Source organism: Ceratotherium simum, chromosome 38 (genome assembly GCF_057802395.1).
Source record: "Ceratotherium simum simum isolate JZ-2026a chromosome 38, ASM5780239v1, whole genome shotgun sequence".
In the NCBI taxonomy this organism is placed as follows: domain Eukaryota; kingdom Metazoa; phylum Chordata; class Mammalia; order Perissodactyla; family Rhinocerotidae; genus Ceratotherium; species Ceratotherium simum.
In genome coordinates, this window is record NC_141937.1 from 14,477,162 (window position 1) to 14,549,250 (window position 72,089).

The 72,089-nt window shown below is 37.0% G+C and overlaps 2 protein-coding genes across 5 annotated transcripts; both read left to right on the plus strand.

Annotated features, from left to right (window-relative positions):
• The first annotated feature begins 3,491 nt into the window (after window positions 1–3,491).
• Window positions 3,492–16,484, plus strand: MTRF1L (mitochondrial translation release factor 1 like). Of its 4 annotated transcripts, XR_015550113.1 has the most exons (8): window positions 3,493–4,328; window positions 9,248–9,327; window positions 11,164–11,347; window positions 11,844–12,007; window positions 13,862–13,979; window positions 14,131–14,237; window positions 15,076–15,310; window positions 16,092–16,113. XR_015550113.1 is itself a non-coding variant. In XM_087425120.1 (7 exons), exons 1-6 carry the CDS (start codon window positions 3,896–3,898, stop codon window positions 14,226–14,228), a joined length of 1,077 nt encoding a protein of 358 aa, XP_087281246.1. In that variant the 5' UTR covers window positions 3,493–3,895; the 3' UTR covers window positions 14,229–14,237; window positions 15,174–15,300. The 4 variants fall into 4 exon arrangements, 3 of the variants coding, with proteins under 3 accessions (XP_087281247.1, XP_087281246.1, XP_004440746.2); XM_087425120.1 differs by lacking the exon at window positions 16,092–16,113 and having other exon boundaries at window positions 15,174–15,300; XM_004440689.3 differs by lacking the exon at window positions 14,131–14,237 and having other exon boundaries at window positions 3,504–4,328; window positions 15,174–15,310; window positions 16,092–16,484.
• Window positions 16,485–23,181: 6,697 nt separating this feature from the next.
• On the plus strand, window positions 23,182–35,207 carry FBXO5 (F-box protein 5). The gene is made up of 5 exons (XM_004440687.3): window positions 23,182–23,888; window positions 29,794–30,511; window positions 31,756–31,846; window positions 32,771–32,953; window positions 34,324–35,207. Exons 1-5 carry the CDS (start codon window positions 23,786–23,788, stop codon window positions 34,573–34,575), a joined length of 1,347 nt encoding a protein of 448 aa, XP_004440744.1. The 5' UTR covers window positions 23,182–23,785; the 3' UTR covers window positions 34,576–35,207.
• The last annotated feature ends 36,882 nt before the right edge of the window (window positions 35,208–72,089 follow it).

Below are 72,089 nucleotides of genomic sequence, written 5' to 3' on the forward strand. Positions count from 1 at the left end.
TTACAGGATGGCCATGAGAATTAAATGAAATAAACATGGAAAGAGTAAAGTGTTACATATAATATTATTATTTTATCAAAGTTCCCCAGCTCAATAATAATTCCCATTTTTCAGGAATGTGTGTATTAAATGCCATTTTAATGCACTTTCCCCCTATTTTTTTCAAACCATACTTTAAAAATCTGATTTAGTTATTCATCCAAAAAAAATACAACCAAGCTTGTTTTAAGATGTAGGACTAAATGAACATCTTATTGCTTTGTTTAATGTGATTCAAAAATCACTGTTTTCAGCTCACCAACATCACAGTGAATCTACAGTCAAGCAATATGGTTCTTTCAATAACATTCACACACACGCACACACACACAGATATATAGAGATGTGTGTGTGCGTGTGTGTGTATAATATTGTAGGTTTAAATCAAAGTTTAAATAAGAGAAATCATTCGAAAATTTTATTTCCAAAGGAAATAAAACAACATTCGCAAGGATAGGAAAAATATAAATATCAATTTGCCAAATAAATACAATCATGCGTCACTTAATGACATGGATAAGTTCTGAGAAATTCATCATTAGGCAATTTTGTCATTGTACAAACATCACATTGTACATACACAAACCTAGATGGTATAGCCTACTATACACCTAGAGTATATGGTACTAATCTTATAGGACCACCGTCATATATGTGGTCCATTGATGACCAAAACCTTGTTATGCAGCATATGACTGTATGTGTGGGGTAGAGCTAAAACTAAGTTATAAGAGATTGGCCATTAGCAAATGTTAATATTGGCATGGAGTAAAAAGCACTCTTTTTAATATTGGGGTGGTATAATTTTGCTATGATAATAAAGTAAAAGGTGGTTGTGTGTTCACAAAATTTTTCATTATACTTTATTTTAGAATAGTTTTAGATTTACAGAAAAATTGCAAAGATAGTAAGTGAGGTTCCATATACCACATACCCATGAGACATTTGTCAAAATTAATGAACGAATATTGATTGGTTGTATGGAGTCCACACTTTATTCAGATTCCCTTAGCTTTTACCTAATGTCCGTTTTCTGTTCTAGGATCCCATTCAAGATATCACATTACATTTAGTCATCATGTCTCCTTAGGCTCCTCTTAGCTGTGACAGTTTCTCAAACTTTTGTTTTTAATGATCTTGACAGTATTGAGTACTGGTCTGGTATTTTGTAAAATGTCTCTCAATTGGAACTTGTCTGATGTCTTTCCCATTATTAGACAGGTGTTATCAGTTTTTGGAAGGAAGACCAGAGAAGTAAAGTGCCATTAAATCACATGGTATCAAAGGTACATACCATTACCATGACCTATCATTGTTGATGTTGATCTTGATCACCTGGCTGAGGTAGTGTTTGTTTAGTTTCTCCACTATAAAGTAATTCATTTTTTAAGCGATTATATTGGAGGTAAATTGACTGGATATTTACACTGAGCTAAAAAGATTCTCAGTACTTCTGAAGGAAAAAAAAATTCTCAGATTCCTCAGTACTGCTATTAGGTTCCATGAAATGACTGCTAACAAATACTATGAAGAAAATACAATGAACTGGAAAGGGAAATGGGAAAATAAAACTCAAAACAGTGTTAGCTTGAATATTCACTTAATGGAGGTGAAAGTGAACTTTTCCCTTTTGAACTACCGTATAATTACCTTAATATACATCCCTTGGGTAGTAAAGATTTTAGTCTTATGAACTGTCATAAGAGGTAACTTAAACTGATAATCATTTTGCTGAGTACTTTTCTATATTGCTCTCCACTGAACAGTGAACACTGAATATTGAATAATGTAAAAGACTTGATTTTTCCCCCTTCCTTTCACCTATGTCATAAATACAATGTTTCTTGTATATGATTTTAGTATGTTTGCTAAATATTAAAAATAATTTCAATGTTTGGTTATGTAAAATTTATTATAGCGAATGTGTGTAATTTTTTACTACCATGTTCATTGTAGTTAATAACCTATATCCATATTTTGAACTCCAACAATATTTATTAGTGGACAATAAAGAAGTTTTGAATGCATGAATACAATTTAGAGGACACCATGCTTGGTTATTTTGAAATGCCAGAATAACTCTAGGTACTTATAAATTGAATAGATAATCCAGATTATTTTTCCTCCAATTTAAGTTGTTTTGGGTTTTTCTTCCCCGTTTCTTGAATCTATTTTTATCATTTTACCTATGTACAATAGACTTCCTGAAAATGCTAGAATTTTCAACATGTAATAGAATTTGAGCATGACGATGTAAGAAAATTCAGAAGTCTCTAGGTATATTTCTTTGAGTTTTCAAAGTAAATCAAACTACAGCTGTTTTCATTTGACTATATTGTGGAAACCTATGGATATTATTGTAAAATGCACATGCATTACATTGACTTTTTAAAAATGTTTTGAATTAATAAAGAATTCACCAATGTATCCTTAGACAAGTTACTGTTTCCTCATTGGTGTAACACTATAGGAGTAATAGGTACACTTGATATTAAATTGCTTATACATCTGAGGGGAAATAATTTCTGGCTGGATTCTTTACATTGTTCTATAAGTTTATTGCTTATTACATTTTTGCATCTTTTATAAATAATAAAGTATATTCTGGAAATGACTTGTTTTGAGAATTCAGCTGAGAGATTTATCATGTTGAGTTCAAATGACTCCCACCATTTCTATGGTTAAAAGAAAATTCAAAGTTGGGTTTAGACTTGGGAAATAACTGTTTCTAATAAAGATTAAAATAACCTGATCAATCCCGTTCTACACTCAGATCAGAATTAAAATAAAATGGGTTTCAACTACTATCTGAAAACAATTTTATAAAGTAGTGTGGCTTGAATGCACATTCTAACTGAAACGAAGAATTGAGGTAATGAGTTGGAGCTTTTAAGTGGCAAAACCTATTTTTGCTTTTTATTATTTGGAGAGGCATCTCATTCTTCCACTTTACTTCGCATTTGTATGTAGAGCTAAGGAATGAATAGAGGCAATGCAAGCTCATTTTCTAAGAATTGTATACTTAATAGTTTTGATTAGCTGACTTAAGGAGGACTTAACCTTGTCAATGGCTCCCGTATTTTACCATCTGATTTTTTTTTTAAAGAATAAATTACAAGTTTTTTCAGTACTCCAGTTTTGTCAACAGTGAAAACACCCCTTAGCAGTTCCTGCTCAAACCGGTTAGCAGTGGGAGTTCCCAGACTGGGCGTTGAAGGCTTGCATGCCCAGGCTTCTCTTGGTTGTATTTATTCCCTCATATCCATTCCTCTGGCGGGCTTTTGAAAAATGCAAAGCATTAGACCAATAAACTTCTGCATCCCTGGCACCATCGGCGATCTGAAGTTTTCTGGGGAGGGCCGGGGGTGGGGCTCCCGGAGGCGGGGCTCTGGAGGCTCTGCTCCGCTGTGGTCTGCTGGAACACGGAACCACTCAACCTCTTGAAAAATCAACCGAGCATAACAAGGGGTAAGTGAGAATGGACGGGCAGGAGACTCGTCTGAAAGCAGGTAAGTTACGTGGCAGATCAAGGGCAGGAAAGCAGATTTTGCGCAATCAGTCCGTGGTTGCCTTCGAGGACACCTGTCACGTCCTCATTACCGCGAGCCTTGCCCACCGTCGAAAAGCAGGAAACAGGGATGAAGAGTAGACACGCACACTGCTGCCCGTCCTGCAATTGGCTCTTGGAGACGAGGGGCCAGGCTGGCTCTGGAGAGGACTTCCCACCCCACGGCCCAGCAAATCCGAGGAAGCGTTCCCGACCAAGCGTTCTGACGGGGTGCCCGGAGCCACCGCCCCCATCGCTTTCCGCTCCGCCCCCTCAACTTCCGGCCTCCGCGAATAACGCCACGTTTAAATGCCTGGCCGGAAGTTCCCGCCGAGGCTTCCGGGAGGCCCTTTAAAAGCGGCGCGTGCGCTGGGCGGGGCCCGGTCAACTCTCGCCCGTATTTCCAAGCACCGCGCGGTGTCGCGAGACTCGCCCTTTCCAAAACTTGCGGCTGTGCTCCGCCTCGGAGGTGGCGGCTCGGCGATGCGGCCCCGGCTTCTGTGGAGTGCTGCTCGGTGTCTCTGGGCCCGCCGCGCTGCTGGCCCGGCCCGCCGGCACGTAAGCTGCGGCAGCCCGCCGCTGGAGGAGCTGTTCGCCCGCGGCGGGCCCTTGCGCGCCTTCCTCGAGCGCCAGGCGGGGGCTGAAGCCCCGTTGCAGGTCGGGGGGCCTGAGCTGGCGGCGGCAGCCAAACTGCTGAGCGAGAAGGAGCAGGAGCTGCGGGAGACCGAGCACTTGCTGCATGGTAAGCGCCGGGCGCGGGGACCGGGACTCGGAGCACAGTCTTCGTTCGCCTTTTCCACTAAGCCGCTGGTCAGGTGTCCACGCGCTCCCGGGGTTGGAGGCTCTGTACTCAACTGCAGCCCATTTTGGTTTGAAGCCGAGAGCAAGGCATCATGTGCGCTCTGATCCCATCCTCGCCTGTTTGAGCCCTCGTGCTCCCTGGATGCAGTGCTCCGCCCCCTTTTACACAACTTAAGTGGAAGTTCATTGGTTGTGTATTCGGGCAGAAGAGCATCAGCTCACCAAGGACAAATAAGGCACTATCCCTGTTGGGGACTCCAGAGCGGTGTTTCTCAAAGTGTGGGAAAGGGACCACCTGCAATAGCGTCAGGAGAGGGGCGTGCTAAAAGCAGACTTGTGACTCAGAATCTGAGACCTAGACACATACTTTTTAACACGTGTGCATTTTTAACAAGATTAGTTTCACAAGGTTTAACAAGATTTTAACAAGATTAGTGTGTATTCAGATCTGGGTGAGGTCTAAGTTTCTGCATTTGTACCAGCTCTCAGAGATGCCGAGCTGCTAGTCCATGGACCACACTTGGGGTAACAAGGCTCTAGAGAAGGTCATAGTCTATTCGTGGGGAGAAAGAATGAGTTATAATACAGCTGAAGAGTAAGAACAGATATCTACATAACGACCTAGGAGAGCAAGAACTTATTGGGAAGGCCTTGTGCAGGGATAAAGGCCCACCCTTAGAAGATATATTAATAGTTTAACCTTTATTGATCCTTTATCATACTCCAAGTTTTGTTGAGCTTTCTTTGTGTATTAAGTCATCCAGTTCATATAACAAACTGTGAGGTAGGTACTATTAGCCTCACGCACCAGAAAAGGAACCTGAGGCAGAGAGGTAAAATAACTTGGCTCAGGTTACAGCTTTTAAAGAATGGAGTTTGAATTGGACTGACTCCAAATCCCCTGCCCTTAATCCCTGTACTCTTTGTTAACCAAGGGAGAGAAGAAGTTATGGAGAGTGGCAAGATGAAACATTTGGGGGGGGTGTCAAATACTAATCTAAAAAGGTTGATTTTATTCTCTTGGCCAAAGGGAGCCAGCAGAAGCTTTTAGATTGGGGAGTGGATGATACAAATAGCTTTGTTGCTTAGGAAGCTTGATTCGTGGTAGTTTAGCAGTCAACCTGAAATGAGATTGAAGATGCCGTGGAAAACAGAAAGTTAATGCAGTAGTCTAGGTGAAAGTTAAGGAGATCTAAATTAAATGACTTAAGAGAAAAGGCAGATGCCCAGAGTGTAAAAAAAGGATTAATTAAGGGTAGTGGGAAAAATATCTTTTGGGGAAAAATTAAGTTGGTTTCAGAGTTTGAGCCAAGCTTAAACTCCAAGTGGATTTAGGGGTTAAATATTTTTTGTTTGTTTTTGCGAGGAAGATTAGCCCTGAGCTAACATCTGTTGCCAATCCTTCTCTTTTTGCTGAGGAAGATTGGCCCTGGGCTAACAGCTGTGCCCATCTTCCTCTACTTTATATGTGGGACGCTGCCACAGCATGGCTTGGTAAGCAGTGCATAGGTTCGTGCCCAAGATCCGAACCTGTGAACTCCAGGCCACCGAAGCAGAGCACGAGAACTTAACCACTATGCCACGGGGCCGGCTCTGGGGTTAAATATTTTGAAAATCAAACTATACAGAAGTAAACAGAATGTTAGAAAATTGTTGCTGGCAGAATGCAACTCAGCTTAAAAACAGCAGAAAATATCATTCAGTAACTCCTGAGTTCTTACTATGTCAGATACCACTAATTACTGAAAAAGTATGGAACTACTTTTTAGGAGCTTACAGCCTAGTGAAGAAGAGAGATGTTTAAGAAGTTAAGTAAAAAAAATAAGTGGATGAGTGTTTATTTTGTTTTAATAGCAGGGTGTCATAAAAAGCAAAGGCTGGAGTTTAAATAGATCTTGAAGGGTAAGCAGGAGGTTGCCAGATAGTGCAAGAGAAGGGAACTGAAGGCAGAGGTGACCAGCAAGGATAGAGTACCAAAGTGGGAGATATAATATGGCAGGAGCATAGAGTAGGTGTGGGAGTTGATAATGTAATAGAAACTTGAAATCAGAAAGACAGTTAAGAGCCTTGCATGACAAAGAATCTGGATTTGTTCCTATAAACCTTGAGAAGTTAGCACATGTTTTTAAGCAGAGAAGTGACTTTTTGTGTGTGTGCGTATGTGTGGAAGATCAGCCCTGAGCTAACATCGGATGCCAGTCCTTCTATTTTTGCTGAGGAAGATTGGCCCTGGGCTAATATCCCTGCCTATCTTCCTCTATTTTATATGGGACGCCGCCACAGCATGGCTTGACAAGTGGTGCGTTGGTATGCGCCCGCGATCCGAACCCACGAACCCTGGGCTGCCGAAGCAGAGCATGCACACTTAGCGCCACCGGGCTGGCCCCGTGACATCTTTTTAAAGAAAGATTAATGTTGGCATCAGTGTTGAGGATGAATTGGAGTATTCTCCAGGCACCCTGGTGGCTGAAAGGCCAGTGAGGAAACAGACCAAGGCAGAGGTGGTGGTAGGCACGGGCCTGACTCACAAGACATTCTGAGTAACAACAGTCAGGATTTGGTGTCTTATGTCCTGAGAATGCTGAAGGAGAGGCAGAATTCTAAGAAAAGTCTTAGGCTTCTGGCTTCAGAGCATGAATGTACTGTTAATTAAGATGAGGATATAAAAGTTGGATCAAATTTAGGAAAAAGATGAGTTTTGTGCTGAACAGCCATATCAAGCTAGAAGTACCTATAAGGACATTCAGATAAGGATATTCAGATAAAGATACGATCTAGGGGGAAAAAAACTACTGGCATAGGAGAAGAATTGAGCCGGAGTAATCATATGAGAACTCGCAGCATATACTTGATAAAGTAAACCTTGGAAGTAGATGAGAATACTCAGGAAGAATTTGTACAGATAGAAACAAGACACCAGAAAAGCCAGAAATACATAGGATTTGAGGAACAGGCAGAGGAGGAAGCTATAAAAGATCAAGAAAGAACAGGCAGAGCTTTGACACCTTGAACAAGATAAATGAAGCTGTAGAAACCAATTAAAGAAAATTTCAAGTAGGGGATTAACATGATTATGGAATCCAATGTAACAACTTGAGAAGTAAATGAGAATTAACAAAAGAGAAAGAATAAACATGGCATTTAATCTCCAGGAGTTTGGGTGGGGAAAGAGGGGGGTGACAATAAGTGGTTTGAAGGGTTGAAGAGAAAAGGACTCTTATAACATGGGGAAAACAAAAACATTTTAAGCAGAGGAGAAGGAGAAGGCAGGCATGTGGTAGGTGCCCAGTAAATATATGTTAATTAATAATATTGAAGGAGAAGTTAAAGAACTAGTATATTTCCATTGCCTAGGAATAACTCCTCAGTCTAAATCCTGTAGAGCTTCACTGTCCGGTATAGTAGCCATTAGCCACGTGTGGTTATTGAGCACCTGCAGTGTGGCTAGTCTGAATGGAGATGTGCTGTAAGTGTAAAAAACATACCAGATTTCAAAGACTTAATATATAAAAATTTAATATTCTTTGATTATACAGTGAAATGATAATGTTTTGGGTATACTGGGTTAAATAAGATGTAGTATAAAAATTAAATTACTTCCAGACTTTAGTTCCAATCTCCTTAGCCTTACAGAACACTGCATTTCAGAACTGAAAGGCATCTTAGAGATCATCCAGGTCAGACCTTTCATTTTACTCTTGAGGTAACTGAGACTCAGAGAAGTTGCGTGTGTTCCCCTTAGAGAACTTGAGTGGTTGAACTATGGCTAGAATTCATTTTTCCTTTTCCTAATTCAACACATTTTCCATTTCACCAAATTTCTTCCATACCAAATTCTTGCCAAAATAATTTCCTGCCTTTCCACCAATACTTGCTGTACTGCTAATGTCAATTTTGTTGTTGTCATTCTCTCCTTGAGTTAATCCTTCATTCCTTTTTCAGTCCATCCCAGAAATAAACACACAAAAATCCTTCACTGTGCTACTATTTTAATATTTAATCACATAGTGATTTACGTTGTTATTCTTTGTGACTTTTTCTCCCCTAGAAAAACATAAGGAAACTAAAATTATCTCAAATCCTGCCTTTATTATTATCCCCAGTTCCCAGCATAGTTGGTTCTTAATAAATGGCATACAAACTGATACTTTGTAAAGTTTGATCTTTCAACAGAGAGCAATTTGTAATAGCTAAAAAAAATTTCCCCTTCTCTCATTTCTGTAGGCTGCATATTGTCCATAGGATAGAGGAATGAGAAAGTACAATTTGTAAGATAAAAATGAAAACTCAAAGATGAAATAAGAAGTAGGTTAAGCCTGAGAGAGACGCGTACTTCATGTAAACAATTCTGTAAACATCAGGCAGATTTTAAATGTTTGGGTGGATACTTATATTAATGAAACATAAGATAATAACTTTCCAGTTTTTGATTCAGTGTGGTTTAACTGATGAAAGCTTCTATTCCCCGTCTGGTCTTTCTGACTAGCTCCATGCTTTTATTATTATTGTACAGTAAGTTGGAAAACTAAAAATATATTTGTTAATATGAATATTTCATGGAGGTAGAATTATAGAAAAGTTTACTAGTTTCTTTATATTTTTCTATAAACTTTTTTCTTTTTTAATTTTACTTATACTTTCTTCTGTCATCAGGAAAAAAGGTTTTTCTGTTTTTTTAAAGCTACATGCTTATGAAAACTATGCATACAATGCTACTTTCAATTAATGACAGTTATTAAAAGTACAATAAAGACATTTTATTTTTCCCTTCAGCTACAATAACAATAAAACTATTACCTTGACTTCTTTTGGCATTTTAACACTAATTAAGGAAAACAACCTACTGCCTTTTTTTCTTAGATGAAAATGAAGACTTAAGGAAACTTGCAGAGAATGAAATAACTTTGTGTCAAAAAGAAATAACTCAGTTGAAGCATCAGGTATGGTATTTGTGCAAAGAGTAAACATTTGTGCTACTACTTCTAATGAATTTTATTAGAAGTTTATAAAAACAATTCAAGAACTAACCAGCTTGTTAGTATTTAGAATTATAAACTGTTTTTTAAAGCAAGAAAAAGCATATTCTGTGTGGTCCTATTTCTGTCATACTAATAGGATTATAGAGCTCTGAAAGAAAGATCAATGTCACATTAATAAGATTTGCTGGAAAGGCAATGAAATATTGGTGTTATATTTGCCCTCTTGGTTTTTTAAGAGAGGTGAGGATGGGTGTAGATGATGAGTAAAAGAGGTCATGGAATGACCATGGATTGTGAGCTCCCTGGGAGCAGGAATATCTCTTTATCTTTGTGTCTCTGGCACTAATAGAGTGCCAGACCCAGATTAGGCCCTCAGGACTTCTAGAACTGAATTGTTTTGCTTCGGTTTTATATCTAGGAGAATTGCAGGAGAACATACAGGAGTTAGATGAAGAGTAATCATTACAGTATATGAAATTAGAACCACTTTGCTAATTTTGTAAAGCAGAGCTTAAAGGTTTACAGCAGTTATCTCTGGGGATATAAGTGAAAGAACATGGTAAGGTGAGGAAGGAGGCTGGAAAGGGGGTGCTTAACTTAGAGGTTCCAGCTCTTCTCTAGCCAAACGTGGAACTCATCAAAAATTCATGTCCGCATCACCTGTGCTAGAAGGAAAGTTCCACTATAGAGAGAAAAGTCTTGTGTAACTTGCTTTCTACCAATTTTCTAATTTTTTTGTGAAATGGACATAAATATATTAAAGGTTTCTGTTCACTGGCTAGTAATTGACAGACATGTAAATTCTATCATTTGTTACTTCAGGATTTGAATGATCATGTTGTCAAGTGTGATATTTCAGAATTCAGGTAGACTTGGGTTCCTATTCTAGCTCTTCCCTTTCTAGCTGTATGATATTGGGCAACTAGATCACTCAACTAAACTTAAATTTGTTTTTCACATCTTAAGGGGAGCTGTTCATAGTACCCACCCAAGATTATTTTAAGAATTAAAGTATGTAAAGTGTTTAGCAGAGTGCCTGTCATGTACTAAAGAACCAATAAATATTGGTGGCTTTTCTTATTTAATTCACCTAATCTAAGAAGCTTTTATTCTATAACCCCTTAATTAGTACATACTGAAGTATGAAACATATTATTGTAATAGAAGGAAGACTGATGCTAGGCAGAAGGATTTGCGTTCTTATGCCTGCTCTGCCAATAACTAGTACTTTGCCCTTTAACAAGTCATTTTAACCTCTGTTAACCTTATTTTCCTTTACATGTAAAATGGGGGAATTGGACCAGATCATCTTTAAGGGCCTTTTCAGTTCCAAAATTGCAAGTTTATTTTCCATATTGAAGAAGCTTAAAAAAAATACAAATGCAATTTGAATGCTTTTTTTTCCCTGCCATACTAGGCTGTAAATTTCAAAAGGAGTTAGAATCTTCTTTTGCATTCTACATACAATAGAGTGTCCTTATCACAGCAAGCACTTAATTATTAACTGAAGAGAGAACTGAAGTAAAGTATACATGAAGAACAAAAAGTAATAAAAACAAACCTTTGAGTTTTAGCTGGACCTTATAGCATTTATAATAAGATGTAACATTAATATTTTTTAGAAGTTATGCATTATACGGTTCTAATTGGCAAGATGGTTGAACAGTAATCAACAAAGTATTTCCTTAGAGAAACTTTAAGTAAATATTTAAAATTCTGCATCTAATCATTTAGCTTTTTTTTTTAAGTTTTAAATAATTCTTAATTATAGGAAGGGCGATGTTTTTCTCTTTACAGATTATCTTACTTTTGGTTCCCTCAGAAGAAACAGATGAAAATGATTTGATCCTGGAGGTAACTGCAGGAGTTGGGGGTCAGGAGGCAATGTTGTTTACTTCAGAGATATTTGATATGTATCAGAAATATGCTGCATTTAAAAGATGGCATTTTGAAACCCTGGAATATTTTCCAAGTGAAATAGGTCAGTAAACTGTTTAATTTGTTTTGGGAAAAGTGTAGATTTAATTTATCTACATGTGTCCTAGGAAGAGGGTTGGAAAGACCATAACTAAGCTTTAGAATTGATTTGTAAGGCTGCTTATGTAGTTTTATGTACATCATTTACTTAATAATTTTGAATGCAAATACACCAATTTTGAAATGGCCTATAAAATGTTAGTTATTCAATACTGACCATTGAATGACTAATAGTCTTTTAAAGTTGGTCTTTTAGATGTGTTATTGAACCAGTTCATTAACACCATAAATGCTTTATGTTTAAGAATTATAAACAATAAAGATATTAAGTATTAAAACAATGAATATCATAGATTTACTTAAGTTTTTCAATATGTTTTACAATCTATATGCCTATATTGTAGCTCTTTTAAATATATTTCAAGATAATAGAAGTGATGGTCAATTGTTCATAAATGGTAGGAATAATAAAAGAATTCTGTGTTCCCAATATTTTCAAGGTGGCCTTAGACATGCATCTGCCAGCATTGGGGGTTCAGAAGCCTATAGGCACATGAAATTTGAAGGAGGTGTGCACAGGGTACAAAGAGTGCCGAAGACAGAGAAGCAAGGCCGCATCCACACTAGCACCATGACTGTAGCCATATTACCCCAACCTACTGAGGTGAGGCTATCCCTTCTCCTTGGAATCCTGGGCCTAGCACAGTGCCTTGTCCCTGGAGTAACACTCACTTTACTGAATTGAGTATCTCCTTTTCTTATCATTTGACCTTCATCACATATTGAGTTGTTTTTAAGAATCTATTATCTCAGTCCAAAAAGGATGATCTTACAATGTATAAATGATCTAGTCTGGCATTGTCTATTTAGTAATTTTTCACCACCACTAAGCTTAAAGTTGTTATTTTGAGACCATCTCTATAGAAAAAACAATATTAACCTTTTTTAAATAAGGTTTAAGAACTACCTTTATAATGACTTTTGCTTTCTGTGACTGGTTCCCAGAGTATTAATAGCAAGAATGCTGTTTTAACAAGGGTAACTACTTAAGAGAATTGCTGCTTCATAACCCAATCACATTAAAATGGAAATTTAGTGTTCATAATGAGTATACTTTATTCTCACAAAGCAGATTTTCAGTCTATATAATATTGTAAAATAACTCAGTTGAGAAGTTCTGTTGCTTATATCCCTTCTGCTGAAAAGTGATAGGAAATATTTGACATGTTTCTCAGGATGAAGTATGAATGATTTGCGAAGGAAGTTTAATTGCGAGTTTCTGTTCATTCATTTTGGGGGAAAGTGCTATTTGACTCTCTGAGTTAATGGAGTTCCTTTCTTTTTACCTAATTTTTGTATGAAGCCTAGATGAGGAACCGCACAGTTAAGGCAGAAAGTGAAGTAGAATAAATGGCAGAAGCCATACCTAGATATAGTCATGTTGGTTTAAGCATCTTAGAGATGGAAGGAGTTTTCAGGAAAAGATCGGAGACTGAGATCCATGTATCATCTCATTTAATTCTATAGCAACTGTAAAAAGGAGCCATACAGGGAGACAGAGAGGGCCTGTGAGTGGTAGATTTCCTACTGCCAGGGTTGTGGACATGTCACAGGGTGGTCCATAGTTGTTCATGAGACAAAGCTTTTTAGATCTAGTGCTTTTGATGGTGACTCCCAGGACAGAGCATTATCCTGACGTCAGATCCCAGTGTATCTATGAATTGGGTCTATACCTTTGACTTCTTCGCTTTGCCATTTCCATTTGCCTCTGCCTCCAAATATGTTTAAGTCCTCCTTTATTTAAAATTAAACAAAATAAGCCCTTGTCATAGTTCTTAAGCTAGCATTGTTTTTTTCCTCTGCTCAAGTCTTTTTGAACTCAGAAATATTCCACAAAAATCTCATTTTAGCTCTTATATTTACGTTTCTAATAATAGCTAAGTTCTACAGTTTATGTAATAAGAAGAGGGTAATTTACAGAGAAAGCCCAGTTTTTGAGGATTAGGGAGTGTTTGTTTTTATTTTGTATTATATTTTGATCCACTACTCTTCCAAAAAGAAAAGTTTAGAAAACGGTATCCTTCTGGGGCCGGCCCACTGGCGCGGCGGTTAAGTGCACGCGCTCTGCTTCAGCGGCCCGGGGTTCGCAGGTTCGGATCCCAGGTGCACACCGATGCACCGCTTGTCAAGCCATGCTGTGGCGGTGTCCCATGTAAAAGGTGGAGGAAGATGGGCGGTGTCCCATGTAAAAGGCTGAGGAAGATTGGCCCAGGGCCAATCTTCCTCAGCAAAAAAGAGGAGGATTGGCATCAGATGTTAGCTCAGGGCTGATCTTCCTCACACACACATAAAAAAATGGTATCCTTCTAACTGCTTTCTATTTATAAAATTAAACCTTCTAAATCTTATATAAACTCTATACATAACATGTATTTATATTTATAAATGGATAGTTCTTGCCTTTGAACAGTTCATACATCTAATATCTTTAAATCCCAACTTTTCCTCTTGTATATAGATTAATCTGGTGATTAATCCTAAAGATTTGAGAATTGATACTAAGCGAGCCAGTGGAGCTGGGGGGCAGCATGTAAATACCACAGACAGTGCTGTCCGGATAGTTCATCTTCCTACAGGTATGCACCTATTTCAACATGAAACATTGAAAAAAGAAATCAAATTCTGAATGACTTGTCTGATTTTCCACTGAAATAGATCATCACTTACCAGAGGAATATATAGTATTAAGGATTGTTATTAAATACTTGATTTATTTAAAATTCTTAGCTGAAACTCTGCAGGATAATTGCAAAGCCAGGAAGACGGAGGGATCCAAGCCCAGGGAATTTCCGTTATTAGTCACTATGAAGAGAAGGTGTGGATAGTCCTTCCAGGTAGCTTTCTCAAGTTTATACTTAATAGATATCGCTATTAAAAAAATCCTCACAGTAAAGTCATTGTCATGGGTTCTTCTTTATCAAAAAATGCTCTAAATCACTAGTTCTTAGCCTTTTTTTTTTTGAAGGGAGGAGGACATGGACTCCTTTGAGAAAATGAAAGCTTGGACCTCCTACCCAGAAACATACTTATATGCAAAGTTTTACATATAAATTTCAGGGGCTTTCCATTAAGTCCCTCCATGGACCTCCAGGGGTTCTGATTCTAGATAGGCAATGGAGCTATATCTAAATGTTTCTTAAGCCTTCAATATACTACTAGATAAAACTAAATGTGTTTTATAAGTGTTATTGCAGTGATTTACAGGTGATAAAGAGCATATGGATAGCAAATCTCAGTTATCTAAGAAAAATACAAGAATCTCTTACTATGACCTACCTCAAATAGGCATAATTCCCATTGATCATTAGTGGTTGATGGGAGTGATTGATATGTTTTTGTTTTAAATATGAGGAAATCTTCATGTTAAACTTTAAAATGATGTCTTATATAATACATAGTATGTTAACAGGAAGATAAAAAAAATGGATGGAAATCCTCAAAAATATTATTAGTGATTATCTCTGATAATAGGATTAACTTTTATATTTTAATTTCTGTGAGTAGTTTTACTTAAAAAAATGGTGGCTAGTTGAGGGTTTAGGAAGATAATCCATATTAAACGATTAATGCTTATTGTTTAGTACGTATGCCTTTAATATGGAAATACTTTACCCTATAGCTCAAACTTAAATTTTCAGTTTTATAAGAGTCCTATTTTTTCTCCTCATAAAGGAAGAAGAAAAAGGATGAGAAGGCAAAGGAGTATTCCTTGATAATAAATGAAGAAGATTTTTCTATTAAAACTCTTTAATTCTCATAACACTATTCAGGTGTTGTTTCCGAATGCCAACAAGAGAGATCGCAACTGAAAAATAGAGAGATGGCTATGAAAAAGTTACGTGCAAAACTATACAGCATGCATGTAGAAGAAGAAACAAGTAAAAGATATAATGCTAGAAAAATTCAGGTAAAACTGAATTTTAAAAATGCTTTTAAAGGATAAAAATATTTTTAGATAGCCCAGTTTTTATATGGTATAATTGTTTTAATGTATTTGTCAAAATAAGAAAACAATTCAAGTAGCTCAACCAAGGGCTATACTTGTTTTATATAGTAATCTTATACTCTGCCTGTTTTCTGTATTCAAGGGTGTATTTCTCAGACTTAGTCATTACTTAAAAGATATACAGAGTCCCTATTCATTTTTGAATCCTTTGAAAATTATGGAAGAAAGTTGGAAAGCAACCTGAACTTAACTTTATTCCTGTTTGGTATTTAGTTTTATAACAACAGAACCCTTTTATTAATTCTTTATTATGAGAAATTCATCACTTCGTCGTCACTGAAGATGACCAGATTAATTCATAAAAATATATATATTTAGCTACCATCTGAATATCAACTATTTGCTAGGCTGTATGGGTACATCATCACTATGTAGTAGGTATTATTTGTCTATATTTACAGATGGGGAAACTAAAGTTCAGAGTTGAAATAAATCGCCTGAAGTCATAGAGCATTGAAATGGCAGAGAGAGAATTCACATACTAATCTGTCGGACCTTAACGCCCATATTCTTTTTTCTCTGTCATGAGGATCCCATGTTATCTGAGGATTCACAATGTTTAAAACTTAGTTCTTACAATGTGCTTCAAATTATAAATCAAGAGCTTAATCTCCAGGTAGGTTAAATTTGTAGGTTTAGTTGCCCTGACTCTAACTGTATATCTTTTTATATATATGTATAGATTGGAACTAAAGGAAGGTCAGAGAAAATAAGAACGTATAATTTTCCACAGAACCGGGTCACAGATCACAGAATAAACAAGTCACTTCATGATCTTGAAACTTTTATGCAAGGAGGGTATCTACTGGATGAAGTTGTACAGTCATTGAAGGACTACGCTGATTATGAATCTTTAGTAGAAATTATTTCCAAAAAAGTTTAAGTTGATTGGTTATTAAAGACTTTTATAGCTTATGAAAATTCTACTACTGTAAATTGCATCGTGTGTAAATACTCACCAGTATTCTTGAAAAACATCAGTTAACAGTTGAAAGTAAGCATACTTTTAAGTCATAGATAATTTATATAAATCTTCTCTTAATGTATTAATAAAAAACATACATTATAACCATGACTGGTTGTATATTTTGGACTCTTCCTTACAAGAAGTAGAAACAGAAAACTAGTCCTTTGTTTTATGTAGAATATTTAATGAATGATCAAAAATTTGGTTTATTCCTGCAAACATAAAATAGAAATACAACAGTAAATACTGTATTAATCAAGGTCTAGTCAGGAGACAGAAACCATACCATTAATTTGAACAGGAATAATTTTGATATAAATAATTTTTAAGTGAAAATGGGATTGGCTATTAGAGGATAAAAGAGAACTTTAATATACTTAGAGGACTGAGCGTGAGTACCCAAGGAAAGAACACCCTTGGAAGGGGCTTCCTTTCCTCCAAGGTAGAGAGTCAGGCCTATTGGGGAGGGTGTGGCTCTGGCCCACTTGATGACAAGTTCCTTGGGTTGCCCTGGGCCAGAGCTGGTCTGCAGGTGGTGGATCAGGCCTTGCAAACAGAGAACCTTACTCTCAGGGACTGGTAAGCAAGAAGCCTCCTACCAGGATGTCAGCAAAACTTACAGGGTAAGCATCAGTGGGTGTCTGCATCAGTCAGAGCTCTCCAGAGAAACAGAACCAATAGGATGTGTATATAGAAACAGATTTATTATGAGGAATTGGCTCATGTGATTATGGAGGCTAAGTCCAAAATCAGCAGTGTGGGCCAGCAGGCTAGAGAGCCAGGAGACGCAATGCTCTAGTTCTAATCCAAAAGCAGTCTGCTGGCAAATTCTCTCTTGCTCAGGCGAGGCCAGTCTTTTTTGCTCTTCAGGCCTTCAGCTGATTACAAGAGGCCCATCCACATTACGGAGGGCATTCTGCTTTACTCAAAGTTCACTGATTTAAGTGTTAATCTCAGCCAAAAACACTGACAGAAACACCCAGAGTAATGTTGACTGAATATCTAGGCACCCTGTGGCCCAGCCAACTTGACACTAAAAATTAACCATCACAGTGTCCAAGAGAGCACCCCTGGCAGCTGTGCCATAGAAGCAGGAGGAGGAAGCACATTAGAAACAAGAAGAGAGACCCCTTCCTCCCACACTCTCTCCACCACCGCCTACTGACAAAGTTTAACATGGTACCAGCAGCCAAAGGAGAAATGTTTACAGGTCCAGCTTCAGTATCACCAAGTAGGGCAATGAAAGGTGGAATTTGTTGCTGAGGGGAATAGATTGCTAACTGACAAACACCGGTACTCATTACCTAGTTTCAATAATTGATATGTTTTCATATTTGTTTAGTGTGAGAAGTTACAAATATTGTTACACTTCACCCTGAGATATTTCACCTTGCATTTTAAAAAATAAGGATATTGTTCTAATCATTTGCTATCCATCACACCTAACAGAATTCACAATAATACCCTAATATCTTCAAATACCCAATTCAAATTTCCCCAGTTCTCCCATAATGTTTTAATCAGTTTCTTCAAACCAGGATCCAATAAGGAATCACGTGGAAATTGATGGTTATATTGCTTAAGTCTCCCTTAACCTAGAACAGCCCTGCCAACCACCATCCGTTTTTTCATGACACTGCACTGAACTTTCATTTGAGAAGATCAGGCTATTATGGTGTCATTTAACTTGTTCCTCAAGTCACAATATTTCCTACAAACCAGAAGCTACAGCTTAAGACTCAGCTACTTTTGCATTCTCCCTCCCTTTCCCATGACTTGGCATTTTTGTCCTTAAAATATTTACTTATATTAGCCAGCTGTGAACGCTCTGATGTACTGAGATGTATTAGTCTCTAAAAAAATGACATGAGAACCAAATAAATTCACCCTTGTGAACTGAGAATTTTTTGTTGAAAGTGAGCTTAAAGCTAAGTCAGTATAATCTTTATCAATGTTTTTCTCTCATAAGATTTAAAAGAAATAAGTTGTTCCTTTTTCCATGAGAATCCTGGTTATGAATAGCTCTTTCCTAAGAAGACTGACTCCAGAGAATTGGGGCCGGAGAGGGAAGGAAAGCCCAGGAATGTTTGCTTGAGGCTCTATAGCTGTAGAAGACCTTGGTGTTGAGAGCAACAGAGAATGAGGAAGTCTGCTTGATAAAGAAATTGGAGACCATGGTTCTCTCATGGTGTGTGTGCTCCCTCACAGCAAGGAGCAGTAATAAATTCAACCTGTTTAACTGCAAAAAAATAGAAAAGAAAGAACCATAAGACATGTCAGTTATCTGATAAAGAAGTGAGAGAAGCTAGAAATGTTGGCTCAAGAATTTTCTGAAAACATGAGGTAAACTAAGGACTACAATTAGAGAAAAGCTCTACCTAGTAGAAAATAAAGGTGAATTTGTAGTAGTTACAATAAGGTAGGATTTCCAGAGACACAATGCTTTCACTATTAACGTTATATGATTAAAATTTTAAAGAATTAGGAGACATTTAGTTAACTCTCAAAACTGTCACACCTTTTCCATATCTAAATTCTTATGAGCATATGTACTGCATAAATTCAAAACTATAGTATTGTCAGATGTGTTTCCTCTTTCTTAAGTCAACCTTTATTAGCCAAATTTGCTTTAGAGTCCCATCTTACACTAATTTGCAGAGTAATTTTAGATTGATAATTCATTTTCTCACCTTATTGCTTTAAAAGGGAGGCGTAGAAAAAACATTAGACGGGTTAGAATTTAAAGCTGGCCAAAGGTTATCAAATACATCAGAGAATTTTAGTTTGAAGAGAATCCCTCTCCCCTATAATATTCTGCTCATGAAAGGCATTCTGCCTTCATAAGAACAGTGGATGAATGCAGCTTTCAGTGACCTATGCAATTCAAGAATACAGCAAGACATGTTCATTCCACCATGATCTGCATAAGGCCCAATGCAAGCCTGTGTCTCCCACACTTGGATCACTTTCCTCTTGGGTCTTTCAGTTCCTTTTTGAATGAAAGGGACATATTTACAGGTTGTTAAATATTACAGTGTAATATTACTTCTCTTTATCTCTTGTAAAGGGTAATAATTAGAAAAGTTGGATTGAGATTGTGAAGGGTCTTGAATATTGGATTCCGTTCTGTACACAAGGGAGAGCTACAAGTTTACTTATTCTCCCCCATCCTCTCCACTCCCTCACTCTGCCCCATGGGAAAAGGAGGTGTGCATGCTGTACTAATGAGGGTGGAAAAGAACTTTGGATCAATTTTCAAACTTCTGTCCATTAGAACATCATAGTTAGAAAATCATCATCATAATACCTAGGTAATTTTAAAAATATAAATTTAAGATATGTATCAGGTGTATTGTAAACACATACAGGGTAACTGACAAATTCTGGTCTGTGAACTGACACTCGCTCCTACTTCACTCACTAAATTAGTGATTCCTAGATGATCAAATGAAATTTTTGGAACTCAGGAGAGGGTAAGGGTAGAGCAACATAATTTTGGCATGAAGCCTACTGGAACCCTAAGTTTGAAATTTTAAGGGCCTTGGAATTTTGTAGCTGTTTACACAAACAATGCATCTACACAGCTATTTACAAATCATGCATTGTCACTCCTACCTGCCTTTGCTTATGCTGCCCTCTCTGCCTAGAAAACACACTCCATTTACCTCTGCACACAGATTTCAAGGTCCAACCTAAAGGTCACCTTAGCCCCTAGGCAGAATTAACTGCTCTTCTTGGGTATTCCATTGTACTTTACCATACCTGAAAATATAAACCCACTGGCTTCCTCCTCTCAGGATTGAGTGCTTAATAAGGAAATGGTAAAGGGGGTAATGGAATAAAAACATATCACTAGACCTGTCATATCTCATTAATGGACAAAACTGTGTTCCTTCATTCTTGTCTCTTCGAGACCTAACATCATGCTATAACTGGCACTAAATAGATGTGTAAAAGGCAGTTACAGCTGAAGTATTTGTCTAGAAATCTGGTGTCTTGTTCAGAAAAAACCAAAACTGAACTCAATTTCAAAATGGCCTACAACACCACTTAATCAACACTCATATAGCTAGAACGGCAATTTTGAAGATGTATAAACATAATCACTACGTGTAAAATAAAACTTGTCATGTTCCCCTGAAACCCGTTTGTCATTGTGCAATCTCAATTTCTTTAACGGTAGTACCATTCTCCCTCTCTCAAATTTAAAATGTAGTCATCTTTGATTCTTCCTCCTCACGTGCAGTTTATTGCTAAATCCTACTCTCCTACTAAACACTAATCCTCTCCAACCCTATTATCACTACTCTTGTCCAGAATTACTCCTCTCCTGGATGACTTGAATAGTCCCCTGACTTCTTCCTGCATCCTCTATCTGCTAATTCAGGTTCCAGATTCATCTTCCTAAGAAGAAAGACTGATTTTGTCACTCCTCTGCTCAACAACTTAATAGCTTCCTGTTGCTTCCTAAATAAAACTCCAACTCGTAAGTGGGCATACAATACATCCACATCCGTATCCAGCATCATTTCATGTTAGCCCATTTTACACACCACCCCCCCTTATGTCACATAAAATTTTTCCTGATAAATGCACTTGCATTTTTTCCCCATTTTGTTCCTTATGCTGTGGAAGGCCTCCCTCTTCTCCCTTCCCTCAAAAGACATCCCCTACTGCAGTGGTTCTCATCCAGAGGCAATTTTTCCCCCCAGGGGATATTTGGCAATATTTGGAGACAGTTATCACAACTGCGAGCGGGGAAGTTGGAGGTAAGGATGCTGCTAAACACCCTACAATGCGCAGGGCAGCCCTTATAACAAAGAATTATCTGACCCAAAATGTCAATAGTGCTGAAGTTGAGAAACTCTGTCCTACAGATTATTGCCTTATCCTGGCATACAGAAGTAGCTCCTCTGTTCTATAAAAGTTCCCACTGTAACTAGGTGCATTTGCGTCATCTAGTCTTCATTATAGCTATATTTTATACTTATCTCCTTCCCTCTGCACCCCATGATGCTTTTATCCAAAGATTACTTACTGAGATCTGCCATATCTATTAGGTGGCACGCCCACCCAGATGGTAAGCACAGAGCAGATACCATGTCCCAATTATTTCCAGATACTTTACGATGTCTTGCATGTTACAGGTCTGCAATAAGAATTTGCTGAAAGAATGAGGGCAATTCTCTCTGCACTTCATTTTGCACCTAAAAACTCAACAATTCCGACTGATACTGATTTGCAGGAAGAAGGAAGTATATACATCTGTTGACATTTAGTAAAATTCAGAATGACATTTTCTAAGTTTCTCACTAAAGATGAAATTAACAGGTGCTCATGAACCTACTGAACAAGTTAATTGTCAGTTAAGAATATTTCACCATAATCCACCAAAGCTCAAACATTTAAAATTAATAGTAACTAACCTAATAAACTGAAAAAGACTCTGACCAACTACTCCAGTGTTAAATAAAACATGTTCAGCTCTTTCTGTTATATTATGAGTAATAATAATAATAAAAGTAAGTTTTACTTTTCCAATAATATACCTTAGCCTTTTCCTGAAAATAAGTAAGTAAATAAATAACTGTTGGAGAATACCTTTTAAGCTGTGGTTAATATCCAAAGGTTATAGTTCAGGTGCTCAACTAATTTAATAAGGACCTCACCTCCCCTCAAATTTCATATATTTGTCTGCATCTGAAAATAAAAGATGAATAAAGATGATCTCTAAGGTCAAAGGGGGAAATGATGTGAAAATGTACTATAAACAATCAGGCCTCCAGCAAATACTACTATTCCTTAGCATAGCACAGAGGAAAGTACCTGCACTTACCCCACAGGCTCGGGATGGAATCTTTGCTTACTAGCTGTGTGGCTCTGCGGGAATTAACTTTCACATTTAAGCACAATCATAAAATGAAAATAATGCTAAGGTTATTGTGAGAATTAAAGATTAACAAAGTGCCTAGCAGATAAAAAGCTACTGTAGTTTTAACAGTCACTCAACACATCACTCCCTTGCTAAAATGCCTCCAACAGCTACCCACTGCAGTCAGAAGAAACTCTCAACTCCACTCGTAAACCTACAAAGTCCTACAGGATCCGGCTTCCAGCTCTCCGACCGCATCTCCTATGTCTTCCTTGCTCAGTGGGCTCTGGACTTCCTTCTTAAGTGCACCACTTAAGTGCACAAGGAGTGAAAAGTTCAGCACGACTAACAATATGGCACGATCTGCCATCGAAGACTCGACACGTCCACCCATTCCTGCCACCGCTAGAAAATCACTCCCTTGGCCCGGGGCCTCCAGCTCCAACGGGTGGGGACCGGAACCCCCACGCCAGTACTTTTTATCAATGTATTTACTTCTTTTGGAGGAGGACGACCCTCTCTGGCGCTTGACCCTTGAAAGAAAGAAACAAAAAAACCCAGAAGAGAGTAGACATAAATTTAATAAGCTTAACGACCGTACAAAGCAACGGTGGCTGCAGAACTGCGGTTGAAAATACAAATAAATACGCTTAAAAAAAGAAGTGACTCTGTCCCACCCTCACCCCCGCCCAAGGGGACCAGGGCGACGCGCCTTCACCTCTCGCGCCACGTCAGCGGCGGGACCCGCAACGCGCGCCGGAGCAGCCGGCTCCTCTCCCCTCCCTCCGAGACACGCGGGGGAGCCCAGCGCGCAAGCGCCAACCCGCCAACTCGCCACCACCACCCGCTACGGGCGCCTGCGCAAAAGCACTCAGCAGGGGGAGGGGCGCCACTCGGAGGGAGAGAAGAGCGCGCCTAAATCCTAGAGAGGCGGGCTAAGTAGAGCTGGGGGGAGGGTTCATCTTCCGGAAAATCTGGATTCCCGGACGACCAGAGTCGCCGCTCACCGAACTACCACTTGAGAGATGATCGGAGACACTCGGCTACCCTTTGTACCCATCGGAGATCTTCAGACAGGAGCCGGAGCTGCCTTCAGGATGCAGTCAGGACTTGCCGGAGGCCGGTTTCCAGCACGGCAGATGGAAGCTTGGCGGGGGCGCGCATGCGTGGTAGGCTGGCTCCACGTGCGGCTGAGTCGCGGCCTCCCCGCGCTCCGAGGCCCCGCCCCCGGCCTCAGCATCTTTCCGGACGCGCCGCGCAGGCCAGAAGGAAGGAGGTGGGGCCTCGCTTCTAGGCCCCGCCTCCGCAGCCTCTAATTGGGCGTGGGCGAGGGAGCTCCCTCCCTCCGCCTTCCCATTGGAGCGCGCTTGCGAGCGACGCGCCCCATTGGCCCCTGCGGATTTGAGCACCAAATTCAAAGATTTTAAAAGTACCAGCTGGCGCCTTTTAGAAGCTAGAGATCTCTGTGCAGGGGGTGGTCGGCTGCTCTGCCGCGGTAGCCGCTCCCTCACCTGAGGAGGACCCCACTCCCCCTGGCATGAGCCGGAGCCGCTGCAGCTGCTCCCCACGGCCCCCCTCCAGCTCCTGCCGCTGCAGCTCCAGCGCCCTGACAGCCGCCGGGCGCCCTCGGCCCTCGGACAGTGAGTGAGGGGAGAGGGCGCGAGGGGGGCGCGGGTTCCCGGAGCGGGGCGCGGTGAGGGATGTGGGGGGCCTGCGGCCCGAGCCCGAGCCCGAGCCCGGGCCCGGGCGCGGGGCCCCACGCTGGGCCGCGGGCGGGCGGGCGGCGGCGGCGGCGGTTCCTGGGACGGGGAGAGAGAAGGCTGGGGTTCGGGGAGGGGGAGTCAGACGTGCCGGGGCGGGATGGCGGGCCCGGGGCCCGGCTTCCACGCCGACCCTGGACGCCGGCTCCGGGGGCGCAGGTGAGGCCTCCCCAGGCCCTGCCTGTCCCCACCCGGTTTGAATGGGCGCCAAATGCCCCCTCCCCTCCCCCTCCCCCGGGTCCGGCGCTGACAGGGCCCGCAGCCGGGGCCCCAGGGGCGGGCCGGCCCTAGCCCGCTCCCCGCGCCCCCTCCCCGGCCCTGCCCCGCACCTGGGCCCCGAGTCAGCTCCCCGGGCCCGGCCGCCTCGGTCTTGCTGGCGGGCGCGGGAGATCGTGCTCGCCCTTATCTCCCGCCTCCTGCGCCGGGCCCGCGCCCTGAGGGCCACCCCCTCGACCCCTCGGCAGCGCCAGGGTCTCCCGCCAAATGGAGGGACCCCCCTCATCCGACCCGGCTCTGCTGGGACCTCCCAACAAAAACGTTCCGTCTCCCCTTTTTCCCCTTTGCCCAGTCGCTCACTCAGCCTCAAGGCCTGGCGTCGCCAGGAGAGAGAGGGGAGACAAGTACTTTTTGATACAAAACCGTGAATTTGTCTACGTTTCGCTGATTTTGTGAGAATGGAAAAATTCCTTCTCTTTTTCCCTGTGCTCCCGGAGAACTAGAGCGTCTTTTATGCCAAAACTTGGGCAGAATGGAAGGCACTCAAATAAACGCTTATTTTTATCCCCTTTGTTGCCATCTCCACAAGAGATCCAAAAGCATGGATTGTACCTCAGAAATGACCAGAAGTTTTTTAAATTATCAATTCGATAGTATAATGTTTGGTAATCACTGAAAAATGCCTTTTTCTTTAGAAAAGGAAGTTAGAAGACTCAGGAGGGAGAAAAGACTTCCTTTTAACAGGTTAAGTCTGTTTCTAGAAGATCCTGGATCCTAAGTCTCCCTGTGAAATTCTGCAGCTTGATGGCTTTAGGAAGGGGTTTTCTGATTAATTCCAGTTGTCTTTACTACCTTGCTCCTCAAGAGAATATATTTGCCGTCCCCTTGAATTTTTTTCCCTGGTTAGGGAATTTGAGGAAATGAAATAAAAAATATAATTCTATCCAAATATTTTTGTAAGTGGGCTCTTCTAAACTTTTCTCTTAGGGATTATGGCTGGTTTGCAGTTTATGGCAGCGTGCCCTGGGGCTCTCATATTCTTAAGTAAAGGAATGTGATGTTGGGCACATGGTGGTTACCTTATGGGTATTGGAGCTTACAGAGCTTAATTATAGAGCACTGGAAGAGCTGTAAAGGTTTTTTAAGCACTGTAGTCTACTTAACTATGCTATTTTACTATGAATTGTCAGATTTATATTGGAAAGCTAGATGAGAGGTTAAACTTTGTACACTTAACTGTAATATCACCTTTTCATGAGTGGACTGAGAGTTGGTAAGCGAGAGGTTTAAAAAAAGCAGTGTGTTGAATCCTTGCCAACTTTAGGAGGTAGAAATTAGTATCTCCATTTTAGAGAAAATGAAAGAGATTAATTGAATGTTCTAGGTCACAAAGCTAGTCAAAAGGTTGAGCAGGGATTTTCATTTGAACTTGGATCTAATTCCTAGGAAAAGTATGTAATATGGGGAAATGCATACTTCTGTGTGGAAGTATGTTTTCTGCTGCTTTTTAAATGTTCATGATGTTCAATGTAAGGAATATGAAGGGATTTGGCTTACACACAATGTGATGAAAATAGATTCTGTTGATTAGACTGTATGTGACAAGGACTCTGCCATGCATTTAGTCCAGTTTTATTTTCTTACTCCCATTTTATAAATGAGGAAACAGACTTTAGAAGTTAACTTCCTCCGTTTTCCCCAACTCAGCAAATGACACTTTATACCTTAGATACCCAAGACTCAAGCACCAGGGTATTTTTTACTCTGCTTAATCCACATCCAATGCATCAGCAAGCTCTGTTGACTTTATCCTCCTAAATAAATCTCAGATCTAGCCAATTATCTTCGTTTTCACTGCAGTCATCCTAGTCCTAGGTACCCAACTCTCTGGACTCCTGTAGTATACACTTCTGACTAGCCTCCCTCCTTCCACTTGTACCGTCCTACAATCCATTCTCCACAGCTGCCAGTGATCTTTTTAAAATGTAAAACAAATGTCTCTCTACTTAGAACCCCTTGAAGGCTCTATATTGCACAGTGAATAAAATCCAGCTTACCCTAAAAATCCTGTGGACTATTCTACCTCTCCAACCTATTTTTCACCATTCTCCCCCTGGCTCACTAAGTTGCAGCACTAAAGGCCTTTCTCTTCCTTGAATATTCAGCACTTGTCCTTGCTTCCTGTGCTTCCCTCTGTCTGGAACTCTCCCACCAGATTTTCAGAAGGCTTTCAGATCTCAGAATGTCACCTCCAAAAGATCATCCCTGACTAATTTCTTCCCTTCTCCACACCTCGTCACTAAGCAGGCATTAAATGAATGAAGTGCCAGAATTAGACTCTTAATTCTCATCTATCTGATTCAAGAGGTCATGCAAGCATGTAATATTTTCTCCCTCTCTGGGTAATATCAGATCAATTATATAAAAACATTTTCCAAATTGTTTAGGTACATTTTGGCTTGGTTATTGGAAAGCACTGAACTATGAACTGGTTAAAAAACATGGAATTAGCCTTGTACAGTCTGCTTCAGCTTCTTTTTGTGTAAAAGGTAGTACTTACTCATTTTATTTTGCAGTATTATTATGGAGATAAAAAAGTACATTACATACATTTTACACCAAAATCTACACCTAGCTTCCAGATTTTGAAATCAATAAAAAGAAGCAGAGTTCCCTGGAGCAAAGACTGGTTCTATGGCTGGAACAGGGAACATACAAGAGACTGGAGCATCTCGTGCTAGCAAGTAAGGAATGCTCCAAAAACAAAATAATGGAAGTATGTCAAATGGACACAAATTTACAATTTTACAATGGCAAAGGCTGAAACAATTTGAGCAACAACTTATATAATGTTGTATTGGATTATACCCAAAGTCCATGAGTCTATACTCTTTTTTTATACTTTTATCTCACTTCCCAGGTGAGATAGCGGAAAGAGCACTGAATTTACAGTCAAGAAGAGTGACCTGTCGCTTCACTACCTGTCAAATCTTGGGCAAGCTACTTAGCTAAGCTTCAGTGTCCTCATTTATAAAAATAGGGTAATAATACCTCTCCATCCTACCTCGAAAGTTTGTAAAGACCAAGTGTTTGGAAACTTCTAAACATTTATAAAGTAAAGAACTGTCCATATTCAAAGAATGGTGTTGAATGAAAGAGGTCCTGTAGGATAGTCTCCCAGTAACTGGGTTCTAAAGACTGAGCAGAAGGAGAATGCCTTTGAAAAAAATTAAGAGTTTCTGAAGTACAGTTTCAGGCTTCTTTTTAGGCAGCTAAACAAAGTAAAAGGTTTGTCGTCGTAGATGGCTTCTACTTTTTTATTCTCTCAGATAAAATGTGGTCATATGTAAATCATAGCTAATTCTTTACTTGAGGCAAAAGTAAAAACAATCTCTCAGAATTTTTTACTCTTCTGAGTGGAAGAGAACCACTCAGAATAATTTGCTCTAGAGTTAGGGTTAATTTGGGGGTTAGAGTTTGTATATTCTTTATTTACTTTTTATGCCCCTCAAGTCTTAGTTTAAACCTAGTTTTTAGGGTTAGTGCAAGGTTTACTGGGGTCCTGGAGCACATACTATGTGTCTTCCGCTGTGTTAGACATTGGGAATTTAAAGAGTCTCTACCTACAAGGTTACTTTCTATCAAGGTGTCTTTTCATACTTTGACCTGAAAAGTTTTGCTCTAAGAAAAATGGTACGGTTAATATGGACAGATTACCAATATTTAGTACAAACTAAACCTACTGACTATTACATACATTTACTTATAAGATTGTTACCCCCCCCACCGCACAAGCCAATCATAGGTAGGTAGTAGATGAGGCGTACATTTGAAGCCTGTGAAGTCCACACTTATCCTGGCATTTGAAACTTGCTGAGGTTTTCCTTACCTCATGTCCCCGCTGTTCCCCTGTTCATATACTCTGCCTTCAATAATGCTAAGCAGTTTTCCTGAACCCATTTGCTATATTCCTTCCCAGAATTGTGCCTTTGCTCCAGTTATCCTTCAGTGAATGCACTTCCCACCCTGTACTGACTGACAATGTCCTAATGAGCCTTTAAAGCAGTGGTTCTCATCTGAGGAGTGGCAGAGATTTTGCTGCCACTGCCTTTCCCCCAGTCCCAAACATTTGGCAATAACTGGTGACTCGAAACATTTTTTGTTGTCCTGCCCAGGGAGTAGGGGCTGCTAATGGCATCAAATGGGTAAAGGCTGCTGAACATCCTACAATGCACAGGACAGCCCCCAACAACAAAGAATTACCCAGTTCAAAATGTCAGTGCAAGAATTGAGAAACCCTGCTTTAAAGATATTTTTAAATGCTGCCTGCTCCATTATATCTTAATTGATTTCTTAGGCCCTGGGAGTGGAGGTGATGATACAACTCTAAAAACAGGTCTTGGGCTTTTTTGAAACTTAAATTTGAATCAGTAACTATGAATAATATCCAGAAATAATTGCATGATTTGTTAATAGTATCATAACTTGTTTTTCCCTTTTTATGCTGCTTATCATAAGTAGCAAGTACATTATCTTCTCTAGTTATTTAAAACAACTGAACAGTAATTCACACCCACTGCCCTATCACCCTCACATTCTTACATCTGGTCTTATACTGATTAGAGTGTCATTCTTATTTACCAAATTTTATTTATGATTGGTAGCTGAACTGATAATTCTTCTGGTTCTTTGGTTAATTATTTGTGAGAAATCTTTGTTCAGCAATTAAAGATAGAGCTTCTGGCACATACGAGGCGAGATATAGGGTGACGTCCCTGTCCTTCAGTTCACTGTTCTGTAGGGTAGACAAACACCTTAAATACATCAGATTGTCACCCAGAGCATCAGTCAGAATAAAACTTAGAGATGAAAGTGGTGGGAGTTCAAGTAGACTTTAACTTATGAGTATATAAATTTATTGCCTTTTCAGTCCTTTCTCCAAGCTACCTATAGATTTCTTGATTAATTATCATAAGGCTTATAATAATTGCTAATGTTTAAATGATATGCAAGTTTTTTATTTGTTTCTTTTATCAAAAACTATTTTGACCCTTACACATTCCCCTCCCCCACTGGTCTTAACCATTTTTACTGTCAGTGGTTTTGGTTATTCTTAAGGCAAAGCTAACCGTAATGCCATTTCAAGTCCAGGGTGTGAACACTTGATTCTAGAAGCATTTGTGACATATCTTTGACCTCAGACATACTCTAGATGCATCCCATTTATTTCTTCCATAAGCACAGATATTTATTAAATAGTCCCTTTTTCCACTATTTTTTACTCAGTAAGATGTAGACTGTAAAAATCAAATGTTATACAGACCTAAAAGCAGTATCTTCTGAAGTACCCTTTCAAGAATAAGATGTATATCCTTATAAGATTTAAGTAATATTTCCTCATATTATTGTTACATCTCAATAATTAAACTTGGATAATCTCACAGCTACATAGGCAAGACATAGTGCTGAAAGAATGCAAAGTAATTAAATCTGTATATCCCAATTTAAGAAGTGGGGATGTGTGAAAATTTTGCTATTAAGAAGTAAATATGTTATGTTCTTTTCATAGGTTATAAAGAAGAAAGTTCCACACTTTCTGGCAGAATGAAGTGTGATTTTAGCTATAACGATGTTCATTCTGGACTTAAACTGGTAAAACCTGATGACAATGGAAGAGTAGTTTCCTACACTCCTGCATATTTGGAAGGTTCTTGTAAAGACTGCATTAAAGACTATGAAAAGTTATCATATCTTGGGTCACCAATTGTGAGCCCCAGAACTGTAGAACTTGAACAAACTGAAAGCAAGCCCTTGCATAACAAGGAAAATCAACATGTACAACAAACACTTAGTAGTTCAAATGAAATAGAAGAACTAGAGACTAATGGACCTTATGAAGACAGTGGCTATTCATCATTTTCCCAACCAGGTGGCCTCAATGAACATGGAGAGGGTAGCCTTCCCCTGGAAGAAAATTTCAGTGACAGTCCACAATCTTACCTGCTACAGATGCAAAGCCCAGACCAATATCCCAACAAAAACTTTCTGCCAGCTCTTCATTTTGCAAAACTGGTTTGTTCAACATTGAAAAAGAATGCCAAACGAAATCCTAAAATAGATCGGGAGAAGCTGAAGGAATTTATATCCAGTGATTTTAGACTACAGAATATAATTGGCAGGAAAATGGGACTAGAATATGTAGATATTCTCAGTGAACTCTTTCGAAGGGATCTCAGACACGTCTTAGCAAATATTTTAACACAGCTCAATGATATGGACTTAATCAAGTAAGTATTGCTGCTTTGAGTGTATTGATATAATCCACTGAACATTTTTGTTAGATGGCTCAGCATCACCAGCTTGTGCAAAGACATATATTAGGGTCGTCTTTTACATAGTTTAATTGAGGTAATGACTTTTGCCTCGTTGTTGGTATTTTACTACCTCTGTGCCACTGAGATGAAAGAAAGATAATTTTAAAAGTATGCATTTACTTCAATGCAGTTACTTCAGATTTCACATTTATGCTATTAGAAAACTGCTTATCTCTTAGATTGGGATCTTTGTTCTTTGTAGTTCTGAAATTTCTAATATGTAAGCAACATCCTTCCAGCTTAACTGTAAAACAACCGCCTAGTTCTAGTCTGCAGGGCCAATGAGCATTACAACTTTTGTCACATCTGAAAGTGTGAAACAATTTCTGTTCTTAGGCCATTTTCAACGTAGGGCTCTCTTAGGTTTGACAGTGATGAAAATATGGAGACCCACAAATGGATCTGCTTCTGACTATTTCTTAGAAACCTTATACTACTAAGTACCCTTTCTTCCTCATTCCACCAAAGAAAATCTGTTAGAAGGAGGTAACTATGAGAGTTAAGAAGATTATACAGACTATTGGATTAGATTGGATTCATCTCAACTGGGTTCATTTTTGGCTTTTGGAAAAAATGTTTTTAGAGGTACTCTTTGCAAGTGTTACTTTACGCTGGTCTTTATGAAATATAGCTAAAGTAAAACAGATAGAAGTAAGTATTGACTTTTATTGTTGGCTAGACTCATGAGGAATAATCGACATCATGGGTTCTATTTTTTCTATTAACAATGGATTTTTAAAATTAGTGTCTACTAATAACAGTGTGTCCTGGAGTCTGTTGAAATTTGTCTACAACTTTTACCAAATAACTAATGTGGTACTATATATATGGTGGTGGCTACTTATTGTTTGCAGATACTGTGAAAAAATGAAGTACAGAGCAGTGGTTCTAAGCCTAGATGCACTTAGAATTACTTGATGGGGAGCTTTTAAAAAAAGTACAGAACCCCAGCCCCCATTTTAGACCAATTAAACTCAAATGAGTAGGCATCGGGCATCTTTCAATCTTAAATGCCCCCAAGCAATTCTAATGTATAACCAGGTTTGAGAAGCACTGCTAATAGAAATTTCTTTTTGCATTGCTAACGTTTCTGTAATACTCATCTTAGCTCTTTGTGATGCTTTAATTGTTTCCTTTATAATCATTTACTTTTCCAGTGTGTCTAAAGTGAGCACAACTTGGAAGAAGATTCTAGAAGATGATAAGGGGGCAATGCAGTTGTATAATAAAGCAATACAAAGAGTTTCTGTAAGTCTCTGCATTTGATGTTTTTATTTTAAAATATAGCTGCTAGTGTTCTTTCCCTTTAGAAATAGGAGGGAGAACTAGGAAAGATAACAGGTAATTTGGAAATCCTTTATGTTGACAGAGCATTTCAGCCTTTCATTAAAAGTCATTTATTTCTTGGATTCTCCCTAGAAATAGAATGTCCAAAAGTAACAAAGGGAAAATTACTCAGTTCTCAGATAGTGAGTTGACCATATAGGTAATCTTGGTTGTCTTTTGTGTGTGTTTTTTCAGTTACCAGATAAACAGTAAATTATCAACATATTGAAGATTCTTAATGTAGAGGGAATTCATTTACTTTCCAAAATACTTGCTATCTCTGGAGATGTTTCTGAGAATCAAGATCAATACATGATTAAAAGTTTAGGCCTAAGAGTTGGGCAGACTTAGGTCCAAATTTTGGTGCTCCTGCTTACCAGCTTACCTGCTTACCAGCTACTAACTTTAGACGGGTGTTGCTTAAATTCTCCAAGTTCAGTTTCTTTATCAGTAAGCTGGCGTTAATGGAAAATTTTCTAATCTAAGAGGTTTTTGAATCCATTCGTGACACCGAAGTGACACTTAAACATGGCTATTGCCATCTACTAGTGGTGAGAAGAATGACCTTTTGTTCTGGCAGTAGTACTTTATAAATCATGTATTTAATGTTGTATAGACTAAGCATGCAAAGTGCTCTCTCACAATTTCTGTCAGTAATTATTAGGCTTTAAATGTTTATGAATAGTTGTGTGTGGCTGTGTGTAAGCATGTGCAGGTAAATTGGATGTAGGGCTAAATCCTTTATATTCTCCTTTGCCCTTTCTTACATGAACAATCATAATAATTGCTTGATTGTGGAAAATATAGGAAAGTATTTTTAACTCCTGTCAAAACTTTTTTTATTAGGAAAAGAACAGTAAGTTTTCACCGCAAGCTTCAACCAGAGAATATGTTATGATCAGAACCGCATTAGCTTCTGTTCAAAAATCAGCAGCCCAGGCTCCTCCCAAAAAAGGTGCTCGAACCAAGTTATCTGATCCAGGTGATCAGAAAGATTCTACATACAGTCGGCACAACGAGTTCTCTGAGGTAATTTTTGTTATCGATAAATTAGAAACGTATGGGACGTTTATTGTTTAAAAGGATTTAGCGTAAGAAATGGAGAAAAACTTTAAATTTAATTACAGCATAATTAGAACTATTAGAGAATTATTAATGGAGATTTTATCTTCTGTCCCCTGTATCCTACTCAAAAATGTTGGAAGCCGTTAAACCATTTATAACTCTAAACAAAATAGAAAAGTACACAGAAATGTCTTTCTATGCCAAAAATAATAGATACCATTTGGCATTGTTTATGAAAGTTCAGTGATGTTGAGATCTAATTTAAAACACGAAGAAAAATGAAAAGCCTTCCTGATTTTAAATTTTCTTATAAAACTGTTCGTTACTACATTTCACAATTGCTGCCTTTAATATCTGAAGAAAAGAGCTAAGCAGAAAAAGGCCAGCTTTCAGAAATCGAAGGCCTCCTATTATACCTTCAAATTATTGAGTAATGCGTATTACAAGTTCTACTCACATAGGGAAGTTTTGCAAGCTTAATTTTTAAAACTATAATCTTATCTAAGATTGAAATAAAATGTTGACTGTCTCATGTTGGTCAATAAATATGTATAATGAAATTTTCTGTCTTAAATGGTCGTGACATAATGACTAGTACAACACATAAATTTATTCAAAAGCCATTTATTGAGCATCTGCCATCTATCAGGTACTGCATAGATAAGAAAACATGGTAACCTTGAGAGCCTTACAATCTAGAGTGGAAGATGGCTCCAGAGAAATATATGCCGTAAATGTGGTAGGTGCTTTTTAAAGAGATAGAGCTAGAGGTAAAAGGGCAACCTACTCCTGAGTGACACTAGTACGACTTCACAGGAAAGGTGACATTTAAGTTAGGCATTGATGTGTGAGTAGCATTCATGAAGTAAAAGAGCATATTTAGAAGTACCAGGAGAAAATAGCTACTGGTGGGGCTGGCCCCATTGCGTAGCACTTAAGTGCCCTCACTCGGCTGCTGGAGGCCCGGCTTCGGATCTCGGGCGCGCACCAACGCACTGCTTGTCAGGCCATGCTGTGGTGGCGTCCCACATAAAGTGGAGGAAGATCGGCATGGATGTTAGCTCAGGGCCAGTCTTCCTCAACAAAAAGAGGAGTATTGGCGTGGATGTTAGCTCGGGGCTGATCTTCCTAACAAAAAAAAAAAGAAAGAAAATAGCCACTGGACCAGTTATCAAGTGATGTTATTTCTCATCCTTTGAAGGGTAGGAGTTGCCTTATGTATGACACTGATGCTTTATACATGTACTGGGGAAGATACAGAGGTACCTTTCTTGTTTTTACTAAGTTACATTCAGTCATTACTAAAATTTGTTTATGGATTTTCTTCTTTCTAGGTTGCCAAGACTTTGAAAAATAACGAAAGCCTCAAAGCCTGTGTTCGCTGTAATTCACCTGCAAAATATGATTGCTATTTAGAACGGGCAACCTGCAAACGAGAAGGCTGTGGATTTGATTATTGTACAAGGTGTCTGTGTAATTATCATACCACCAAAGACTGTTCAAATGGCAAACCCCCAAAAACCGGTTATAAAATGGGTCCTCTGCCTGGTACTAAGAAAAGCAAGAAGAATTTACGACGATTGTGATCTCTTATTAAATCAATTGTATCTGATCATGAAGGTTAGTTAGAAGGTGTTAGGTTTTAATTTAAAAAATAAATAAAAATAAATGTATTGTGATTTTTAATTTTATGTTGTAATCAATATAGTACATGGGATTTTTCCCCCCAGTGAATAATGAGGATACATGACCTCTTAAAATATTTTACAATTTCATGTGAAAAAGTTTAAAATTTCTCAGTATAAATCACAAAATTTAAATATTTTAAGGAAAAAGGAAAACTGGTTAATTATCTGATATTTGTGATTCAGAGGTAAAATAAAATTGATTCAGTTTTATGGTAAAGAAAGGCCATGTAATTTTACCTAGACAATCTTAACTATAAATCTTGTTTACCATCTGTTAGCATTTGAGACATTTTATTTGCCTTACCAAATTCATACCAACTGAAATACCACCTTCTGGAGTCTGTTAATTTAAATGTTTTGTCACCTTTCTTAAACCTCTTTTTCAGTATGTGTGTTTCCAAAAAAGTATCCTTTGTGAAATCTTATCTTTATTTGTAAAGTCTGTGTGTTTTAATATTTTTGTACATATGTAAGTATGTCTGTATTTTTTGTGTCAAAGTAAGAAAATAAAAGTCTTTTTTGTATATACATGTAAAGGTAAATGTTCCTGTTATGAATAAAATTGTTACAAGCTTAATAAATAATGTGAATCTTTCATTTTGAGAAATATCTTAATCCTAGAAACAGCTAAATTAGGATTGCATTTGTATGTGTGAAGGCATTGAGTTTATCAGTGTGTCTACTCATCTGGGGAGCTTGTGAGATTCCCAGGCTCCACTCTGATCCCAGTTTTTTCCTCACTCCCAATCTCTTAGCAGTTGTGGAGTTGTGTCTTGAAATAAGCATCTCAAGATGACTCGCTACAAGAAGACGGTAAAACACACTTTGAAAAATATCGAAGTGTTAAGTCATCCATCAGTACAGGAGTTAAACTGTATTGACTAAACAGCCACAAAAAGGTAAAAATCATACTAGAAAGATTAAAAATAAGAATAAAATTACCTTTGACTAATTGGAGCATTTGTGCTACTAACAGCTCAGGACAAGGACATTTTTTTTAATTCTAATTCTAAAGTTGAATATGTTTTTCAATTATGAATATGGAGAAACTATAAGAGTTTGAGTTCAGACTAAAGGACTTCTAAAGGTTTAAGGGTGGGCATTACAGATCCTCTCACTAGGCCTTCAAAGAAGCTTAAGGGCTTTTAAGCTCTCAGACACCTAAAATAGAGGATTTATCTCAAATGGATTTGTGGGTGTGTCTTTTGTGTAATGGAGTAAAACTTCCAATGAAATGAACAGACTTTTTTAAGCAGCTTTTTTGAAGTAAAATAGACAACATTTAATGTGCATAATTTGATGTTTTGACATGTATACACGCATGAAGCCATCACTCCATTAAGGTAATAAATATAACCATCATCTCCCAATTTTTTCATGCCCATTTGTAATCCCTTCCATTAGTTCCCAGGTAATCCCTGATCTTTCTGTCACTGGATAAATTTGCTTGTACTAGAATTTTAATTTTTTTTTTTTTTAATTTATTTTTCCCCCAAAGCCCCAGTAGATAGTTGTGTGTTATAGCTGCACGTCCTTCTAGTTGCTGTATGTGGGACGCGGCCTCAGCATGGCCGGAGAAGCAGTGCGTCGGTGTGCGCCCGGGATCCGAACCCAGGCTGCCAGTAGCAGAGCACGCGCACTTAACCGCTAAGCCACGGGGCCGGCCCTGTTCTAGAATTTTATATAAAGGGAATCATAAAGTATGTAGTCTGCCTGACTACTTGCACTGAACATTATTTTGAGATTCTTCCATTTTGTGTGCAACAGTAGTTCATTCCTTTTTCTTACTAAGCAGTATCCTTTTAGATATACAAGTTTGTTTATACATTCACTTGTTGATGAACGTTTGGCTTTTTTTCCTAGTTTTTAGAAATAAAGGTACTGAAAACATTAGTATGCAAGTCTTTGTAAGTGGTATGCTTTCATTTCCCTGGGGTAAATATCTAGTAGTGGAATGGTTGGATTATATGGGAAGTATGTGTTTAACTTTTGAAGAAAATACTGAAATGTTTTCCAAAGTAGCTATACCATTTTACATTCTCACCAGCAATATATGGGCATTCCATTTACTTCACATTCTTACCAACACTTGGTGTAGTCAGTCTTTTTAATTTTAGCCATTCTAATAAGTGTATAGTGATATCATTATAGTTTTAATTTACATCTCCCTAATAATGATATTTAGCATCTTCATGATATTTACCATCTATACATTTTCTTTGGTGAATTGTCTAGTCAAATAATTAGATTTTTTAAATTGTTTTCTTATTTATATTTTAGAGTATATATTCTGGATACAAGTGCTTTATCGAGTGTATTCTGTCTTTCATTTTCTTAGCATTGTCTTCAGAACAGTTTTTATTTTTGATGAAGTCCAAATTATCAATTTTTTGTCTTGTATGGATCATGCATTTGGTGTTGTATCCAAGAAATCTGCCTAGCCTAAGGGCATACAGATCTTTCTGTTTTCTTCTAGAAGTTTTACAGTTTTCAATTTCACAGTTAGCCCTGAACTAACATCTGCTGCCAATCCTCTTTTTGCTGAGGAAGACTGGCCCTGGGCTAACATCCGTGCCCATCTTCCTCCACTTCATATGGGACGCCGCCACAGCATGGCCTGACAAGCGGTGCGTCGGTGCGGCCCAGCATCCAAACCGGCAAACCCCCGGCCACCAGCAGCGGAGCGCGCGCACTTAACCACTTGCGCCACCAGCCGGCCCCTGTAAATGGTATTTTTAATTTCAATTGTCAATTGTTTATTAATATACTGAAATACAATCCATTGATCTTGTATCCTACTACCTTGCTAAACTCAGTTATAATGAAGAGTCTATCTATTCTCTATGTAGCTGATCTTGTCTTCTGAAAATACAGTTTTATTTTTGCCATGATGGTCAATATACCTATTATCTCTTTTTTTCGTCATATGAAACTGGCTAATACCTCCAGTAAAATGTTCAGTAGAAATGTTGAAAGGAGACATCCTTGCCTTGTTCCAGATGTTAGGGGAAAAGCATTCAGAATGATGTTAGTTGTAGGTTTTTCATAGATCCCCTCTATTAAGCTGAGGAAATTCCTTTCTGTTCCTGGTTCGTTGGAAGTTTTTATCAGGAATAAATGTTGGATTTTGTCAAAAAATTTTCTCCATCTATTGAGTTTTGCTTGTAATATGATGAATTTCATTAATTGATTTTCAAACGTTAAAGCAACCTTACATTCCTGGGGTTAACGCCATTTGGTCATGGTGTATTATCATTTTTATATATTGTTGGAATCAATTTGCTACATATTTGTTAAGATTTTTTGCATTTATATTCATGAGGGATACTGATCTGTAGTTTTCTTATAATGTCTTTAGGACATATTCTCTTTTTCAATTTTCTGGATGTTTGTATCTTATTGATATTATTTCTTCCTTTATTGTTTGCTAGAATTCTCCAAAGAAGCCATCTGGGTGTGGAGTTTTCTTGTGTGTATACAATTTTTTCCAATAGATATAGGGCTATTGAGGTTATCCATTTCTTCTTGAGTGAACTTTAGTTTGTCTTTCAAGGAATTTTCTCACTAATCTAATTTACTTAAGTTATTGGAATAAATTGGTCACAATATTACCATGTTATCCTTTTAATATTTATAGAATCTGTAGTGATGCCTTTTCTCTCATTCCTGATATTGGAAAATTGTTTCTTCTCATTCCTTTTACTGATCAGTCCGAGGAGAGATTTAAGATTGATCTTTTCAAATAATCCGTTTTTGATCTCATAGATTTTTTTTCTGTTTTTTCCGTATCATTGTTTTTTTATTGTTTATTTTCTTCTGTTACTTTGGATTTAATTGGCTCTTCTTTTTCTAGATTCTCAAGGAGGAAGCTGAGGTCATTAATATGACCTTTTCTAGTATAGGTGTTTAGTGCTGTAAGTTTCCCTCCAAGTTCTGTTTTAGCAGCCTACCTCAAATTCTGTATGTTGTGTGTTTTTATTTTCATTCATTTATAAGTGCTTTATAATTTTCCTTTATTTTTTCTTTGATCCATGGGTTATGTAGAAGTGTGTTATTTAGTTTCCCAATATTTTACAATTTTCCAGATACCTTTCTGTTACTGATTTCTAATTTTTTTCATTGAGCTCAGAGAAGATACTTTATTTGACTTGAATCTTAAGGAATTTATTGACATTTATTTTATAGCCCAGAATCTATCTAGGTAAATATTTCATGTCTGCTTAAAAAGATTGTAAATTTTGCTGGTCTTTGGTGTAATGCCTTGTAAATGTCAATTAGGTCAATTTGGTTAATAGTGTTTTTCATATCTTCTCTAGCCTTACATATTTCTCTCTACTTGTATTATTATTGAAAGATGGGTATTGAAATCTCCAAATATAATTGTGGATTTCTCTGTTTCTTTTTGCAAATCTATCAGTTTTTGCTTTATGTATTTTGGAATTCTGTTATTAGCTGCATGAACATTTAGTACTATGATGTCTTTTTGGTAAAATGACCCCTTTATCATTTTTAAATGACCTTTTTAATCCTTGGTAATGTCTTTACTATGGAATCTATATTGCCTAATATTAAAATAGGAACTCTAGCCTTTTTTTTTTTAATTAATGTTGGCATAGTATATCTTTTCCACCCATTTACTTTTAACTTATTTTTTCTCTTTGTATTTGAACTGTGTTCCTTCTAGGCAGCATATAGTCAAGTATTGTTTTTTTTACAACTCAATAATCTCTGCCTTTTAATTAGGATGATTAGACCATTTTCATCTAATGTGATTATTGATATGGTTAGATTGTACCATCATGATATTTGTTTTCTATTTGTCTCATTTGTTCTTTATTCTCATTTTCCTCCTTTTCTGCTTTCTTTTGAATGGAATATTTTAATCTAATTTGTTAGCTAATTAGCTATAATTCTGTTATTCTAGTTGTTGCTTTGGGATTTATAGTATTTTTCACTTATTTGTCTAGCTCCAAATGACATTATGCCCTTCTACATATAGTATAAAACGTACTATTCCTTCCCTCCCAGTCTTTGTGCTATTATCATACATTTACTGCTGCATAAATATCACACCTGTACTACATTATTTTTGTTTGTTTATCATCTAAGATATTTACATAATTGGAAAGTTTTCATATACATTTACTTACCCGCTGAGTTGCCATTTCTGGTCTCTTCATTCTTTTGTGTAGAAATATATATCCATCTGATATAAAAACTTTTTTTAATTTTTCTTATAATACAGAGCTGCTTGTCTTTAATTCATTCAGCCTTTGTGTGCCTGAAAATATCTTTAGTTTCCATTTTTAATTTTAGTATAGAGAATTTATTATGTGTCAAATGGTATGTCTTTTTTTGAGATACAATTCATATATCATGAAACTTATCATTTTTAAATATAAAATGCCGGGGTTTTTTTTAGTATATTCACAAAATTTTGCAACTATCACTAACCATTATCTAATTCCACAGAATTTTCATTACCCCAAAAAAGAAACTGTGTCATCCCATTCCCAACTACCCGCAGCTCCTGGCCTTCACTAATCTACTTTCTGTCTCTACAGATTTCCCTATTCTAGAAGTATCTTGTTAATGGAATCGTAAAATAGGTGGCCTTCTGTGTCTAGCTTCTTTCACTTAACGTAGTATTTTCAAGGTTCATCCATGTTGTAGCATGTGCAAATATTTTATTCCTTTTTCTAGCTGAATGATATTCCACTATAAGGGTATATCACATTTTGTTTATCCATTCATCACTTGATAGACATTCAGGTTGTTTCCACTTTTTGGCGATTATGAATAACGCTTCTATGAAAATTCATATACAAGTTTTTGTCTGAATATATGTTTTGATTATCTTGGGTTTACCTAGCAGTGGAATTGCTGGATCATATGGTAATTCTGTGTTTAATTTTTTTGAGGAACTGCCAAACTGTTTTTCGCAGCAGCTGTATTATTTTCCATTCTCACCAGCAATGAATGAGGGTTCCAATTCTTCCTTTATAATCTGGTTGACTTTTATTTATTTTTCTTATCTAATTGCTTTGACTAAAACCTCCAGTACCATGTTGAATAGAAATGACAAGAGTGGGACTCCTTGACTTGTTCCTGATCTTAGGGCACTCCTCTGTCTGTGCCACCATTGTATATTGTATATTGTTTGAAGAATAGATAAATTGTCCCATTAGTTCACAGGTCCTTAGATTGAAAGGAGCCATACTTGAGGAATTGTATTTCAGGAACATAGCTAAGGAGCCCCATCTACACCGGAACCTGATTTAAGTGATGAGATTCAAGATTTTGAGCTGAAGCTGCAATGGAATGAGACCTTTGAGAGTTCGTGGATAGAATAAGTGTATTTTTCTTGAGAGGGATGTGAATTATTGGTGGCCAGAGGGCAGACTGTGTTATCTAGCCTCTAAAATGTCCCCCAATAGTCCCAACCTCTTGGTATTTACAACTTTGTGTACTGCCTTCCCGCAGTTTGGTCTGTGTAAATGATAGAATACAGCCGAAGTGATGGCATGTCACTTCTGAGACCAGGTTAGAAAGAGATTGTGATGCCTAACTCTCTTTTTCTCTTTCAGGTCACTTACTAGAGGAAGGCCAGTTGTGAGCAGCCTCCAGAGAGGCCCACCATGTGAGAAATTGAGGTCTTGGGAAAGTGCCAAGTGGAGAAGAATTGAGGCTTCCTTCTAATTGCTAAGACTGTGAGTCTTCTTGGAAGCAGGTCTTCCAGCTCCAGTCAAGCCTTCAGACGACTTTAGTCCCTGGCCACATCCTGAGTGCAACCTGAGTCACCCAACTAAACTGCTCCCAAACTCCCGACACCCCCAAAACTGTGAGATAATAAATGTTTTTGTTTTAAGGATGACTTGTTATATAGTAATGGATAACTAACACAAAGTGGGCACATCCTTCTAGGAACATATGCAAGAGAAAGATGAGCAGAAGTCTTTCCTCACACCCTTCAATTAGCTACACAAATTAACATTAAGAAGATTCTTCCCCAGGACTCTGAGATGTATAATTACTTGACCCGGAATCAATGCTTACATAGATACAGGACAATAAGCCACCTTGCAGCTATGTAGAATGTTCCCTAAATAAGGAACTCACACTCCCAGGCCAAAATAGGTTTGGAACTGGTATGATCACAAAACTGGACTATTTTAGGTCTGCTACATAAGGGAGAATCAAAAACTTATAGATGTTAGTATTTTCCTGGTTACTGTGATATATATGGTATTTTTTTTTTTTTTTTTTTTTTGTGAGGGAGATCAACCCTGAGCTAACATCCATGCTAATCCTCCTCCTTTTGCTGAGGAAGACCGGCTCTGACCAAACATCTATTGCCAATCCTCCTCCTTTTTTTTCTTCCCCAAAGCCCCAGTAGATAGTTGTATGTCATAGTTGCACATCCTTCTAGTTGCTGTATGTGTGACGTGGCCTCAGCATGGCCAGAGAAGCGGTGCGTCAATGCGCGCCCACAATCCGAACCCGGGCCGCCAGTAGTGGAGCGTGCGCACTTAACCTCTAAGCCACGGGGCCAGCCCCATATATATGGTATTTTTAAAAATTATTCATGATTTTTAGAAAGTCACAATACTGGCTTAGAGCTTACTAAAACATCTTTCTTTGTATTCCGCCATCCAGGGAAACCCTCTATATTTTATGGAATGAATTTAGATAAAATTTATCTGAAAGATTCCTTAGATCATGTTGCAGCAAGAATACATGACCACATTCAGAAGGGCCCTTCATAACCCTGGTCAAATGTGGTCTGACCTGGGAGCTAGTCTCCAAAATAACTTCATTTACATGACTTCTCTGGTAAATCCAGTGAACAATCTGTACCCTCACATGTGATTCCAGGCCACCCTAAGATAGTGCTGGGACCAACTCTTATTTCTGATCAGTTGGAGTGACCATTTAATAGCAAATGCTGCTTCATTGAGGCCTTTATTCTAGTGAAGAAAGTGCAGGTTTGGCAGCCCTGTAGTAGTTCTGCTCTCACATATGGATGCTGGGAATTATATTTCAGTGTTTCTGCTAAAATCTCAATGTGTTCATACACCTTGGTCTTTTGTGGGTGTTCTTAGTGTCAGCCTCACACATTTCACTGAAACAAATACTGTATTAGCATATTGGCACTGAAGCCTAGCTTGCCTGTAGCCAAAGTTCACATTGGAGTGTCATCTGGCACCCAAAATTGAGCATTTCCATGTCCTCTGGCTGGGAAGTTTGTCACATCTGGTTTACACAACTTAGGGACCTGCCAAAAAGACTACATAAAAGAGAAAACAGTAATAGTTCCTCTACTAATCTCTTAAACTCATAGTCTTAGCCAGATTGTTTGGCACCGTTCCCTTTCCTCTCAATTCCCCTTCAACGATGTAAACACAATGCCACAAGATGGTGCTCTTATAACACCATACTTTTGAGTTTGTTCGTTCACATGAAGTTTAATATAAAAATAGATGAAACAATATTACTGCTTTTCTATTCAATTTGTGTTGTCAGAGTATAAAATTAAGCTCAGAGCATAGTGTTAAGCCAGGATAGGTAAATATAAACTATTTACTTTTTGGTCTCAGGTATCAAGAACACAAGTCTTGATTATCTTCAAAATTTTTATCCATTGTTTATATTCAAAGCCTAGATCTGCACTGTCCAGTGCAGTAGCAACATGTGATTACTGAAGACTTGAAACGGGGCTCTTCTAAATCCAAACTGAGATTTGCTGCAAATGTAAAATACACACCAGATATCAAAGACTTGGTATAACAAAAAGCAAAATCACATTAATAATTTTTATCTGGACTACTTGTTGAAATAATGATATACTGGGTTAAGTAAAATTCTATGAAAACTAATTTTACTTGTTTTTTTTTTAAGTATGGCAACTAGAAATTTTAAATTTCATATGTGGCTTACATTATGTTTCTATTGGACAGCATTTGTCTAAGATCACAAAAAAAAAATAAGTACCAGAGGAGTCTTTCCTGGCCCCAGAACTTAAATATATCACACTATAGTACCCTAATACCCACGTCTCCCATACTTTCTACAAACAGGTCAAGTTCTAGATGTGGAGATGAGAGGGCATTTGCTAGAAAATGAAGGACTAGAGGTCTTCTAAATTGATTTGGATACTTTTCTTCAGAACTCCCGCCATTCATGGTTTGCAGTAACTCACTCTTCATCTGACCTCTGCCCCATCCTCGCTCCCAAACTGACAGGTAACTCTCTTACCAATGCAGATCAGGTCCTTGTATCCCCATCACCCAGAAAATACTTAATAAATATCTGTAGAACGAATGAATGAAAGAACAAGTGCATGGATTCAGGCTGACTTCTTCTCCAAGAGCCAATGGAGCACCATTGAACTTGGGCACTGCCTCCACATCAGAACCTGCTGTGACCCTTTTCAAACCCTTTTCTACTCACTTTCCTCAGGAATAAGCGTTTCCTTTCTTCCTGAGCTTTGAGGTCCATACAGAACCATAATTTGAGGTTTGTAAAATACTACTTGGTTAATGCCTTTTTTGTTTTGGTTGTTAGGGCTTATGTTTGGCCATAAAAACCAAATATCCCTTTCCATATTGGACATAGATGAGAATGAAAAGAAGAGTACAAGAGTCCAACTGCACTTTGTCATTTGGTTTCAAAAGGATTAGGGAAGAGATAAAGTCAGTGAAAAGAAGTGGCTGATCATTAGGATGAAAGTGAAGAGCAAGGAAACCATCCCCTTCCTTCTTTTAAGCACTGGCGGTTAAACATCCACTGCATTTTGTTAATATTATTTCTATGTTGCCAATGTGCTAAAGATAACTCTACCCATAGACAGAAGAAGCTACATAGTTATATATTACATAAACCTGAACTTTTATTTGTCCAAAACACCCGTGGGATAGTAGTGTCCCAAAATGGAAAGAGTGATGACTTTACCGTCAGACATTTCTGGTTTGGAATCCTGACTTTTCCACTTACTATTAACATTGGGCAAGTTTTTAACATCTTTGAAGTTCAGCTTTCATATTTATAAAGAGAAGGTAATAACACCTACCTGACGTTATTAACATAATGATTAAATTCGAAAATACAGGTAAAGTGCTAATGCAATATCTGACACATAATAAACAAATGTAGCCGTTGTAATTTTTTATGATGGCCAAAATGTTAATGCTCACAAATATCTGAGTGTGTATGATAGTCTATAAAGAAAACCCTTTCTAAATAATTCTATAATTTTGCTAAGGCTAGAATAATTTCCTATTAAATTTTCCATCATCTATGTTCTCTGCTCTTGAGAATTTAAAAGCTTTTTTGTCCTCAGTAGATGAACAGAAAAAGTCACCTTATTACTATAAAATAATTTTGGTAAAGCATGGACTGAACAAAACTTCAAATGATTTCAAAGCTCACACTTAAAAGGTTACAGTTACTCTATCTGTTTATTAAAAAACACATATTGAGTACTTTCTATGTGCAATGCAGTATGCTGGGTGATGTCAAATGCAGAGCCTTTCTCAACCAGGGTTCTAGGAGAGACTTGTGCTTTAATAACCTAAGGTATCTATTATATGTAATGAATTAACATTTCTTTTAGGCATCTAGAATAGTATCAGTTAAGTACCTTCCTTGAATAAATTAAGAAAATAATCACTCAATTTTCTGTATTCTGTGGCTCAGATAAAAATTTCAGTTGAGAAAGTCTAGGGGGTAGGGAGAAAGAGAAAAAGAAATACTAAATTACCTATAATAGAAAGAAAAATGAAATAAATAGAATGTAAACAAAATATGATATGGAATGGAAGGAAAGTACTTCTTTTTTTTTTTTTTTTGGTGAGGAAGACTGGCCCTGAGCTAACATCTGTTGCCAATCTTCTTCTTTTTGCTGAGGAAGATTGGCCCTGAGCTAACATCTGTGCCCATCTTTCTCTATTTTGTATGTCGGACGTGGCCACAACATGGCTTGATGGGCAGTGTGTCGGTCTGCACCCGGGATTCGAACCAGTGAATCCTGGGCCACTGGAGCAGAGTGTGCAAACTTAAACACTACATCACCGGGCCGGCCCCCCAAAATTACTTCTAACAAGAGGAGCAGAACAAAAGAAATGTTGAAAAGCATCTTGAATGATGATAAGAATGACCTCTTCTCCTGCTCCCCCCATTTCCTCTTTTTCAAATGTGCAAAATATTCTACTGTGAACTGTGATTGACTTGGAGATGAATTGGTCAAGGAGTTTGTGTGGTTTCTGGTGCAGTGGTAAGTGCTATAAGAGAGGTACACTAGCAAATTACTGTGTGAATTCAGAGTGAGAATGCTCGTGTCCTCAGAAGTTCCTTTACTATTGCAAAGAAAAGTAATTCTCATCACTTATTTTCTTCCCATAATAGAAAAAACAGTATCTATTTCATGCCAAGAGTTAGGAAAAGTCCATTGAAAATTGTTTTTTAAAGACTTCAGAATAGGGTGGCAGAAGATGAAACTGTGACATGACACTAGAAATTGTGCCAACCCGAAGGAACATGTGCCTTATTGACCTAACTTCCGAACACAGTTAGGTAATAATTTATTTTTAAGCACCAGTCCTAATTTTTGTAAGTAATTTTATTTTTTTATTTTAAGTAACAATACTTCAATATTTTAAGGACTAATTTTCTCATCCCAGAGGATGAATTAGAAGCACTAAAATGAATGGATGATGGGTTGCAGGAAGATACAGTAATGCCAGTGGATCAGCCTACTGAAGGATCAATTTTTTCGTCCCAGGGCAACGTAGATCATGTTCTCTCTCACTACATAACGTCCCAGATTCTCAGAAGACGGATGCACAAGCAATGTCTACTGCCATCGCCATCTTCCCGAGAGACCCAATGAAGAGCAGAGAGAAGAATCCTTAGCCAAAGAACATAGATGAAGGTGACAGTTTCTCACCACTCCAGGGAATACCTGGAATAATAGTCTTTCCAAGAGCCTACTAGCCTCCAGGGAACAAGGTGCTTATCATGCTGGGACTGAGGGGGAGAGAGGAGAGAAGCACAAGAGAGCAACACTTCCCATCTGTCCTCTGCTGCCTGAGCACAGGAAAAGTATCAGAGTTGGTGACTTCTTATAAACTGCTGTGCAGCCGACAAGTTGCACCAGTCAGCTTACATTTTTAAGGCTTAATGGCTTTAACTACTTGAGGGTATAGTCTGATAAGCAAAGAAACAAGGTCTTCTTCTACAGGGGCATTTGCTTGGGGGATCAGGGGTAGGGAGTGTAGAAGCAGCCCTTAGCATCTTAGGAGGGCCTGTCCCAGGAATTCACGAATCCTGAAAACTCGAGCACTGCGATGAAGAGAATGCCGCATTTGCTGTTAGCAATTCATTCCCGAGAAGACAGTGTACCGCAGCTTCGTGATCATGTTTTTTGACATACTGACAAATCCTTTTTAAATTAAAATTATTTCTAGTAAAAATTGCAATTCTGAAACTTATTCTTTGAGATTTTACCTCAAGATTCCTTTGCACGGTTGTCACTCTGGAGACTTTGCTGTGTAGCCAGCATGCGAGGGATCTACGTCATGTGGATCATTTAGAGTCTTACTCGGTATTCTCCTGTCTTGCTCCTGGAAGATTTTCCAGCCATTTTCATGTGCTTGCAAACTTTTCAAGAGCCCAGAATATCAGTAAACTTGCCGCCTTCTCTTCCTGTGGCTCCTAACATTCCTTTTCTGCCCCTTTTTTGGTTTTCCACCAGAGGGCATGATAAACCTAGCAAATACATGGTTTGGCACAGACATTTTTAATACACGAAGTGAAACTTTTTGGACTTGTTTAGAATGGTTCTCATTTTGTTACTCCAAGGCTTTGTGGTTAAGAGTAGGGTTTCTGAAGACTCACTATCTGAGTTCAGATCCCAGCTCTGCGGCCTTGGGAAATTCTTTAATTTCTTCGCTAAGTATCAGTGTTCTCATCCTTGTAAAATGAGACTACCAACGCACCTCACAGGCTTGTCGTTAAGGATTAAATAACTAGAGACACATATGTAAAGCTCTTAGAACCGTGCCTGGTTTATAGTAAGCACTATGTAAGAGAGCTGCTGTGGAAGCTTATGAAAATGGCAGTTCTACTTGTTAGGAGTTATCTGAAAAGCACCAAAAAGTTGAAAACTACTAAGTAAAGCTAATTACCACCATTTTTGAGTGTCAGGTGTGTGCCAGGTCCTACTTATATGCATATTTCCACCCAACAGACCTATGAGGGAGAAGTCTATTTCCATTTGTTCATCTATTCATCCCAGTACTAGAATAATGCCTGGTACATTGTAAGTGTTCAGTAGATAGGTTTTAAACGAATGTAAGATAACTTTTATTAACCCGTGTTTACAGGTAAGAAAACGGAGGCTCAGGGAGTTGATGTAAGTTGCCTAGGATCACACAAGTGTAATATATTTTATCTAAACCCAAATCCTATCCAAAACCTATCTTCTTTCCATGGGATTGTCTTACCTTGAAGCAAGGTTAAGAGGGTTGAAGGGTTGAAGAAAATGAACTCTTGGTGGACTTTCATAACTGAACTGCCAGGCTGTGTTTTCATGCTGTTGGCAGGGAGAATTTGCGATATTTCTTTTAGTAACACTTTATGAGGACTGTTTCTCTCAGGATTTAGATGGTGCTTAGCAAAAAATTAACTTAACAAAGGAATTACTTAATTACTCTCAAGCAAGGCTAGCAAATATTCCTAACTCACATTTTTCCTAAGGCATTTTGCCACTTATTTTCCAAAACTGAAATAGAATAAGCAAAATAGAAAGGAAAAAAAACTTCAAAAGTCTGCTTACGGGGCCAGCCCCATGGTGTAGTGGTTAAGTTCAGTGCACTCTGCTTTGGCAGCCCAGGTTTGCGTGTTTGGATCCCAGGAACAGACCTACACCACTTGTCAGTCGTGTTGTGGTGGTGACCCACATATAAAATAGAGGAAGATTGGCACAGATATTAGCTCAGGGTGAATCTTCCTCAGAACACACACACAAAAAGTCTGCTTACATATAAAGTTACTTTTTAGAGGGCACAATGGCTGATTGACAATTCATGCTTAATATGTGTTTGTTGAATGCCTGTGTGTGAGAGGGAATGGAAACAACTATGGCTAAGTTTTCTAGTCCCTTGGTATATATCGTGTGTGGTCTGCTTGCCAGCAGCATCAGTATCACCTGGACACGTGTTAGGAATGCAGAGTCTCTGGCCAGATGTTCCGAATCAGAATCAACAGTTTAATAAGATCCTCAGGTGATTTGTATGCACATTAAGGTTTGAGAGGCACTGCTCTAGCTAAGAAGGTTAATTGTGGAAAAAAAGATTGATTCCCATTAACTAATTAATTAATCACTTCTTATTGAGCATGTTTCAAAAAGCAAGGAACAGGAAGAAAATTCATGCTAGGCACTGTAAAACTCCAAAATATTTTTTTGAGGCAGGGAAGGGGAACTCTGTGTGAATGTGTTAAAAAATGGAAACTACAAACATTTGTTTTTTCTTTTTAGGGACTTGCACCCATCATGCCAATTTAGGATGGGCCTCTCCAGTTTTACAAAATGATTTTTCGCATGGATTACTTGTATGAAAGGTTTGATTTTTTTTTTTTTAATTTATGGGTTTGTATAGTCTGAAGTCATTTTATTGTCAATGTCACCCTTAGGCTATATGTATGAATCATCAAAATGTGTTTCTTAAATCCAAGGTAGTGGTGGATAGACAAGCTAAAATTTATGAGACTGTCATTCTCTTGACAGATGTCTCATGTTAGGTTATAAAACCTTTCTGTCTATGAAAAGGCAAAGAAATCTGCAATGATATATATATATATATTTCAGTTACATGGAAATATATTGTAAAAACATCTCTGCCTATTATACTATATAGACTATACACATATACACATATGTATATATATTATACATATATACATTTATAGATATTAATATCTTCTCATATCTTTTCAAAAGTTTGTTGGCACATAATGTAATAATTCATTATAGCAAAAACAGATGTTTATTGGGGCCAGCCCCATGGCCTAGTGGTTAAGTTCGGTGTGCTCCACTTCGGTGACCTGGGTTCGTTCCCTGGGGCAGACCTACACCACTCTGCAGTGGCCATGCTGTGGCGGTGACCCACGTACAAAATAGAGGAAGATTGGCATAGATGTTAGCTCAGGGTGAATCTTCCTGAAGCAGAAAGAGAAAGATTGGCAACAGATGTTAGCTCAGGGTGAATCTCCCTCAGCAGCAAACAAACAGATATTTGTCTTTGTAAATATTTTTAAAAAAATTATAACAGAGTATTTTTTTAAAAAAAATAACATTGGAACATCTTGGTAGATTTTTTTTTTTAGTATTCAACCATATCTGTATGGTCCAGTACTATGAATAATTGTTAATAAACTAGGAATAATAATAATAATAATAATAATAATAATAATAATAATAATAATAAAGCAATGATTTACAAAGTTACTTTCCTTAAATTATCTACACATATATTTTTCATCTGCAAAAGTGAACTCTTTCTTTTTAAAATATGAATTTGATTCCCATCCTTGGGTAAGTTCCTTGTGCTTCTCTGACTTGAAATTCACTCATCTGGAATACAGAATGTTTTGATTAGATTATCTCTGAAATTACCTTGAGTTCAAAATCAAAATGGTAGTGTTTCTTTCTCTTTAAACCTCCGAATTTGCACAGAATTGTAGATTTTATAGCTCTGGTGTTTTGTCCTGACTTCAAAATCTAATTGAATAAAACAGCAGCATTCGTTAGCTTGTTGCTCATTTGAGGACGCTTTCTCTTGTACCAAAAGAAAAGGAAATGAAACAAAATGGCACCATCGGCTGGTGTGATGTGTTCACCTGAAAAATACTGCGACCGAACTTTCTATTTTATATTTTCTCGCATAAAGCAGGATTTTATCCTGCTGAAAATAGTTCTGCACTTGTTTGTGAAGACAGCTGTGCTCTCTTGCTCTTTCCCTCCTCCTCTTGTGTACTATTATAGATGATGAGTCCACAGAAACCAAAAGGGAGCTTTGGCAGTGTTTTAGTGATTATTGAAGCTATTTGGTAATGTAGTCAAATTGAAGAATTTCCCTAATAGCAATAGTTTAGGTCATTAACAACAGAAAAGTGTTTATGAAGCAAAATTTCTGTTATACTTGAACAGATTCCTGTTTTATTTTAGTTGAAAATGCTTTGATGTATTATGGACTCCATAGTCAAGGTCTTAACCTAGTGATTCAATGTCTGTAAGGAAAGGGAACACCAAATATAAAGAAAGGCATACACTGATGTTTTTTGTCAGTTAAATATGTTCCATGAGAATTTGATCTCTGAGAATTGATAAGCAAAGCATTTTCAAGGGATTTCTAGTGACAAAGTTTTCATGATGCTCAAATCAATAGAAGAGTAGAATGAATACTTTCACAAACAGCAAGACCACTTCAAGAGCTTCTAAACTTGCCTCCCTGCTTCTACTCCCATCAAATTTCCACCCAGTGTAAGAGTGATATTTATAAAAAGTAAATCAGATTATGTGCTAGATGCTCCCGAGGAACAAAAGTTTTAGAAAAAAGTGGCCCCATCCTCAAGGAAGTTTCAATTCACTGATAGCCTTGGGAGTGACTCTGTAGTTGGGCCAGCTTCGTGAGTGTTGAGCTGTGTAGTCACACCAGGCTCTGCACTCAGGAGGTCCAGAATGGCTGAATGCTCTGCTGTCACTCTCTTGAAATCCTTAATAACTTTACCTTTGAACTTACTTTTTGTAAGTAAAGTCCAAAGGGACAACTCTGCCTTGTTATTTTTTTAAACAGATTAAAAAGTATTTTCTACACCTTTTCTAATTCTTTTCAGTGGGAGAACATATATAAATCAGCAGTTTGCCATTACTTGTGGCAGATAAATATTTGCACTTAGATTTGATTTGAATAGTGTTTATATATTTGTTATAGTTTATTTCCTTTGAGCCAATTTTTCTAAGATGTATTTCATTTGTTTTGAAATTTATTGTCATAAAGGAAGTCATAATGTGCTCTTTTAATTCATTTAAGTTTTATTTACAGTTCTTTTCCTTTTTTCAGTCCCAATATAATTTATTTGAAAATTTCCATCATCTTTATGAATCCTGTCAAAAAAAATTATCACTATTTTCAAATAATCAGCTTTTAACTTTTTGGGCGCTTTTCCTTTATTTTCTGTTATTAATTTCCACTCCTGTCCTTACAATTTCCTTCCTCTTATTTCTTTGCATTCCTGCCACTGTTCTAGTTCTATTTTCTCAAGTTAAATAAATCCATAATTTTCAATCTTGCCTTTATTAACATATGCAATTAGGGCAATACATTTCCTTCTCAATACCGTTGCAGCTGTAGGCTAAAACTTCTAATATGTATTATTTTCACTGTCATTTCATTCTAAATGTTTTATTATTCCAATTACTATTTATTTTTAGACCCACAAATTATGAATAAATACGTTAAAATTTCTAAATGAATAGAATTTCAGGTCTACCTTTTTGCTCTTAATTTTTAATTTTATTTTACTGTAAAAAATACAGTAAGAAGGTGGTATATGTGATATTGATTTTCTGAGATTTGCTTTGGGGACTAGTATGTAGTCCAATTTTATAATTCATGGATATTTATTGTGAATCTCTTTTTATTGTCTATTGTTTCTATTTTTACTACCTAGTTATTGACATGATGAGAAGCAGGGTTTTAGATGCTCACAGTTCAAGTCTATTTCTGACTTATCCTTACACCTGTGATGTAGGTCCCCAAACTCCAAGAGTCTCAAACTTTTTTGGCAGATCCTGAACACCAACTATTGACCTTACCCCTTTAAGTTTGTGGAAATCTCTGATCAGCTTTTCAACCTTTCAGTAGCCTCTTCTGGAATCAGTAGATACTACTGGAATCAAACCATGAATATCTAGGTATTCATTCTGCCTTGAAGCCCTTTCATAACTGAAAAGGACAAAATATGTTTGCTCCCAATATGAAAGTTGCATTATCTTGATACTTAGTTATATTTAAACACTAGAAAATTCTGTATGTGCAGGGATAAAACCCACATATTGAGATTTATTTAAAAGTAGATGTTTCTCAGGGCCAGCCCGGTGGCGCAAGCGGTTAAGTGCCTGCGCTCCGCTGTGGTGGCCTGGGGTTCGCCGGTTCGGATTCTGGGCATGCACTGTCGCACTGCTTGTTAAGCCATGCTGTGGCGGCGTCCCATATAAAGTAGAGGAAGATGGGCATGGATGTTAGCCCAGGGCCAGTCTTCCTCAGAAAAAAGGGGAGGATTGGCATTGGATGTTAGCTCAGGGCTGGTCCTTCTCACAAAAATAAATAAAAATAAATAAATAAATAAAATAAAAGTACATATTTCTAATCCTCAAATAGTGGACCAATTCTTTTGTTTGCTGCACTTACTTGGGGTGAAAAAGAAAACTTCAATAGTTGATGATCTCTTTATATTTACATAAGGCCCGTAAAACATTTTAAAAAATATATCTCACTTCAAGAAAAGGAGAAAATTGTTACTAATAAGTATGAAATTCTGTAAATAGAAATCTTGTGCGTATATATGTGTGTATATATATATTTCTAATTTAGTTCCAATATATATTTCCAGTATAGTTAAGGTATATAGTTCTAATGGCAATTCTTTGGAAAGATTCCTCTTCTAAAGTAAATCTCTCCCATATTGTTCTTAAAATATCTTCCCTTAGTTTTGGATAAGTACAAGACACAATTAGAGGGAGCTTGACCAACAGAAACTCAGAAAAGGCTGGGTGATAAGGACAATGGAGAAAGACTGAAATGCCTGATTTTGGAGTCTGATATCCAAGAACCCAATGAAATCCAATGAAAAGAAGTATTTCAGATGTTACTACAATCCACTGTATCATATGATCAAATTAAGTTATACCCAGGAGGAATATAACAAAAAGTTGGTTCTCAAATGAATACCATTACCTTCCTTACATTAGAGTTAATCAAAAATTCTATATAAATTGCAATTCTTTCTCAGCAACAGCTTTCTCTTACTCTTTTCCTGCTGTTTATTTAGTGCAGGCAAGTGGTAATTCCAAGAACTGGGTTTGGAATTTGGGAAGAAGAAGGGCGTGACAGACAGAACAGGGTTTTCCGTCTGTTCTGGTGTCAAGTTACATAGACTTTCTGCATATAGCAATATGGCACTTTCCAGTTGGTCTAAGTTAACTTAATACATGTTTCTACTGGATTTGGGGACTCACGACTCAACTAAAGACAAATTGTGGTTTGCTTTTCTTTCATATATATCTGTTTTCTTGAGGTGGGTTGGGTGTGAATATTTTCAATTCACTTAAAAATAAACTAACTGAGCTAAATGCTCTTTCTCCTTAGCCACTACACTCCTCCCAGGCAAGAAAACCCTCCAGAGAAACAAAATTATTATCAAAGGGTGCTTGTGATTATTTTAAGTTTGGTATTAAGCTGAGAGAGCATCATTCACACTTTTCCACTATTGGGAAGTAGGGCTACTTTTTAATGGACTTGGCTGAAAATACCTAACTGTCCAAATCTTTGTTTGGGCATTTTCCTATAATTCATGTAACCTATTTCCTGAGCTAACTGACTTGTTATATATCAATTTACTTCATGGTTATTACCCTCCATAGGGTCTCTGTGAAGCTTCTGTCACATCAATTACACATGTACTAGCCTCTCTAAGAGAGAATAATATTTTCCATCTTTCAGTAGCCTCTTTACATATGTCGTTTGAGGATTTATTCCCTCATATCCTGACCATAATTTATGATTTATTTAATTAAAAGATATTCTTATGGACTCATTAATGAAAGCTATCCCTCTGTCAAAATTCAGCATTTTCTGCCTGGTATTCTATACCATGGGTCAAACATATAACTTTTATTGAATTGAATTGCCCTGACAGCAAAACCTTCTGCAGGTTTGCATGAGGTGTCAGAGCAAAATGCCTTTCCCTCTCTCCTCAGAATAGTTGAAGAGTGGCTCTGTGAACAGCAGCATCAGTAGGTGAATAACTAGTTGAATAAACCATCATAGGACCAGAGTCTCACGGCAGGATGCAATCTAACGGACTCGAGCCTGGTTAACTTTCCTTCATGATCCTTCCAGGCATGAAGCCATGTTATACCTGATTTATCCGCCATGAGAATTTTTCTATTCTACTTACAGAAATGAGGACAATTATGGCAACTAACTAACATCGTTGAGTGCCTTCTATGTGTTCACACTAAGCTAAGCATTTTGCATGGTATAAACTCATTTGACCCATTTATTCCCTCCTCCCCTCCAAACCTGCCCCCCCCCCCAAATTGGTGCTTTTTGGACCCTGATTTTACAAATGTTTATCTTGAGACTCACGGAGGCTAGGTACCTTAAGCCCAGGTGTATCTGACCCTTGAGACTGCACCCTTAGGTTTGAACGTGCAATGCCTTCCCACCAGCTTCACCCACGTTGGGTTCTCTGGATCTTTGTATCTTACTCCTTCTCTTTTCTGCCTTTCTATCTATAAAACCCTTCTATCTAGAAGGGTTTACTTTGATAGTAAACATCACTGTAAATTTAAGTCAAAGTGTCATGTCTTTGAAGAACTCTTATTTTTATTCTTATCCCTAACTGGAGTAAAATAATACATCCTGTGGAATAAATTTTGGAATTGGTGAGAAGATATTTTGAGAACAGGAGCCTTTCTTAATGCCTCTGAAATCATACCGCACAGATGTCCATCTCCTTATCTATGACTAAGACTGACCTTTATAGGGACGATTGGTTTCTTTGCTCTCCACTCCTGGAGCTATGACTGCCATCTCAGATGAAAAAAGAAAAAAAAAGAACTAAAGCTACAAATGACGTAAAAGTGAATCATAGGAGGAAAATGATGATGTATCTATTCCCAGATGACAATTATATTTAGGATAATCTACCTCTCATCAAATACAGGGTGTAGACAGAATTATTACTTTTATTGCTTTTTCAAAATACATTTTCAACATACTTCAGACATTTTTTATGATAGCTTTTTAACAGGATTATAAGAGAAATAGACGTCAGACAGATAAAGTGATATTTTAAATGTGATTTAGCATCATGTAACTGGCTTCAATTTGGTAATTCTCCTTTGCCTATTTGCACATACGCACTGTGTCAGTTTAGGAGAAGTAATGTCTATTTTTAATTTTTTCTGTAGTTTTCATTTTATACCAAGTTTATCTTATAATTTAAGTGCTTTACCAATTGTTCTTTAAATTCACTCAAAATGTGTTTAGTATAATCTTTTGCTGTGTGACATTATTGGTTTGATATCTTTTACAGGACAAAACACTACTAGGTGGAAATAATTGATGATGCTGAAAAATTGAGCATATTATTAAAAGTGACAGATTTATTCAGGCAGATGGAAAGAGGCAAGCCTGAATGAGATCTGTGTAAATTATTATGAGATAATATAGCTTTGAATAATTCAGACCTCAGTTATCATCAGAGTTAAAAGAGAAATAAAATTATTTTTAAATCCTAGGATACTCTTAATTAGCCTGATTTTTGTCTTATGATTATAATGTAATATCAAAATACATTAATTAAATCATTTATTTATTATTTTAATGTGTTCACTAGGATCCCATAATTAATAACAAAAATAAGAATTGAAAAATAACAAATAGGTAAATAGACCTAATATTATCTGCAGGCATTATGCAAAACAGATCGGAATACTAATAATCTGCCAAAATACGTTCTTTCTTTCTTTCTGAACTTTGAGTATACATTTATTTTTAAAGTATACATTTCCAATTATTAGAAGCTACTATATATTTCTGTTTAAAAGTGTTCTTATAATACTAAAATGAGTTTAAATGATAAAGACCATAAAAGGCCTTCATTTATTTATAAGCATCAGAGAGTACTGGTAAGATGGTTATCAGAATGATTATCAACTTGATGCAAATTAGCCCACACAAAATATTTAGCTTTCAAAATACAGAGGGCTTTGGAAATAGTGGCAGAATGGAGATTGGAAAAATGCAGTCCCAGTGATATTACACGTTAATCATTCATTCATTCATTCACCCTGTATCTTATACAGGGTGCCAGATTCTGTTAGACTAACGGGATTCATCTGTGAAGAAGGCAGGTACTCACCTTGCTCTCCAGTACCTACAGCACCAAGTCTAGTGGGGAAAACGGAGAATTAAACAATAACAAGCAAGTGTGATGGATTTTATAGATCCTCATATCCCTACCATACCCTACCATAACTTGATATATTAGGGAGACTGCTATAGACTGAATATTTGTGTCCCCGCAAAATTCATAGATTGGAATCTAATCCCCAATGTGATGGTATTTGGAGATAGGGCCTTTGGGAGGTGATTAGGTCATCAGAGCCTTCCTGAATAAGATTAGTGCTCTTATCCAAGAGGCCGCAGAGAGATTCCTTGTCCCTTCCATCATGTGAGGACACAATGAGAAGAGGGCCATCTATGAACCAGGAAGGGGGATCCCATCAGACATCAAATCTGCCAGTGCCTTGATCTTGGACTTCCCAACCTTAAGAATGGTGAGAAATAAATTTCTGTTATTTATAAGCCACCCAGTCTGTGATATTTTTGTTATAGCAGCCCTAAATGACTAAGACAGAGACCTAACCTAGTGTAGGAGAGAGTCAAGAAAGGCCTTCCCTTTGGTTGAGACTGAAGAGTGTATTGAAGTTAGGTAGATAAAAAAGAGAGAGGTAAAGTGTTCTAGGCAGGCAGAGTATGTTCAAAGGCCCAGAGGAATGAAAGAGCATGGTGGTAAGAGGAATTAAGAGTGGTGGGAGGTAAGGCTGGACATCCATTCTCAAGTTCCTGGCAGCTCTGATAAGCTGAATATAGAGTGCGTTCAAATGCCAATGGGGACCTTTAACAGAAGGATTTAACTAGGAAAAGGATATGGGCAGATTTGCTCTTTTGGTAGATTGTATTGACTATTTATGTAAAACGGATTCAATTATCTTTTCTGTTGTGAAAATTAGGATAAAAAGAAGGCAAAAGAATAGACAAAAAAAAAAAAAAATATTTCTCTTCCAAGAAGAAGAAATGCCAACAGCTTATGTCTTTTGGATGATTAGAAATTAGATTAAGCTTTTTTTTTGCTTGAAAAGTTAGAATAGGTTTTAGAAAACAACTATAAATGTGTGTAACCTGTAACTGTATGTTAAACTTACAGCTTTTTTGGCACCTAATGCCTTTGAGAACAAAGAAAACTGTAGTTGGATTAGTCAGTGATTATTAGTAGTTGGCGACTTATTTACTCCCTTAACAAATATTTAAGTCTTCTCTGTACCTGACATTGTTCTGGGCACTGGATACACAGTGAACAAGATAAATATGGTGTCTGCCCTCATGGAATTTGTACATTATGAATCAAGATGTTTATAATTAAAAAATTTTTTAACTCAGGTGTACAACTTTGTTTATTGCAATGGCCTGCCCAATTTGCCATCCTTCACAGTCCTAAAATCCTTAGCCACTGAGCCCATTTGACCTCCAACTCCATGCCTGCATTTCCTCCTTCCCACAGGGTCAACCTTGCCACATGTTCCCAGAGTAATTCTAGTGCCAGACAATGAAGACCTTGGTGTCAGTAACTCTGGCTCAGTATGTCTTGCTCAGTATGGTACCAAGAACCATAAATAAGTCATATTGAAGGGATTTCCTGGTTTTCACTTGAATGATTAGACCTTGAACCTGACCCAACATCCCCAGCCTTCCCAATGCCTTGGTTTTCTGGCAGTAATCTCTCCCATACCACTTAGATAGACACTAAGATGATAACAATGATGATAATGATGATGTTCATGATGATTGGCTATGATAGCAATTATAATACAAGCTAATATTTATCAAATGCTATTACTTTTCCTCAGATCTTGGCTCACATCACTTATGGTTTAACTGGTCTTTTGTCCTTGAACACCTCTCTCTCTCTTTTTTTTTTTTTTTTTTGGTGAGAAAGATTAGCCCTGAGCTAACATCTGTTGCCAATCTTCCTCTTTTTGCTCAGGAAGGTTGGCCCTGGGCTGACATCCATGCTCATCTTCCTCCATTTTATATGTGGGACGCCTGCCACAGCATGGCTTGATGAGTGGTGTGTAGGTCTGCACCCAGGATCTGAACCTGTGAACCCCAGGCGGCTGAAGTGGAGCTCATGAACCCAGCCACTACACTACCGGGCCAGCCCCTGGAACACATCTCTTAATTTTGTTTCTGCCCTCCAGGCTTATGGATTGATGTGTCTGCTCTGGAGTAATGGCGTCATAGGCTCAAGTTATTCACTAATGTTAAATGATAACTTTACTGGTTTTTTCTGCTAGTTGAAATTTTTGTTTGTTTTGGCTTAGCTTCAAGCACTTTTAAAATTTAAACATTTTATTTAATAGAGCTTGAAATAGTTATTTTTGTAATTTCACAGTTGCTAAGGTTTTAAAATGATAAACAACTTGTTTTAGTAAGAAAATTAAATTAAGCTTAAATAGCTAGCACCAATTTGTGTCAATGCTCATAGTTTAAATATTTAGAAATTCTTTAGTGGATTAATTCAGTCAACAAGTACTTATTGCAAATTACTATGTGCCAGGCACTGTGCTGTGTTCAGGGGATGCTAGTGGGAAAAGCACAATCCCTCTGGTGAGAACTGACATCTGACATTTCATCTGTGATGGCCAGGCAAGCCATGTACCCTTTATTAACAGGTTTATAGTTGGCTTGTGGAGCTGACTTATACCATTATTAAGTGTTGCTGAATGAATAATAGAGTGCATTAGCCTTGCAAATACTTCCAAAATTATTAAGGTCCAAAAATGGCTTCTGTGGGCTTCTATATTTCGCCACGTCCTTTTCAAAAATACTGCTTCCTTTCTGTCCATATCGTTATTCGCCACTACTTTTCATCACTTAGAACATAGAAATTTAAAATTTACCTTAACAAATCAATCAATCAATAGATGCATTTATTTACCACGAATTCTGTGTGTACTGCTAATGGATCTGAGAGATGCTTGGAATCCCCCCCTGCGTACTCTGGGTCAAGAGCCATAACTGCATTATGTGCTTTGGGAGAGAAAAAAGTTTAAGACACAGTGTTTTGATTTTTGGGAAATTGTAGTCAAATTTCAAGTATACAAATAATATGTATGAAATAACAAACAGCACACACGTGTTTAAATGCTAAATTTTGAACTATTCTAAGATTCCAAGAAGAGGAAAACCAATGGGGACTTGCTCTGGGTAGAGGGTATTGGATTATCAGGAGTGAGAAGGATGGAGATTAGAGAAGATTTTGTGGGAAGAGATGTAATTTGGTCTAAATTTGAAGAATCGACACTGTGATGGACAAGGAAAGGGAACGTTGTCTAGGCAAGAGAGGGAAGATTATGAATGAGAGCAGGGGAGCAAGATGGAGTAAGGTTTGTTCAAAGGAATGTCAACCTTAGGGCATAGCACACTACTGGAGGATATGTATTGAGAACTTATTACAAAATTAAGTCGAGTAGTATAAGCTCAAATTATGAAAGAATCTGGAAACCCAGCTAATGGTGAGGTAGCCACAGAGGGTGTGTGGGACAGATTGATGTTGATGGCTGTATGCAAGGAAGGTGAATCATGCAGTGGTGGTCCAAACGAAGAACCAGAGAGACTGGGTTTGGAAGCCGTTCTCTTTTCTCAGTTGAATCTACTCAGAAAATCTGTGTACATACTCTCCATGTAAAGAAAGGAAAAGAGCAAAGAAACCAGTAAGAAATCATTAAACAATAAGCAGATATTAAGATACCTCAGTGACCTCACATTTTGCATACTGAAAAGATATTTTTTTCTGTCTTGGCAAAGGGACTAGCTACCTTACACATTTTTTTTTTTTTTTTGAGGAAGATTGGCCCTGAGCTAACATCTGTGCCCATCTTCCTCTTCTTTTCTTTTTCTTTTTTCCTCTCTCCAAAGCCTCCAGTACATAGTTGTATATCCCAGTTGTAGGTCCTTCTGGTTCTTCTATGTGGGACGCTGCCTCAACATGGCTTGGTGAGCAGTGAGCAGGTCCACGCCCAGGATCCCAACTGGTGAACCCCGCCAGGGCCACCGAAGCTGAATTCGGGAACTTAAACCTCTGCGCCACCAGGCCAACCCCCCTTATACATTTTATATCCATAAATCTTCAGATTCTGCTCACTGAAAAAGTGTTACATGGTAAAGACTTTGATGAAAGGATGAAAAGCAGGACACATTATCATTTTTGAAAAAGTGGAACAAATTAGCTACTGTTCTCAGAACCACTTTCACTCTTTTCTATACAACTATTTAATATCAGAAAGAATATAGCTAATATCTGAGGTCTTATTACTACATGATGATATTCTTTCCACATGCAGAGCAAATAACTTTCTAACCATATTCATGAAATGGACCTGATCTCCTTTGGATTCTTTAAGAGACATGCTTCAAAGGTGACATGGAGTCTGGCATGCCGTGAGCAACTCTGTAATGTTAAATCCCATTGACTGGATTTGTGCATCCCAGATGTCAGAGACCACTCAACAATTGAATGCAATATTGTTGAAACTCATCACAAAGAAGGAAGGACAAAAAGGGATTAATAGTCAATTAGGATCTAAAGAAAACATTTGTTTATAGTTACTCACAGTTTTAAAGGCTATTTAGCTACATTTTAAAAGTCTGGAAACATTAAGTCATCTTTATTTCTTTTCAAAAAGGATCGAAATAGGAAATTATGACTATAAAGAATATAACTTTAATTTAATATCTCCACATGCATGTGTACTGTAGTAATAAAATTCTAATTTTCATTAGGAGGAGATAAAGGAAGCAAATTGCTATTAGCCATCAATCTACTCCTTTTGTGTATTAAATGATGACTCACATGCATTCAACACTGGTCAGAACATTATTCATATAATGGCTACTTTCCCAAGCTTCTCAAATTCAGAGCAAGATAGAAAACTTGAATAGGTTTCAGGGGAGAACCAGATATCCACATTGTTAGAATATTGAGGCATAAAACCCAAGAAAGGAGATTAAGGAATTAAAATTATTTGATTTGGGAAAAAATTTCAAATATATGATATCTTTTCTAAGAACAGAACAGAAAAAGGAAAAAAGCACTAGATAAAAGATAAGGGTTTTTTGAGTCTGTATCAGGAAAAAATCTTTCTGACAATTAGTTCAATTAGACAGTTAAATGCTGTATTTCCTTGGAGGTATTTTAAAGTAGGATGAAACCATCTTCATTCATTCATTCATTTGCTCAACAAGTATTTACTGAACAGCAACTAATGTACAAGATAGATAAGATCCCTGGTCTCTTAGATCTGACATTATATTGGGGAAATAGACAATAAATAAAGAAATACAATAAGAATTTCAGATATTAAGAAGTGCTATGCAGAAAACAAAATAAGGCAATAGAAAAGAGAATGGCCAAGTTGGGGATTTATACTACAAATTGGTGAGTTAGGGAAGTTTCTTTTGAGGTGGCAACATCGATGTTGAAAATTGAGTGACGAGAAGGAAACAGCCATGAGAAGTCTAGGAGAGGAGCATCAGAGGCAGGGTACTTAGCAAGCGCAAAGACCCTAAATTGAGCCTGAACTCAGGATACTCCTGGAAGACAAGAAGGCCCGAGTGCCCAGAGAATAGGTAAGAATGGAGAGAGCAGTTAAGAGGAGAGGGTTGAGGCTGAGTCTCTGCAAGCTTTGTAGGCTACGGTTAGGAGTTTGGATTTTATTCCAAGTCCAGTAGGAAGCTACTGGGTGGTTGTAAATGACAAGAGAACTAGGATAGGTAGGTTTTTCAGTCTGCTTCACCCCTATGATTTGACAGTAGTAACCCAAGTGTTGTTTTTTTAAAAGTGTTTTCTTCCATAGAAAAGGACTCATTCTAAATTTGGGCATAAAAGCACTTAGTTTCCCAACTAAATTTAACAGCCAAAACCAATGTGAGTCTTAGTCTATTAAAGAAAGTTTGCGTCTGAACAGACCACAAGAACCCGGCTATCTTAGGAGCCTATGTAAATCACTTGCCATCTAAATACCATTCCAAGACACCATTCCCCATCTATTCCCCATCTACTACTTTAAAATAAGAAAAAATATTATTTTGGCATCAAATTTACCCTTATGAATAAAACTAACCATTAAATTCATTAAAATTACTGTATTTTTTCTATTTTCTGTGTAAATTTATTTACTAGCTTAAGCTTAATGTTGTAGAGTCCATATGTACTTCCTATATAGGGAAGTATAGATGGGAAATAATTGTTTAATATTTAGTAATGTAGAAAAAGAAGAAGGTTAGTCAATATTAGTGTTATTATATCACTTACACTCTACGTAGAGTGTCATATAAAATACTAAGAAAAGGTGACTCTCTTGAGGTCACAGAGGGACTGTAGAGACTAGGACTTTGGAATCCTGAATTCCCTACTACCTTTCTACAACTTTCTGGAGTAAGTCAAACCTGGTGCCTGAATTAAAGCTTTCTACAAAACCCAGCACTTAAGGATCCATAATAACTCTGGCTTTAGTTCCTTGGGCCTCTTACTGTCAAAATGAGTTTCTTTTAAAGGAATATTATAGGAAATAGATCTGTGTTTCTACTCTATCTCCACTTATATTTACCTAAATGTCACATTTCAAGGCCTCCTTTTGGTGTTTAAAGATATCCTATTAAGGGACAGACTAAGGAGATGACCACATTCACTACAATTCTTCTAAGTTATTATACTCCTAAGAATTACAGGAAAGTTGGGGCTAATTAATAGAATTCTGGTCTGATAAATTCTGTCCTTCTCACTATTTTTTAAGTTTCTGTCATATTCACCATTTTCCCCCAATGCTTAATTAGTGATTTACACATAGTAGATGTACAGCATATTTTGTTGAATGAATGTGTACTGATGACATTTAGTTTTCTTTATGAAAGTCTTATTTATAAAAACACAGAGTAGATGTTCAGCACATTTGGCTGAGAAACTGCATCTGTATTGATAATGTTTTAGTATTTTTTATGAAATTATCATGTATAAAAATAGCAGAGAAAATGATCTTTTCCTAGAAGAACGACAGTAAAATATTTATTCTATTCCCATGTCAAGACGTACTGACACTCTTTCTATATCTGATATAAAATGACTATTTATATTTTACTTTGGCTGCTACCAAAAAGAATTTGAGGTAGGTTACAAAATAATTCAATGAAGCAAATCAGTGAAAATGTGTTGGTATCTTCAGTGTGCTTGGCACAGCTCTATGTGATGGGGATACCAAAATGGATGTGGTGTGTTCTCTGCACCCAAGAAGCTCACTGCCTAGCAGAGGGTAGCAATTACCTATAATACATGCAGTCAGTACTACAGTGGTGATCTGAGCAAAGTGCTCTAATGCAATAAGAAAGCACAAATGCAATAAGACCACAAAATCATTGCAATTCTGATGAAAGAACAAGAGTCCTGCATTGGGTGGAGGCAGAAAACCCGGACTGGGAAAAGAACGACTATAATTGAGCTCTCATCTAATAAGGGAAATCATAATACTTTCTCAGGAGAATTATTTTATTATTATGGCACTAAATACATCATGATTGTCTTTATATGAGTGCAATGAAAAGCAAAATTGGCACAACTTCATGTAGTTATACAAATATACAGAATTTTTTAATAGTGCATTTTTCTTACATTAATAATTGGCAATAGCTGATAAGACAACTCTATATTGTACCTCTATGAAGATGTTCCTCTAGGAAATAAAGAGGTATGGTCAGGCTGAGAGTTTTTTGGGCTATCTGATTTGATGTAAGAGTCTAACCTAGATGTTATAGACAAGTAAAAAGCATATTCCATATCCCAACTGGGCAGACTACTGCTGGTCATACACCATGGGCTTCCGCCTCCAGCTGTGGCACATACTATTTATACTGTCTTTTTGTAAATATCTGGCAGTCATTTTGCTGTTAGCATCAGCATTTCCTTCTTCAGAGGCTCCTCAAATTCTCCACCAGTTTAGAAGGCAGAGCATTAAAAGTAGAAATTAGGTTCCTTGCACATCAGCTTTTGACAGCTCTAGACTGATAATGAGTGTCAGGGTTTAAGAGATACGGGGGCTGATCAAGGAAAAAAATATGCCCATACAACAAGCTTTGTTGGATGGTGCTTGGACAAGTTTGCATGAGAGGCAAGTGCCTCAGAGCAGAAGGCCACCATCCAGACGGGAGGAGCGCAAGGGGACTCCAAGGGGAGAGGGGATCAGAGAAGGGACTTATGCATGTAGATGATGTCGCTCAGCAGCACCATGGGGAGTCCCTGAGTCAGAAGGGCCATAGCACCTTGGGGTCTTATAACCACACGGCTTAATCTTCTCAATAGCCAGTAGACGCTGGGTGAGGTTTTGCAGGGTATACAAAGTAGGAAGGCTCTAAATAGCTCAAAATCTGCTTTTTGTGCCATTTTAAAAATAAACGGATGTGTAAAAATTTGAGTTTGGTGTTCTTGTGCTTTTGAACTAACAGGTCTCAGTCTGTAGTGAAAAAATAAACATCCTAGGGGCCAATACATACATCTTTGGGTCATTTATAAAACAATGAACTATTATTATTTTTTATTACAAAGAACCAATCTCAGTGATCTTTCCATTGCTTAAGAAGTAGCAATAACTAAAATATCTTCCATAATTTTCAAAAACTTCTGTTGAAATGCCTTTCCTGTTTCCTGTCTTCCTTAGATATATGGTAATTCACCTTGAGATCATAACATAATATATGGAAGCAGATATTGAATTACTACTCTGTCGTGTTTTCTCTAGCCTAAATAATTCAAGTTTTTTGCAGGCTAATTCCTCTTTTTACTGTATCTTTTGTCTCAGATAAGCTTGAATAAAACTACTGCAAGGTTCTTAAATCCTGATGAAGTGAATGATTTCTTTCACGTTCATCTAGGTGCTAAATACCATGTCAACTATTTTTTTTCTCTTATATAATGATGCTAACCAAATGGATATTTTATGATTCATAAAGGTTTCCGAAGAAGTTTGGATTAGAAAAATAATCACATATAAACCATTGCTAGGTTTACATGCTCATTTATAAGTGTAATTATTATTGTATAATTGAACTCCAAAAAAAATTAAATGAATTTCAAGCTATTTCTAGAAAACCTAGTCTTTAGATTGTGTTCAATATTTTTCTATTTTTCTTATAACATTCCTACAGTTTAAAAATGGAATGTATTAAAATAAAAAACAAATATAACCTTTGCACATAATTGCATAGCTTCAAATTTAGAGTATTAATAATAGAAAAAACAATATGTGCAGCATAATCTTAAGCATGATATTTCCTCTCATTTGTTGACTTGGCCCCTTCTAAAAAGTAAGGTGAAATATATATGATACTAAATGTATTATCGTGTGTCATAGGCACTTAACAGACATTGTCTTTTTTTAAATCTTGAAAAACAACTTTATCAAATAGGTTCCATTGTTATTGACATTTTCTATATGAACCTACTTAGGCTCAAAGAGATTAAGTAACTTGCTTAACATCACCAAGCTTATAAGTGGGAGGGATTCAAACCTAGGTGGTTTGATTTCAAAGCCCACCTGCTTTCCTTTACACCATGCTGCTTATGGGAATGTAATCCCGAGGGCACCGACAGAAAATTTTGGAAAATATAATGATGATATTAAATATTAATTAAAATGAAATAAACTATCGTTTATAAATTATACATGGTCAAAATTGAGTTATACTTATTTACCTAAAGAAAAAAGTATTTTAAAACTGGACTATTTCTTGTTTTTGTTCGGAAATTCACAGTCTTATTTCTGATCTTATTGATTTTTTTCACTATTTATGCTACTTATTTCAATAAAAGTCTAAGATTTGTTCTTATGATTTGAGAAGCAGGAAGGATAATTTAATAATCTAAGGCTAAGAATTTAAAATGGCATAGAGGAAGATATATTCCACAGAGCTTTTTAACAACTAATCTAGATCTCATGATGCACAAGTTGGCTGAAACTCTGCTTGATGCATCTTACGAATCACTTAAACTCAAGTAATTAAATTAAACATTTAAATGGTCAGAGACCCACGAAATCTGTTCGTGACTATGGAAATACACAAGGAGGTGGTAGCCTGCCTTTTGATTTAACTTCCTCTACTGAGGAAGTTTACTTTACTTTCCTCTTTACTTTCCTCCCATATCCATAAAGCCATTTGATAAGAAATTGTGACTTGTAATTTAATGCTGTCTGGTCTGGTTAAGCAGTAGTAATAACTAAACTTTCTTTTGCTGTTTTAAGAGAATTTGCATGTACGTTTTATATTTGATCTTCAAACAATATTCAATGTGTGCATTATTTAATAATTTTGGATCAAAATAGTTTAAACAAATTTTACAAAACTTCGAGGAGTAATTTTCCATAAAAATTTTGGAGCAAACATTAAATGAGTGTTGAATGGTTTTATTATGATTACGAACATTTATCAAGTAAACTTTTATAGATAAGCTAGTCTAGAACTTTACTTTTCTATGTAATGGTCTTAATTTGTATATTCTTAGTAACTTATTTTAGTCTTTGACTCTCAATATTGAACACACTAAGTACTTGAAAAATTCAGTTTCTGAGTTCTACCCTTACATTCTTTTAATGCTATGATGAATGATTTGTCTTTTCAAAGTATTGATAATTGTGACAAATCTGGTAATATCTTGATATTATTTTTCATTTAGTAAATACAATTTTTCATCTTTTAATAAATGAAAGCATTCAAATTCAAAATATAATAATAATTTTACCAGAAAAGTATGTCAATTTTTTTGAAAAGTTGTTGAGGGCTTTATGTAGCAAAGTTATAGTCCCTCATTCAAGGCAGGTATAATCGAGTTGGGAAGAAAAGATGTCTGTATTAGAAATAATCTGAAGCCAATTCACTGAAACACATATTCAAGACTGTGCATACAAGAGTTTCAGGTGTTCAAAATAAATAAAAATTCCAATCCAAAACAAAAACCTGATATAGCTTTATTAAAATCAGCCAAAATAAACTTTAAGGCAAAAAATTACTTCACATAATGAGAGTCATATAATAATTTATCATAATGCTAGAAGATTCAATTTGCTAGGAAGACACAATTATTTTAAATTCTAATGCCTCTAGTAACGTAACCTCAGACTTTATATAGCAAACATTGAGAAAATTGAAAGGAAAATTAGCAAAATCCATATTTATAATGGGAAATTTAACATATTTCTAAGTAATTGATTGAACAAACCTAGAAAAAAAAATAAGGATAAAGGAAATTAGAATGATTTGCAAAGTTGACCCAATGGACACTACACCTAAAAACTGCAGAATATACAGGTTATTTTGAAGTCCGCATGACATGTTTACAAAACTGTTGGTCCACAAGGCATATTTCAACAAATTTAAAAAGTTTGAAATTGCACAGATTGTGTTCTTTTGCCAAAGTGCCATTAATTTAGACATCAATAACAAAATGATAACTAGAAAAACCCATTTGTTTCAAAATTAAGAAACACACTTGTAAAGAGGCCATGGGAAATTAGACAATATTTTCATCTGATTGATAACAAAGACACCACATATCAGCTAATGCAATTTTCAAGAGGAAATATTTAGCCTTAACAGTTTCTACTAGAAAAAAAGGCAAGCTGAAAAATAATGAGCTAGATAATCACCTCAAGAAAATTAAAAAAAAAATTAACCAAATATTTAGTTTCCCCACCAGTAAGCTGTGGACTTGCAAGTTCTATATTGAATGATTCAAATATTCAACAAGGACTGTCCATTCTGGTTGGTGGGAACTTGAACAATTCCCATCCCTGTAATCTCTTTGTTCATTGTAAAGCTTATGGAGTCTGGGTCATTCTTTGCCCTATCTCATGGAGTTTCACCTTGTGAATTCACACGCTCATGAGGTCTTTAGGTATATTTCTGTAGTTCTTTTTCTGTGTACCTCCTGCCTATCCAGAATTCTCCCCTTCAAATTCTGCTGCCTTAAACTACCTAAATTCTGACTTCTGTCTGATTGACTCAGCTAGACCACCATAATCTGGGAGGGTTCTGCAATCAATAATCGACCTCTAGGTAAGAATCCTAGATGGTCGTAGGACTCACCTCAATTGTTCCTCATCTCTTAGGGATCAGAGTCCTGCGTTGCCTATTGACCAATGTTTGAAAACAGTTGTGTCATATACTTTGTCTAATCTTCTATTTGTTTAACATATAAGAATAAATCCATCCTTTATGACTACATTATGGTTGGAAGTGGAAGTATTCCACAGTCTGAAGTTTTTGGTTTTTTTTTTTTTTTTTTTGGTGAGGAAGATTTGCCCTGAGTTAACACCTGTTGCCAATCTTCTTCTTTCTTTCCTTTTCGTACGTGAGCCACGGCACAAGCATGGCCACTAACAGACAAGTGGTGTAGGCCTGTGCCCGGGAACCGAACCTGGGCTGCCGAAGCAGAGCATGCCAAACCCAACCACTAGGCCACCAGGGCTGGCCCCACAGTCTGAATTTTTAAATTTTCAATTAGCAGTTAGCTCTTGACTTCTTGTATAACAGAGTTAGAAGTCCTTTATTCTACATTTCTGAATACTTATTGCTTTCGAATGGCTTTCCTTACTGTTAGAATAATTGATTCTATGATAGTTTGTATTTCCATATTAAAAAAATATAGAACTATGCTTTGTTTGTAAAACTTATTTTGGACATTCCATGCACATACTTAGAATTTATTATTCACACAACACATGCCTAATACAAAAGCTAGAAATCTATTGCAAACTCATTTCATGCTGAAAGAAAGAATGCCAGAAGGTGGAAGGGAATATTCAATCTCCTTCCTTTATTTTAAACTGATGATTCTTTCTCATGTTAGAAGCCATAGTATGCTTTCAAATCTTATGGTATGTTATTACTTTAGCATAGAACATAATCAGAGTGTATGGATGTGAAAATTTCCTTTTCCACGGAAATTTTCAGAGATTCAAAGTATTTCATTGATTAAAAAATTTACTGCCGTAACTGTTTTTGAATCTTGTGGAAGCAGCTTTGAAGATTAGTTAATACCTTTTATCTTTCAAATAAACTCAAAATGAACCAATTTACTACCTATTGCTGGCTATATATAGCCATAGAAATACCCTTTACATTTTCTGATGTTCTTAAAGAACCATAACTTTTATTTGATATGCATGTAATTCTGAAGAAATGTTGCATAATTCATTGACACTGTTGTCAGAGGAATGCAAGCCAAGAACTGAAATTTTTGCAGATGCCTCTTCAATAACCCTGGGTCCATCAACTATTGTCTGAAGTATGAGTTCTGCAGCAATGTAACACCTCCCCTTTGAATGAAAAATTAAATAGATTGAAGGAAGAAGAATCTTCCATAAAATATGCGTGGGAGCAATCTATGTTCAGAAAGAGAGAGAGGTGCTAGCAGAAAACAATAGCTGTTGTTTATAAAAAAGGAAAAAGAAGACAAAATAAAATTAAAAGTCCCCCAAAAGATATCATGCATGCAGAAATAGCAAAGTAAAACTTATAGAGGTATAAGTCAAATTTTGAAAAATTATTTTAAGCAAAAAAGACAAATTTAATCAATACAAGTAAAATGTAAATAGATGCAAATAAATATGATTCTCTCCACATGTATCTAGAGATATAATATAGATAAGTAGATATGTCTATATATGGATAATCCCTTTATATTAATCTATCTATATTTATATCTATATCTATATATAATTTGTAGAATGAAACAATATTTTAAAATTTTATTAGAGAATCCTTTGTTAAATTATAGAACTTATTTGAAGAAAACTATAAAACTATTCCAAGGATAATTAAAGAATTCTTAAGTATCTGGAGAGACACATACCATATTTTAAAACATCAATTTATCACAATTAATATATAGATAGATACAGACAGAATATAATTATAGTCAAATCCCAATAGAATTTTCTTTTTTGGTTTGTAATATTTAATGTTAACATATTATATGATAAAAGAAGCCAGTAAAATCAGTGCTGAAACAGAAAGATAAATTACAAATTACTTTATTTTATTATCTAAGATTATCTATTCAGTGCCACTGATACATCCATTTATGTGTTTAGAATTTAATTATTGTAACTTTTAAGCATTCTTCTAGAACTCTTGTTTTTCAGTCCCAACATTTCGAAACTATTTCTTTCTACTTATTCCAGATAAATTTTTATAATCATTTGTCAAGTTCCATATCAGTCCATTGAAATATTAAGATTTCAATAATTATACAAATTAAACAGCTGAAAGAAGGGACATCTTCTAAATCTTCCAATCCATAATCATAGTAGATCTCTTTCTATTTATTTAAGTTGCTAAACAAAAGATCTCAATACAATTTTGTATTTTCCTTCATTTAGCAGCCCTATATACCTTGTTAGATTATATTTGTGTATTTTATGTATTATTATTGTTATAATAAATGGAACATTTTGCATTACATATTGGTGGTATCCAGAAGAGCTATAAATTTTGTAATAATAATAATAGCTGTTATTTTTTGAGGACTTAACCATGAGATAAGTATAAGACATGAGATACAGTATCAGAGCTTTACAAATACTAATCCTATAAAGTAAATAGTTTTTGTTCTCCATTTATATAATATGAAACTAAAGCAAAATAAAAAGGCAATAAATGTTCTTAGAGTTTCTTAGAGTTTCCATCTCTTAGAGTTTCCACTGTCTTAGAGTGCTTGCATTGCTCATCTTTTCTTACATGTTATTATTTAAATTTTTTCTTTTTTTTTTTTGCTGAGGAAGATTTGCCCTGAGCTAACATCTGTGCTCATCTTCCTCTATTTTGTGTGTGGGTCACCACCACAGCATGGCCATCAATGAGTGATGTAGGTCTTGAAGACTGCACTGCAGTCTTCAGTTCTGTGAGAGAAAGGCTATGTTTTATTCAACTTAGCATCTCTGGAACCTATCCCAGAACATGATGTATCCTAATACTACATGTTCAGTAAATATTTGTGGAAGGCAAGAATTAGTGAGAGAAGGAAGTAAGAATGGAAGGTGTTGGGGAAATTGAATTAAAAGTGAAATCTTCTGCTGTATTAGTTTGGTAGGGCTGCTGTAACAAAATACCACAGACTGGGGAGCTTAAATACAGAAATTTATTGTCTCACAGTTTTTGGAGGCTGGCAGTCTGAGATCAAGGTGTCAGCAGGGTTGGTGTTTTCTGAGGCTTTTCTCCTTGGCTTGTAGATGGCCATCT

Coding starts and splice junctions, on each gene's coding strand:
- MTRF1L (XM_004440689.3), top strand. CDS start 3,896: ATGCCTGGCCGGAAGTTCCCGCCGAGGCTTCCGGGAGGCCCTTTAAAA. Junction 11,348..11,843: donor ATATTTTCCAAGTGAAATAG/GTCAGTAAACTG, acceptor AATATTTTCAAG/GTGGCCTTAGACATGCATCT. Junction 12,008..13,861: donor TATTACCCCAACCTACTGAG/GTGAGGCTATCC, acceptor TCTTGTATATAG/ATTAATCTGGTGATTAATCC.
- FBXO5 (XM_004440687.3), top strand. CDS start 23,786: ATGAGCCGGAGCCGCTGCAGCTGCTCCCCACGGCCCCCCTCCAGCTCC. Junction 30,512..31,755: donor AATGATATGGACTTAATCAA/GTAAGTATTGCT, acceptor TTACTTTTCCAG/TGTGTCTAAAGTGAGCACAA. Junction 31,847..32,770: donor AAGCAATACAAAGAGTTTCT/GTAAGTCTCTGC, acceptor TTTTTTTATTAG/GAAAAGAACAGTAAGTTTTC.